This window comes from Cannabis sativa, chromosome 6, assembly GCF_029168945.1.
Source record: "Cannabis sativa cultivar Pink pepper isolate KNU-18-1 chromosome 6, ASM2916894v1, whole genome shotgun sequence".
Lineage (NCBI taxonomy): Eukaryota > Viridiplantae > Streptophyta > Magnoliopsida > Rosales > Cannabaceae > Cannabis > Cannabis sativa.
In genome coordinates, this window is record NC_083606.1 from 22,112,427 (window position 1) to 22,184,515 (window position 72,089).

At 36.7% G+C, this 72,089-nt stretch overlaps 2 protein-coding genes across 2 annotated transcripts; both read right to left on the reverse strand.

The window, feature by feature from the left end:
- Positions 1–8,792: 8,792 nt before the first annotated feature.
- LOC115725213 (aluminum-activated malate transporter 9) lies at positions 8,793–12,352 on the reverse strand. The gene is made up of 6 exons (XM_030654651.2): positions 11,613–12,352; positions 11,051–11,188; positions 10,660–10,929; positions 10,430–10,569; positions 10,198–10,344; positions 8,793–9,928 (listed from the first exon to the last, which is right to left on the reverse strand). Exons 1-6 carry the CDS (start codon positions 11,995–11,997, stop codon positions 9,203–9,205), a joined length of 1,806 nt encoding a protein of 601 aa, XP_030510511.1. The 5' UTR covers positions 11,998–12,352; the 3' UTR covers positions 8,793–9,202.
- Positions 12,353–62,394: 50,042 nt separating this feature from the next.
- On the reverse strand, positions 62,395–63,456 carry LOC115724684 (uncharacterized). Its single transcript, XM_030654023.2, has 2 exons — positions 62,858–63,456; positions 62,395–62,705 (listed from the first exon to the last, which is right to left on the reverse strand). The coding sequence occupies exons 1-2, from the start codon at positions 62,993–62,995 to the stop codon at positions 62,514–62,516; spliced, it is 330 nt and encodes a 109-aa protein (XP_030509883.1). The 5' UTR covers positions 62,996–63,456; the 3' UTR covers positions 62,395–62,513.
- Between the last annotated feature and the right edge of the window lie 8,633 nt (positions 63,457–72,089).

Consider the following 72,089-nt stretch of genomic DNA (forward strand, 5'->3'; position numbering starts at 1 on the left):
AAAATAAAAAAAATTCCATATTAATGTATTTTAGTAATTTTTTTTTTAATTTTTAATCTATCATATAAATTTTCAATTTTTAATTATTTACTTTATTTATTGATATTTTGCTATATTTTACATTAGATCCCAAATAAATACAAAAGTTGCACAACATATAACATTTAGAATAATTTGCGGCTAAACCCTACGAACTTTCAATTCACTTGCAATTAATCCTCTAAACTTAAATTTTGGTGGTAAAACCCTCCAAACTACTAAACTATTAGCAAATTTAAGGTGACATCCATTTATCACAGTTAAGTGCCAACATGGACTGCTTATGTGTATACTCTTATACACATGACACATTTATATTGGTACAAATAATATTATTATTTAAAAATTATAAAAAAATATTTCAAAATTAAAAATATAAAATTAATAAAATAAATAAATTAATTTTCTTTTCTTTTATTTTATTCTTTCTCGCTAATGATTCTCTCTCTTCCCACGCTCTCTTCCTTCACCATCACCACCACCTCCATCACCATTGCCACCACCCCACTACCAACCACAACTAACACAACCACAACATTTGCAATAATAATCACTTCAAATCAACCCTAAACACCATGATACAAATCCAAACCTAGATTTGAAAAAAAAAAAGGTCAAACCATATCTGAAAAAAAAAATAAGCAAACTCAAATCTAAGAGAACCCAATATATATCCACTTGTTTAATCCCTTGCAAACTAGTATACTTAATCCTATTGAAAACTTACAATTTAATTTTTTTATATTGTACAATTTATAGATCAGGCCCTATTTTCCCAGTAATTAACATTCGAACCCTCCAAATACAGTAAATCTTTGTTGCAAAAAACACATAGGGCCAGTTTGGCACAACTGTGGGAAAAAGCAGCTGTGGCTGTGCTGTGAGAGAAAACAGCTATAGCAAAACTGTGGAAAAAAGCTGGGCTGAGTGTTTGGTAAATTATAAATTTTAAAGTACTGTGAGTTGTTAAGATGTATTATAATGATAATCATAATGTTATAATCTAGTTTATTATAATCACAAATATGTAAAAATTTATTTTATATAATATTTTATTTTTTATATATTTTATTTTTTTTATTCAAATATAAATTTATATGCACTTGATAAAAGTAATTTATAGTATTTGTTTATTATGTTTTATCAAATGTAAGAAAAAATAGTAACTCAATTATATAAAAAAAATTCTAAGTTGATGTCGTTTGTTAATATTAAAATAAAATATAAATTATTTTTTTTTAAAAAAATAAGAAATTTAATAATTATTTATTTTATTATAATTAGTTTATTTTAATTTTTTTTATTCTTTTAATATGTAATAAATAAGTAAATTGTTGGGTTTTATGCCCTAAATAAAACTTCATTTCAATGTAATCCATTTTATTTAACATCAATAAAGAAACAGAAGTATTTTTCATTCATTTGTGTATGTTTTGGTTCACCTTATCAATTGCTTGTCTATTTGATTTATAAATTCATTTCAAACCCTTTTCACATACTTGATCCTGTTTATTGTGTTGTCAACATATTGGAAAGTAAACATGACTATGTGAATAAAGATTCCTAGATTTATCAGACACAAGGTTTTACTGATATGATAATCTACAATAGAGTTTACTTGCATTTGGTATAATGCTATGTTCTTTCCAGAGCATTGGTTAAAGTAAAGCTCAGGTTGGGTGCATGGAGTATGCATCGGAAGGGACCGATATTGAACTTTGACATAGATTTATTAAACTTACCGTGATATCTATTCAAGTCAATATCGCCTAGTTGATCCTAGACCAAATGATCTAAATCCTGATATGATTAGGTTCAATCTCAAGAGTGTTATTCGTGTTCTTTGATTTGTTAGTTAAGCCTACTTTTGGGTCAGGGTGATACGTACATTTTGGGAACACGGTAGTGCAATTGAGTGGGAGCGCTAACATAAATATGGAATCTATAGCTTCTATCTGGCGAATAGAAAGTAAAGGATGATTTCCTTCGAGCTTGACCAAACGAAAATAAATGGTGGAGTACTCATTTCACATAGATGAAATATCATTTATACAGGGTTAAGTGTTTTAAGAATAAAATACATTGTAGGGTGTTACGGTAATCTAATCCCTTTACAGTGTAGATCATTCATATAGAGGATCATTGATCAAATTAGGATTATAACAATGGATAACTAATGACGTGTCTATATGGTGGAACATATAGAGCGTTCTATATACTGAGAGTGCAATTCTAAGTTCTATGCGTGGATTCAACGAAGAATTAATAAGTCAGTGAATTTAGGTTATAAATTCTTGATCTGCTTATTGGAAGCTCGGTTATATAGACCCATGGTCCCCCCACTAGTTGAGATAGTATTACTTGTAAGACTCATTTAATTGGTTTTGATTAATCAATTATAGTTCTCAAATTTGACTGTCTATTTGTGAAGTTTTCACTAAGTAAGGGCGAAATTGTAAAGAAAGAGTTTTTAGGGCATATTTGTTAATTATGATACTTTGTATGGTTCAATTAATAAATATGATAAATGACAATATTATTTAATAATTATTTATAGTTATTAAATAGTTAGAATTGGCATTTAAATGGTTGAATTTGAAAATTGGCATTTTTGAGAAAATGAGATGCAGAAATGATAAAACTGCAAAATTGCAAAAAGTGATGCCCAAATCCATAATGCCATGGCCGGCCACTTTTATAGGCATTATCATCTGATATTTTCATTATTTTAATGCCAAATAATTCAAACCTAACCCTATGTGGAATGCTATAAATAGATAGTGAAGGCTTCAGGAAATAAACACTTTCACATCTTGTTTCCTTCAGAGAAAAACCTGAGCCTTTTCTCTCTAACCTAGCCGCCATCTATACCCTCTTCTTCTTCCTTGAATAATTTCGAACCTCTTAGTGATAGAGTAGTGCCCACACACAGCAAGTGATACCTCAATCATAGTGAGGAAGATCGTGAAGAAAGACATTCAACAAGAAATAGATTCAACACTAAAGGTGTAATGACCGCTTTAGTAATTTGGATTAGTAAAGGCAATTAGCACTAATTTTTATTATTTTATTATTATTTGTGAATTTATTTAATTGTGGACCCCAATATTTAGAAATAAATATTAGAGTTATAATTTCTCAATTCCGGAGATTTTATTAAACTCTAGGGGTATTATTTAGTTTATATGTGGAATATAATATTTTTGTAATTTTTGTTCGGCGACAACGGAAAATGCGATGGATGGCTAGATTGATCACATGGGTAAGTTTAGAACCTTATTTCTTAGTGGGGAATATTTTAGAGAAAATTAATTATCGGGTTTGAGCGGGGTTATGGGATTTGACCATTTTACCCCTAGTTTGGTGAAGCACCTAAATTTTAAGTTGGAGGGCATTTTAGTCATTTCCTTTATTGAAGGATAGGTGGCTGCCCTAAGAAAGTGACACCTAGAAATTTATTTCAGCAAGAGTTAAGCTTAGCCAACTCATTTATCTCATTTGAAGAAAAACAAGGAAATTAGACATTTCATGAACTCTCTCTTTCTCTCGTTCTTTCGGCTGGAACAATCAAGGGGCAAGAACCAATTTTCTTTGCCATTTTTCTGAGTTTTCAGCAAGGATTCAAGGGGGGAAATCAAGCTAAGGTAAGCCCTAATGGTCTCTTCTCTAAATTTCAAGTTTTGAATTAATTGAAGTAGTGAAATTGTAAATCATGGGCTGTTAGGTTTAGAGTTGTTTGAATTTCGGATTCTAGGGTTAGTTTGAGTTAATTTAAGTTCCTAGTAGCTGGTGTAGTGATTGATTGTAAGTTTTATGCAACTTTGAGCTTTGAGTTCAAAGCTTTGGGCTTTAATGGCAACTTGGGTTTTGATGGATTGTTCTGTGAATTACTGGCTTGAAATTATTGTTTATGCCCTAATCAGGTACTCTGGAAGGTTTCATTGCATTTGGTGGAAGATTGGGCATTGAATGAAAGGTTTTGGGAAACCTGGTGCAAACCGGCTAGCCGGTTTGCAGGGCCACAAAAACCGGCTAGCCGGTTTTGGCAGGGTTCCCCGGGCCTTTCATTTTCTCAATTTTTGCCATTTCGATGCCTCGGATGGGTGTTTCCCCATTTCCAGAGTTAGAATAACCCATTAGGAGCATAGCAGAACCTAGGGTTTCGTTTTTGGATTTCCCGGGATTAGGGTTTTGAATCATGTAACTTACCCGGTTTCAAATGTGATTAGGGCATCCATCTAGCACGAGATTTCCGTTCAGGTCGGCCAGCACGTTTGAATTCGGAAAACAGGTAAGAACTGAATATAACGTGTGATATAAATATCTGGGTGTATGTATATGTATGATATATATATGCATGCTATGTGTATCCTTGTATGTGTTTGGGTGATATCATAGCGACACAACCATTGTGTCGGTTCAGCAGTACAGGCATCGTACTGGTTAAGAGTGTTATTCACCCTGGAAAGTATGTTTTGGTACTATCATAGCGACACAACCATTGTGTCGGTTTAGCAGTACAGGCATCGTACTGGTTAAGAGTGATATCATGGCCAATCATACTTTTGGATGTTATTGATGCTATCATAGCGGCACGAACATAGTGCCGGTCCTACAACATGATTATAGTGTTAGTAAGAGTGATATCATGATCAGTAGCACAAGCAGTTAGAACGTTCTTGCTCATCTGTTAAGCCCTGTAGATAGGTGTATGGGCGCCTATTTACAGGTCGGAATTTATGTGATATGTTATATGCATTTCTTACTGAGTCTGTCGACTCACAGTTTCTACTTTCATGTGTAGGTAAAGGAAAGGCGAAGGCTGAACAGGAGTGAACCTGAGCTCGGGTGAGATTGTACATGTCAAAGCAGCGCGACCTGGAGTGTTCGGTCTCGGGACATCTGGGGATTTTTATTTTGGTAGTCGTTGTGCGACCTGTAATAAATGTATATTTTGAAAAGTTAATTTTACAAAGTTTAAAATCGGGATCCCGACACTTGTAAATATTTTATTATATTACAAAGTTTAATATTTAATGCAAAAGTTTTAATTTGACACGTTTTTCGAGAAACTTCTTTGATTAGCAAAGATTGCACAATAATTGAAAAAGCACTGTAGCGTGCCTTAGCGTTAGGGCGTTACAATTTTGGATTAATAATAAAATAATAAAAATTAGTGCTAATTGCCTTTACTAATCCAAATTACTAAAGCGGTCATTACAAAAGGAATGAGAGAAAGAGATCCAGTTTCAGATCTTGGTTGTAACACCCTAACTAGCATAGGCGTATTACGTGATTTTTAAACATACTGTGCAGCTCGTTGCTAATCAACGAGGTTTATGGAAAAACGTGATTAATTAAAATTTTGCTTTTTGATTAAACTTGTAAAATAATATTACAAAAGACTCGGGATCCCGATTTATAAAATCATTTACAAAAGGATTTAACTGAATAACTGACACATAAAATAAAGGTCGTCTAACGACCAGTTACAAAAAATCAGCCTCGCTGTCCCGATGATCGTACGCTCCAGGCCTAACCGCCCCGACATGTACAATCTTCTCAAGCTCGCTCACGGTCCATCAGCTTTAGCCTTCCCTTTACCTACACATAACGTAGAACTGTGAGTCGACAGACTCAGTAAGAAAAGCATAATAATACTCATACATAAATCTAACTGCCGTGTCCAACACGATACTGAGTCCCGCTACTGCCATGTCCAACATGGTACTGAGCCACTACTGCCATGTCCAACATGGTACTGAGTTCTGAACGTTCATAGGGACGGTACTATTGACACGTAACAACCTGATCGGTCGAACCGGTCATACTCCGGCTACTGGTCATACTCCAGCCTGTACCGACGTGTTACTATATCCTCCTGATCGGTCGAACCGGTCATACTCCGGCTGCTGGTCATACTCCAGCCTGTACCGACGGGATACGTCAATGGTACGGAACCACCAACCAAGTGTCAGCCTGATCGGTCAAACCGGTCATACTCCGGCTGCTGGTCATACTCCAGCCTGTACCGACATGACAGGGTTGGATGGTTCGAAGCCAACATACAACTAATGTAATCTAATAGGCTTCCTACATGCACGCTAAACATGTAATCCACATATGCATACTGTTATACTAATCTTACCTGGATTCCGAATTCAGGTGTGCCGGTCAACCTGACTGGAACTGAAGCTGAGCGGCGGACATCGGCTCCTAAACCATAAAAGTCACAACGCTATAAGTGATGCGCTAAATCACTTCCCGGGGACTAAAACTAGGAACTAAAAGTTTCCCTATCGATAAAAAGCATGGCAATACCCCTTAAAACATAAAAACGAGGAAAAACACGGGTTCTGAAAAATCCCCAACCGGTAGACCGGTTGCCCAACCGGAATTCCGGTTCTGGGAAATTCAGGACCCTCATCCGGAATTCCGGATGCACAACCGGAATTCCGGTTCCTCGCAGGCAGCAACACCAAATAATCATATCTTGTTCAAATCAACCCCAAATCACCTCAAACTTTCCAGACCTGTTCTATACCTACCCTAGAACATATCCAAGGCATCAAAACAACCCAGAAACCTCAAACACGAAAAATGCCATTGGAGCTCAAGCTTTGAGTTCTAAACTCAAACTTGAGCAAAACCACCTAATCATGCATTCCACTAGCTTAATTCTACTTAATCAAGCTTATCTAAGCCTCTGAAAACAATTAACAACAACAACAATAACTCAGAAACAGATTCACAATATTTTCTTCTAAAAATCACATTTTTGCATAGAAAACTCAAAGCTTTAAACAACCTAACTAACATGCTTCAAAACAGCTCAATTAACATCAATTAAACATGATTTAAACCTCAGAAATCAACAATCAAACACAGCAATAACAACAGCCACAAAAAGCATGCATTTACTCAACTTTTCACCATTTTCTTCAAGAAAATAAAGGAGGAAAAATTAAGAAACACCTACCACAAACAAGAGTTCCAAAGTTTTGATGAATCTAGCTTGAATTTTGATGAAAAACCCAGCCTTTGAACCACATGCACCCAGCCGAAAATGAGAAGGAAAAGAGAGAGGTTTCCTATTTTCTAAGTTTGTGATTTTTTTGATAAAAAGGGAAAATGAAATAAACTAACATGCATTATTCATTTCAGCCAAGTTTTAAATAGAATAACATTTATTTTTCAAATAAACAAGTCACTAAAAGACAAAAAGTCATTGGGGCAAAAAGACCATTTTGCCCCTCCATACTAAAATCACATAAAAATCACTAAAGGGGTATTTTTGGGAAATCTAAATTCCCGGCCATTCCCGACATTCCCAATGTCTAAAACCCGTCCCCAAACTACTAACATACTAAGTTGTGATTTCTACTGAGCCAAACGCCGAGTTCCAAAATACCGGGCACCGGAAATACAAAATATGAAAACTACTGAATAACATAACCATGCATTTCTGAATTCCATAAATAACAGCAATAAATTATTTAAATAGCTATAAATAATTTCATAAATAGTCAAAAACAACTGCTAATTTCCAAATTAACTAAGCGGGCTTTACATTGGTAATACTCTGCGACAGAAAGGATACAAGGGTTAGAGGTCTGAATGGAAGGAGACATTTTATTCCGCTGCACCCAATGTAAGGTTTCTCATACTTTATATGTGTTTAATTTATAATCGTTTTAGAAGTTCATATTTAGGGTGTTAATCAACATACTTGTGAGTAGATCTAAGATCCTGGTAAAATAATTTCCAACATAAATATGGTTTTAGTACAAAAAAAATTATTTTAGTCTTTTAATCAAAACAACTTTTTTCTAAAAGTTGGGTTGGAGCAGCTTCAGCTTTTAGCTGTAGCTTCTCCAAAAATTCTTCAAAAAGTTATTTTTTGATTGTTTGCCAAACACATTTTTATTACAGATTTTTCAAAAAGTAACTTTTAGCTTTTCCAAAAACTGTGCCAAACGGGCCCATAATAGACCCCTCTTCTAAACTTACCAAGTGAGAGAGGCACAAAACTAGAATGGGAACGGGACCACGACAATGCTGAGGGTTGAGCTCCGGTGATGCTCATCATGTGTGTGCCTTGTCCACCGCCATCGGGAAAAATTAGAGAGAGAGCATTAGATCATATGATCAGGCTCCTAGGCTTTGTTTGCTAACGAGATGTGAGTCCCTGATCTGTCATTAATCATAGGCACCGAAAGAGATGGAAGCTCGGATTTGAGCTTAGTTTTGAGAAAGGAAGAGAAAGAGTTAGGTCTAAGAAGAGGGAAAGTCATCAGGAAAATATAATAAAAGAAAATAAAATAAAAATAATTTATTTATTTAATTTATTAATTATTAACTTTAAATTATTTTTTAATTTGTAAAATAATTTTTTGTAATTTTAATATTATGTGTATAAATATAAACTTGTCATATATACAAAAGTGTACACATAAACAGTCCATGTTGATACTTAATTGTAATAAATAAGTGTCACCTTTAATTTGCTAACAGTTCTGTAATTTAAAGAATTTTACTAGTAAATTAGAAAGTCAATTACAAATGAATTGATAGTTCGGAGAGTTTAGCTGTAAATTTTTTAACATTTATGTATTTTTTGTGTTAAATTTGACACTAAATTTACGAGGTGTCATCGGTGAAAAAAAAAATTAAAATAAGATGGTCTCATATACATATAAATATTTATATCCGTTTATCTAAAATAAAATTGCAACAAACTCAAAACCGATACGTGGCCAATAGTGTGGTTGAGTACTAAATTGATTAAAATTTAAATATAAATTGATCCCATAATTGGTATCCTGTATGAGTGCCTCGTGTTCTCTATTTTATTTTATTTTCCACATGAAATTAGACACAAACAAACAAGACAACTTTAAATGCCATTCAAAATATATTACACGTTATTGTTTCCCAAATTTTCTGAACTTTGTACATCATTGGAACTATACCAATTTTGTCATCTAAGCCTCTCCCAAATATGCAGCTTGGCCAATTGTCAGCAGTAGAAAATAGAGGAGTACTAATTTAAGCACCAAAACTAGTGTCATTGATTAGCTGCAGACCTTCATTGACCTAGTCATTGTAAGGTCTATTTTCTTTTCACTACCAAAATCTGTCAATAACGGTTTGTATCTGCATTCTAAGACTTTAAACAGCTAAAAATTCTGGCCAGAAATCCATTGGATTCTACAGTTTCTGGTGACTCTATTGGTTCTTTGAACTTCGCTTTCTCACTCAACTCTTCAAATGCGACGACAAGATTCTGAAGTCTTGCAACAAATTCAATCAAAAGTGATGTGAATGTTGCTAAAGATAATGCACTTGCATTTTCATAAGTTTTTGATTCTTCATGTGTAGACTCTCCATTAGCATTGACAGCGAGCCCAGCATGCCATGATGTATTCTTAAATAAGTTATCAGGGGGAGTACCTGAAGGTGTGTACGTCGTGGCACTTGGTAAAGACTTCCTGCCATCATGGTTGAATCCAGCAGTGCCTGTCGAAACATCGTTGTCCCAACCTTTTGCTTCAGGAACAAATTTGAGATCGAGTACAGCTTCACTCAAAGACTTGTATTCGTGATACTTTGTTTCTTCATCATCCACGTTCAAGGACTCTTGGGGTGCACTGATTTCATTTGTTCTGCTGCCGATTTCCCAACTTTCAGAATTGACAAGAAGGTAGGACTTTTTATCAACTTTCTTTTGCAACTCTTCAGCAGCTTCATGAACTTCTAGAAGTATGTCTAATTCTCCTAATTTCTCCATCTTTTTAACTTTGTTTCCAAGTTCACGTAACACTTGAGCACCTGCTGATTTTACCCTTCTAAGTTCATTGAAGAAAATTAATCGCCTCTCAGGTGGAGCCTAAATACATAACATCAAATTGTCTTAGTAAATAATCACCATTAAGACATATATAGCAAGTTATTTGAAGAAACTCCTATTTTAATGTATCAGACACAAATAACATGACAAGTACATACGAGCATAAATTATCTACTCCTGAAGTAAGCTTAAGTTAAAATGCTTTCTCAAGTGGGATCAGATTATAGTTGTCCATTCAACACAAGCAATTCTGAAAGGCTATTGTACTACATTGGAAACAGTCATAGTTCCTTGAGTTTATATAGTACCTGTATTTCTGAGAGTATGCATCCGTGCAATGCCATGACAGTAAATGCACAATGCCGTAATGCGCCACTTACTTTTACGTAGTTCTTCCATGGGTATTTAAACATTTTATAACGACCATGAGGTGGTTCCCAGATAGCAAATCCCAACTACAAACACACCAATGAGTTAAAAATACAAACCAACGGCAACCCAGAAAAATGTTATGAATCATAGTAAAAAATTCCAAAATACCAGAGCATCTTCTTGACTTGTAGACTCTACAGCTGCTCTGTACCCATTATAGAGTGGATCGTCCGAAGACGCTTGGTAGGTGAGAATTTTTGAAGGGACCCTTTCATATTCAACGCAGTTTAGGTAATTGTCCACACAACCTAAATGAAACATCATGACAGTCAGAGAAGAATAATGGGCCAAACACAAGTATTTGGCAAAGTGAGAGTCACAAGCATGTGTTTAATCACCTTCCAAAGCGGTTGCAACTCCTATGAAATTCTTAGCTACCAAATTATGAAGATCCTCACCAGCCCAGATGGGATATATGACTATATTTACACCCAAACCAACTCCAGCGCCAAGTGCAATGAGAAGGAATCTTGTCACAGCTGTTTGAATGAATTCCCCAGTCCTATACCCCGATACCATAATGAAACAATATGTCAAGATGAAGACTCTGAAACCATATTCGTAAGCCTTCAATGTTGGGTACAATTTGGCATAAGTTGCTAAAGATCCTAGCAACCACAGAGTGAGCAACAAGAAAAATTCTAAATGTAAGTAACATGAGGACAAAAACAAAAGGTACAATAACGAGTAATATGCTACAAACAATCACATTTTGAATATAAATACTACCTACGATAAAGATACTAGCAATTATTATAGCTTCTTCCGATTCTCCAGCACATTTCGAGAGCTCTGCCATGCCCAAAGCAAGCCCTCCAGCAGATAATGTACCCAAACCACGGTTAAATCCTTTGCTAAGAGTTGCTCCTGTAGAAAAACATTCTCCCCAAATGAGCAAAAACAGAAAAAAAAAAGAAAAAACGAAAGAAAAAACACACATACATAGGGTAAACACTTCGCCCTATAACAACGAAAAAGGAAAGTCAAATAGAAGGAAAAGTTTAATATTTCAAGTGGAGAAAGCCAATAGATACATGAATAAACACAAGAAAAATTTGTCAGATAACATTCATTTGACTTCAATTTTCTTGTTTTAAATATTAAGATGTAATTTATAACTTGCTTTCACCATCATCAGCTTCACCATTTTTTATTACAAGTACAGTCTCTCTTTCTCTCTCTGACTTTTTGACCTTAAAAAGAAACTCATGTACTTTGATTCAGTAGCTAATATAAATCACAAAATAAAAATATTAATAAAAACAGGTGAATACTATACACAAAAACGTACCTATACTGAACTCAAAGACGACGACGACAGTGAGAATAGCCCAAACAGAGTAACGGCTCAAATCCTTAAACGGTTCTCTGAGATAAATCAGCAACGATATGAGCGAGAGAGCCAGACCCATCTTCGCTGAGAAGATGATCTTTCTCGGATCGGACAAACCCATCTGCCAGGCCTTAGCTGAAACTTCTTGTACCTTTCTAACCCAACTAACAAACCTATCGGAAAGCAATCGGAAAGAGCAGCAACGAGAAGACGCATACTGGCTTTCTTCATCGTCTTCAATGGGGACGAAGGAACCCAGCTCCGAATATCCCTTATTCGTCGATAGCAATCTCTCTCGTTTCTCTGCGAAATTGTATCTAAACGAACCAAACTTGGCTGCCATGGATAATGAACCCCCAGAAATCAACCTAAAAGGAAAAGAAAATCCCAGATAACAGAGACTCGGGAAAAGGGAAAATTCAGAAATGGTTTTTTTTCCCTGTGGCGATTGGGAATCTAAAAAGGATTTAAGTTAGAGATAAATGAAGAGGAGAAAAAAAACCAAAAATTCAGAAAAGAAAAGAATTTTCATTAGAGAGAATACTAGAAGGTTGCAGTCGGCATCTGAAGAGTGATGGCGATGGTAAAGGGAGAGAGATTGAGATTGAAACGACGTCGTTTACATGATCGAAGATATTAGAGTTGTTGGATCAGGAGTGAGCTTGTACGGTATATACATGTTTCATGCTACTATCATACGATTAGGAGTAGGAGTTAAAATAAATAGGTCATTTATCAAAATAATAATAATAATAATAAAAAAATGTCCACGTGGGCCCGCCAAATCTGACTAAACGATTAATGATGCGATGACTGGTCCGAACTTGGTAGGACCTTTTTTTTAGGATTTTTTTTGGTAAAAATTACATCAAATATGAGTTTGTAAAAACATTTTACTTAAATGTGGCATTTTTAAAGTTGGCCATATTTTATGATATTTTTTATTTCTGAACTTTTATATGGTATATAGTATGCCATATTTTTGTTATAATTAGTTTTCAATACCATATTTTATTTTTCAAATCCTAATTTTTCATACTTATTTTTCTCACTGTTTTATTTTTGGTCAGCCACTACCTTTCTCACGCCGAAGAGTATCATCGTGGCTACACCCCCATCCAAGACGACGCCATCTCTGCCGAAATTATACCAATGAGTTTGTCGCAGGTGATGGTGAGGTTGACGAGGCTGGTGAAACTGCAGTACTTATCATTGTTCCTGCTGGAAGCACCAGAAGGGTGGGCAACATTTAGGAACATCCTGACTGAGATTAATGAAGCATTATGGCTTTTTATACTACCTAACAAGGTAACCAATCTTTCATTCGATTAATAGTTTTTCCTTCCTTTGCTTTGTTTTTTTTTTTACTGTCAAAATTGAAGAGTTTCATGAGTTTGTTGGTATTAATTTTTTTTAAGTCTCAAAAATGTGATTTCCTATATGAGTAACCTAGATTTTGGAGATGATTGTGAAACTTGAATTGAATTAGAGAATAATAGGAAAACCAACTAAGTTACTTGTAAAGTTGCAATTGCCAGTTTGAACAGTGTGCCTTCTTATTTACATCATCTTAATAATGATAATAATGACAATTGCTTAAGTTGAGTGCTTTATTCTTGTTCAGTTTTTAAACTGACTAAAATTCTCCATTGACTTCATCATAAAAAGATTGTTATTGTAGGTTGGTATTTATTTTTGTTTCAAATATAACTTTCTTATGATGATATAATTATTGTGGTGCAAATTCTCAAATAAAGAATTGAAAAAAATTGGTTTCATATATATTAAGAGTTGGTTAAGGGTTGCTTCATAAAAATTTTATGATGTTATTGTATATTCTTTTTTATTATTTTGTTTCTATAGTTTCGAAACTAGTTTTCACACTTATATTTTATTTTTTAGATCATTGTTATACATTGTGTGTTGTTTTGATTATATTTGTGAGTTTATTTTAATCATTTTTATTTTTGTGTTTTTTTTTCTTTCATTTAGTTGACTAGTGCAAATAGTTTCAGTTCTATATTGTTTATTAGAGTAATTTGCGGCATAAATACTTAAGTTTAACTCTCAGTTGCAAATAAATACCTAAGTTTAATTTTTGGCGGTAATAATACGTAAGTTATATTTTTGGAACTCTTTAGGTACCTAACCGTTAAAATATTATCTCATTATCCACGTGTCATTTTCTTATTGGTATATTTTAATTATTTTTTTTAAAAAAAGTAAAAATTTAATGACTTGGACCAATTAAAAATTGCCACATGCCAATTTACTTAATTATTTTCATCATCAAAGTAAGTAAAGGAAACATATATATAAATCTCATACGTAAAGCTCAAAACTTTACACTACTTCCTTAGCAATCTAATTAGAAATTTGGAACAAGGGAAGAATAGTAAGATGAGTACTAAGTACTAAACCTCCAATGATATGCAGAAGCACCAAAACCATGAATGAGAACAACTAGCGAGCCTTCACCTTGTACAATAATGAATCTTACAACCCTTCCAAGTCCAAAAATTGTACCCTTCTGGTTTAAATTCTAAGGGCCAAGAGACGGAGTACACGGGCAGGGTGCGAAATCGATCCTAAAGGGTCAAAGAATATGGTGCGAAATGGCTGTGAGAAAATGAACCTCTTTGGTTCGTTTAGGGTTCAAATGGGGTTGGAGTCTCCGATAGAGATAGGAGTTGGGATTGGGCCACCATCGCCGTTGTGTGTGAAGCAAATGTTAGGGTTGGGTTGAGTCTATCAGGGTGAGGATAGGTGGAGTCGGTGAGCTGAGGTTGTGAGAGAAAGCTGAGAGAGAGGTTAACTTGGGGAAGAAGACAAGAGAGAGTGCTAATTGTGCCATCGAAGGCCCATTAATGTAGTTAAGGTAGGGAATTGAAAATACAGAGGGAAATTTTGGAATTTACCGCCAAAAATAAAATTTTTAGAAAATGAATATTGTGTACCAAGTTTGTTTTTAGTAATGAATAATTATATATTTCTTAAAAAAAAATAATTATATTATTTATTATCTTTATATATTGGTTAATATTTTAATAAAAATATTTTCATATTATATTTTCATTATATTAAAAATAATATATCAAACTAAAATTAATATATCCAGGAAAAAAAACTAATTTTTATATATTGTCCATACATATATGAGCAAATATAATAGGTAAAACATAATTCAATGCCACGCTGTCAACTCATTTCAACTAAATTTTATTATTAAGTTTGATTCATTACTTAAAAAACCTTATCATTAAAAACTATTAATAAAAGTAAAAAAAAAAAAAGTACAACCAAATAAATATACTAATAAATAAAAATTTAATGTATACTCACTGCTAAAAAAAATTGATATAACTATTTAGTAAATTTAATATAACCAAAAGTAACGATCATAAAAGTTGTATTCTGCTCGTCCTAACAAACAAATTGATATAACTATGAAGTATATCAATAAAACTAAGTACAACTAAAAGTAACGGTCATATAAAAGTTATATACCCTGCACGTATAAAGAACCGTGTACTCATTCCATTAATATATAAGACTTCACAAAATCGACCCATTCATCTCGTATTTCGTTTATCTCCTGGTTGTTGTAAGGCTTGTCATCTTTGAACTGTACAACCAGAGATAGATAACATTGAATCTATTTTAAATAAAAACTTTATCAAATGAATCATGTATGTCTAACTACCTTATCCTTCAAAAAAGTTGCAGGATTGTACTGAGTCATGAAACTTTTGATAATCTTCATGCAGTAATATCCACACTGTTTATCGTCCGGTTGTCCTCGACACCTGTACTGCCTAATCTTTATCTCAACCCTTTTTCGTATATTTTTTTTGGGTCATGTAGGTTTCCAAAGCACTACACTAAAGAGAAGTTAATTAGTGAAAGAATTAGTAAGAAAAGTTAAATTAAAGAAAAAAAAAATGATAACTTACGTTGTGATACAATTTCTAATTTCATTTTCAATTGGCTTATTCTTTGGGTCAAGGAATGCCACTGACTGAGTATCAGCCTGGATGATTATCACTATCCAGTGTTGACTACTACACATAATTAAAAAAGTTTAGTGAACTCCCTAATCGATCTATATTTACATACATTAAATTATAAATCTACTTACACATGATTCCAGGGACAAATCAACCATTGATCGGGTTGTATTTCCTTCAACCGCTCAATGAGATTCTGTGTACGTCTATTGGGATCTTTATAAGATATTGAGGATACTAAAGAAGGATTCAAAAATATATACGTATTATTCAAACCAATGATATTAAGTGAATGTTCCTGCAAATGATTGAATCATAAAATTTTATTAATAAAAATCTACAAATATAATTATTAACTTAAATATTAACCAATATACCTGCACCAAATAGTCATGACATTAGTTCCGGTCCATCTCAGCTCGCACGCATCTATGACATCTTCCTTGTCGATCCAACACTCATGGCCAGGTCCGAACAATTCTTGTTTAAGCTCATGTTGTACTGTTTTCTTCTCATGCCATTTCTGAACAATCCCTAAAAGTGTCATCAACAATGTCTTTTCAGGTGGAGTGTAGTGTGATTCATGAAACATCTCTGGCCTCTTCAGGTGTATCAGTGGCTGAGTAGGCGGAGCCAGAGGATCTTGGGTAGCTTTCATCTTTCCTTTCACCTACAAAAAAAAAAAAAAAAAAAAAAAAAAAAAAAAAAAACCTTTAATGTAAAACATGAAGATTTTTCAACATTAATGCTAACAAAGTTTACCTGGAGTGAACGAGCTGGAGGCATATTTATTAGTTTCTTCGGCCAAAAGACGAAATGTTTCATATCTAAACCCACTTTGAAGAAGCCTTCTTGCTTTAGAGGGTATGGAAGATCGGTATTTTCTTCAACAACCTTTTCTATTAAGACACGTTTAAAGTCATAATGCTTCTTCTTTTCTCCATGTACCGTGATCTCACCTTTCTCATCTGATTTTTCTAATTTTAGATACCGAAATGCAACTAGGCCATTTCCTTTGATGTTAGGATCAATCACGTGCAAACTGCACTCAATTGTCTTTATTTGCAAACCAAACAATAAACAAGCTTGTATTATAATATGAAAAATAAGTAAGTGAGATATGACAAGTCACTAAATAGAATTATAATTGTTTTAAAACTCAAGTGAAAAATACCTTATCCGAAGTAACTGGAGACGGTACTGGTGGACCAGATGCCCTGACGGTTGTTGGTGATCGTGGAGAAGAACAGTCCCTAGCATCAGGTGGTGGTGATGGAACAGAGGTAGTATCAACACGAGGTAGTCCAAACGATGGTGGAGGTGGTGGTTTGTGGAGGCGGCGGTTGTTGGATGCCAAAAATAGGATGATTTTTGGCTATGCTCATAATACTTTTGAGTTGTTGTATAACAAGTTAAGACATACATATCGTGTTAATGCTTCCTCATTACACCAACCATTTTCTGCATTCCAGTGGGTGTTCCAATGGGTGAAGTGTGTATGTATCTAAGACATTCCTAAAAAAAGCAAAGGTTGTTTGTTAACTGCGTCCCCAATTTTGTTAACAGGGGAGAGAAAATCGTTAAAATCACCCATTAAAAGCCAAGGGTTGTTATAAACAGTATTACCAAGACGATGGAAAAGTTGCCACGTGTTAGAGCGATTTTTGTGGTACTGGGCCTCATAGAAGCCAGTGAAAGTGAATGGACAATGATTAGGAAACTGAATGTAACAGCGAAAGTGACTTATATTATAGGAAAGTAGAGTTACATCAACATCCTGAGTCCATAACAAAAGGAAGCCGCCACTAAGGCTGACCCGAGGGACTTCAAGACCATTAGCAAAACAAAGCTTAGATCTAAATTTATTAATAGCACCAACAGGGAGTTTAGTCTCCATAATATACAAAATGGTTGGTTTAAGCTACTTAACTAAGAGGGAGAGCTGAGGGAAAATGGAGGTAATAATATAAAATGGAGGTAATAATATAAACAGTATTACCAAGACGATGGAAAAGTTGCCACGTGTTAGAGCGATTTTTGTGGTACTGGGCCTCATAGAAGCCAGTGAAAGTGAATGGACAATGATTAGGAAACTGGATGTAACAGCGAAAGTGACTTATATTATAGGAAAGTAGAGTTACATCAACATCCTGAGTCCATAACAAAAGGAAGCCGCCACTAAGGCTGACCCGAGGGACTTCAAGACCATTAGCAAAACAAAGCTTAGATCTAAATTTATTAATAGCACCAACAGGGAGTTTAGTCTCCATAATATACAAAATGGTTGGTTTAAGCTACTTAACTAAGAGGGAGAGCTGAGGGAATGCTCGTTTACTCTCCAATCGGCGAGCATTCTAGCTTATGATACTCATGGCTCCTGGCGGGTGCGTTGAGCGACACCCGCCTCATCAGGGTTGCTTTCATCCAAGGATTTTGCGAGATTACGATTGCGCTTAAGAAGCTTCCTGAACTCGACTTCATTGATGCCCGAGGGCCATTTAGGCTTAATTCTGCGACCAGGGGGAGCACTAAGGGTTGGTGCAGAGGATGTTCTAGGGGAGAATTACAGTGGCTGAGAGGCCGTTAATCCGCAAGTATAGTGGAGAAGCTCGGGAGATCAGAACAGTGTGCCAATTGGATCCATTCGTGACAGAGGGAATCGACATAGTAGGTGGTGTGGACATGGTTGGCAAAGGGACATGGAGTTGCTCAGCAGTTGTGACAGTTGGATAGAGTGATGTAGGGGATTTAGGAATTTGCGGGGTATTGGTCTCTAATGATGCATTGGCTTCAAATCTGAGTGAATTGATGGGTGTCAGTGTGGGGCTCATTAGGTTAATTGGTTGGTGGGAGACATGAGGGAGCAGGTTATTTCGTGTGAGGGTATTAATAGTGGGATTCCATCCTATCGCAAATGACGGAGCATGAGAAACCGTTTGAATGGGTAAGGATCTAGGAGTGTTGGAGGGTCCCTCCACAAAAAGGCCTGCTGAAGCAGTACGTGTTGGAAATTATTTTATCAGGATCTAGATTTACTAACAAGTATGTTGGATTAACAACCTAATATGAATTCTAAAACAATAAAAATAAACACATATAAAGTTAGAAAACCTTACAGTGGGTGCAGCGGAATAATATGGCTCCTTTCGTTCAGATCTCTAGCCCTTGATTCCTTTCTGTAGCAGAGCATCACCAAGATCTGAACCTGGATCTTCTTTTCTCCTTCTTTGATGCAGAAATTCCATAGTCTTACATACTATGATTGAGATACCACTTGATGTGTGTGGGCACTACTCATCTCACAAGGATTTCGAAATTTTCTCTCTTTTTCTCTCTTGAATTTCGTGGCTTATGGCTTACAAAGACATGCAAGAGAAGAGAATAAGGGCTGCTATATATAGGGAAAAGGGAGAGCACAACTTTCCAAATAAACAGTTTCCTCTTTTACTGTGTAATTGATTAACTGCCTTATTTAGTGTGATCCACCCGTTTCCTATTATTCCTAGGCTTTGATTAGCAATTACATGGCAATTAAAAATGAAAATAATAATTGGGAAAATCACAAAGAGGTGTCCGGCCATAGGGTGATATGGGCCTCACTTGGATTTTGCAGTTTCCTCAATTTTATTTCTATTTCTCCAAAAATGCCATTTTTCCAATTCTAATCATTTAAATGCCAAAACTAATTATTTAATAACTAAAATAGATTATTAAATAATATTGTCATTTAAAATAATTATTAATTAGACATACAAAGTCTCTTAATTAATAATTAAACCTATAAACCCTTTTCTTTACGATTTCATCCTTAAACTGTGAGAATTCATAAAGTAGACATAGTCTAACTTTTATAATTATAATTGATTAATTAAAATCAATTAACTGAGTCTTACAAGCAGTATGGTCTCAACTAGTATGGGGACCATGGTTCTATATAACTGAGCTTCCAATAAGTCGAACTGAATTTACCAAGTAAATTTCCTAACTTATTAATTCCTCATTGAATCCACACTTAGAACTTGGAATTGCACTCTCAGTCATATAGAAACGCTCTATGTGTTCCACGATATATACACGTCATTAGTTATCCATTGTTATAACCCTAATGTGATCAATGATCATCTATATAGATGATCTACATTGAAAAGGCACTACTGTTACCGCTACACCTTCAATGTATTTTATCCTTAAAACACTTAACCCTGTATAAATGATATTTCACCTAAGTGAAATGAGATCTCCACCATTTATCTTCGTTTGGTTAAGCTCGAAGGAAATCATCCTTTACTTCTATTTGCCAAATAGAAGCTATAGATTCTATATTTATGTTAGCGCTCCCACTCAATTGCACTACCGTGTTCCCAAAATATACGTATCACCCTGACACAAAACTAGGCTTAACTAACAAATCAAAGAACACGACTAACACTCTTGAGATTGAGCGTAACCATATCAGGATTTCGATCATGTGATCTAGGATCAACTTAATGATATTGAATTGAATAGATATTTACGGTAAATTTTAATATATCTAATCAAAGTTCAATATCGGTCCCTTCCGATGTATACTCCATACATCCGATACCGGTAAACTTTGTCAATGTCCTGGAAAGGACATAACACTTTTCCAAGGTGTAAGAATACCTATCGCTGATTATACCATGTCAGTCTAAATCCAGTGTTCTGACAAATCAGGGAATAAACTTGTGAACATATAATAAAGATTATATTCCACTGTGCTGACAACACTATAATCTTTAACCAACTCATATGTTCTGGACTTAAAAAAGAATTCATACATTATACACATATAATCATGAAATAAATCATGTGAACCATGCAACATAAAATGTTATTTCTGATCTTTATTAATAAGTAAATCTGATTATATGAAATGAGTTTTATTTAGGGCATAAAACCCAACAAACTCCCACTTGCACTAATATAAAACAAAAAGTGCATTTCAAATAATCATTAACACCTTGATATACCAATCAAGTGTAGTAGTAGTAAACTCCTCGTAATGGGATCTGACAGGTTGAATTAAACACAACCTCTTCTCCACCATTACTCTTCCTTAATCACAAAATCCTTAATAATGTGAAATTCCTCTCTATATGTCTACTCTCTTGGGATACTGGATTCTATACTTTTGGGCAACTACTTCTTGGTTATTCAGGAAGTAACCCTAGTAGTTAAGGCAAGTTGGAACAGTGCCACAAATGTATAGAACTTTCCTTAGATTGAATAAGTACCTTTCCTGCAACTTTAACATTCAGTCTCTCTCTGGTAGACCAAGAGATTTCAGATAGGTTTTTACACTTCTCCAAAATCACTACTCCACCCCAAAGTAATCACCATCTCATCAGCAGACTTTCTAGCACACAGGCAAGTCTCAAAATCTGATTTGGTGTAGTCTAAGAGTTTCAAAACCACCCTTATTGACTAACATATAGTTCCTCTTCTTAATCTTAAAATTTACTTGATTTTCTTCCAATGTTCCTCTTCTGGATTAATCTAATACCTACTCATTACTCCCACTCAACAGTAGGTGTCTGGTCTAAGGCATACAAAAGCATATCTGAGACCTCTCACTGTCAATTTAGGAAATTCTTTCATGGCTTTATCTTCTCTGGAATAGTTGAAACTTTTCCTTAGATAAATCAAATCTATATCTAAGAAGTTGTGAAGCTTCTATAGATTGCCATTGGAAAGAAAATGCTTAAGCATCTTACTGCTTGCATTAGAGTAAGTAATTACCAGGTATACCACAAGCCATAGGTTTAGATAAACTCAAACCTATAATACTCGGAACAGGAAGTTTTGTTAAGTCCATTGAATAGACTTTATAAACGAAAATTTCCTTTCATGTCCTTGTAATAGAAAACTTTAGGTTACTCCATGTGAATGGATCAAACCATAGTTCTATTGGCTTTCTTCTTAGTTTCTTATCTTGACAATCCATTACTTGTTTAAACTTACAATGGATTTTAATCACTAGTGTCTTCCAAGTCATAAGAAGGTAAAGTTCCTTGAAACTCTCCCACTACGACAAGGTACCGTGAACTATGTCTAAGAAAACTAAATGGTATAGACCTCTTCAGTTGTGTTAAGACAACAGAGGCAGTGGGATCATCTTGTAACGAATAAGATGATGGAACACTTATGGAATCAAGAAAAAATATCTCCTTTATTTGCTACTTTATTTTCAGACTTAGTCATTTTCTTAGAAAAGTAGTATTTGTTTAAACAAACACTTTCTTATCTAATGACTATGGGATGCTCCACCCCTTATCACTTAGAATAGCTAACAAACATGCAAACCAGGGTTAGCAGTTCTAGCTTTTCTTAAGATTTCAATTAGGTCATCCATGAATCTAGTAATGATTTACATTAAGTATACAACCATTGCATCATTCTGAAATTTTATTACCATAGAAGGATTTAGGCAACCACTAGTAACTAATTATCAATATTCAACTCGGATTTCTGGGGAGGTAAGTTTGGATATTATTCAAAATCAAATTAATGATCTTTGAACTACATATCTACTAACTTTTTCTCCACCCCTATCAGTTCGCAAGATCTTTAACCACTTACCATTGCTAGAAATTCATGAAATTTTTCAAACATTTCAAATTTCTTTTGCGTAAGGTAAAATCTAGAGTGATCGTTTTAAGAATACAACGAAAACTCATATCCACCCCTGAATGTACATCCATCTGCCAATGAGATGATTATACTTTCAGTAGATATAGGCATATTAACTCTTTGCAGAGAATGATCTTGTCAAAACCACTATGAACAAGATACAAATGCCATAGATTTATAATATGTGGTTATATCTTTTGATGACTTAAGTTTAATTATAGCAAAGAGTTCTTAGAATAGTGCAAGTGGATTCTGGTCACAGAATACTAAACTCATACAGTTTAAATCCATTGAAAGAAAAAGATTATGAAACACTTGTGAAAGTGTAACTGTATTATGAGTAATTCTTTCTTGTACCACCACTACTAATCTAACTCTAAGTTGATTTGCCAATACAAGTAGGAGATATCTAAGATTGAGGATTTATATCATTTTGGGATAGAATTCCGGGAATATAATCATATGCGTCATCTAATTTCTTAAGAGAAAATAAGACTTTATATGATTTATAGACCATTCATCCAATGATATGTTATTAAGCTGATTCGAAATGAATAAGCTAAGAGGAATTAGGATAATTTCGTTTTAAATAAGAATCCAACGATGCTCCGATTAGCGAGAGTCAAAGTAATCTTATTTATACAATCTTCTTGTTTCATATTGTAAAACACTAGTCTAAGGTGTCATCAATTGATGAACAGCTAGATGTTGCATATACAATATTTATCTTTCGAGATCTAACACTATTATGTTAGTCTAATGGTGAAAATCCATTAGGGATTTATCTCATTAGAAAAACAAATCAAGTTAGACCAACAATGAAGATTCGAAATTAAACTACAATTTAATAACAGAAAATAACATGGTTCAATACAAATTCATACACAATTCAGAAATTATGAAGCACATAGCAAGTAGGAATGACAAGTGAAAATACTAAAACATATAATCCTAAATAATTTCCAAGGTTTTCAACAAACTGATATCAGTGTCCCGTTTAGGCGAGAGTCAAAGCTATCATTCATTGAATAGAGTTGTCAGCTCATCTAAAATGTCAAACATTCTAGCAACCTTTTATTCGATCAAGATGTGAATCTGCGTTGTCCCGTTTAGGCGAGAGTCAAGGCTATTCTATCTTATGAGCTTCCACCATTGTTTCATATTCTTGCAAGTCTTATACAGTCACCACCATTAGGGTGAGCATAAACTATATAAAAAACTTACAAGATTACTTATCTTTCGAGATTAAACGGTGCTAACTTGCTAATGAACGTTCCTCCATTAGGGAGGATTACTCACTAAAACAATAGCTATGTAAAACCAACAATGGAGATCGAATATCCTTATAATAAAAAAGCTCATTATTTAATGAAGGGTTGTATTTTCTTCTAATATTTATTTTAATCCATTTATTTTAAATATATATATTTATTTAATTAAAATTTCCAATTTAGAATAAAAAAATTCCAAATATAAATTTTAATTTAATATTTATAAATTATACTTAGATGGATAAATAACGTGAATTATTTCCATCTTAGTAATAATTTCCATAAATATTTAGAAAATTATTCAATTTAAGTTGTTTCAAAATTAATTTGAATTAATTTACAACTCAAATTTAATTTTCTATGAATATATATTGCATTTTCGAAAATGCTTTAAAATAAAATAAAAATAAATCTTGGAAAATTACTCTAATTTTATGTTGGCCCAAAATTAATAAAAATTAATTTTCAACAAAAAATATAATTTCCCTATTTAATTAAATATCTAGAGAAAAATTTCAAATATTTAAGTATCATGATTAAAAATCAACTTAAATATTAATTTTCTATTTAATTAAATACACTAGAAAAATACTTCAAGCAAAACAGATAATATCTATCTAGACTTTCATTGACTAATTAATCCAATTTCTAATTATAATATATTTTAGTTCATTTATTTTAATTAACCATTAAATGAAAAAGTCACTGATTTAAGTTGGTCCAAAATTAAATAAATAATTTTCAACTTTAATCTATTTTTCAAATAAAATTCGAAATTTCTGCATTAAAGAAATGCAATTTCAAAATTTTGGGAAATGATTAATAAAATAAAATAAAATATATTTTGAAAATTATTCAAACTTAAGTTATTTTGAAATAAGATTTCAAACTTAAAATAATTTTCAACTTTAATTAAATAACATGAAAATAACAATATCAAAGTATCATGATGAAAATCAACTTAATTATTGAAATTTTCAATTTAATTAAATGTATTAAATTCAAGAAATAAATAATTGAGTAAAGAGGAAACTTAATTATTAATTCTAGTTTAATACTAGGAAAATATACTAAACTTAGATTGTACCAAAATTAATTAGGAAACAATTAATTTCACAATCTATGATATTTTCCTATTTAATTTTAGAAATAATAACTAGTACTAGAAATAACTATCTAGAATATATCATTGACTAAGTGTTTTTCTAAAATTAACTTTAAAATATTACATGAAAAATAAATTTCATATATTGTAAAAGTTAATTATGTTGCTAATTCAATTTTAATTAGGTTAGACTAATATAATTAACCTAATACAATTATTTAAATAAGGCAAATGGGCCTTCACAATTGGGGTAGTTCATGTGAGGGGGAGCTGGGTTCAGTATGTCGTACCCACTTCTATGGCCCCCAACTCTCACACAAGGCCCAAAAGAGAGGAATTTAACCTTTAAATAAACAATTGTTATTCATTGAATAAGCCCAAATCTAATTGGGCCTAAATAAATTTCCTTATGTCAAAATTTATTTTAGCAACCTAGTCCATTTACTTAGTAAAAACTTAAATGGGCTTCCTATATGTATCTAAGCCCAAAAGCAAACATATAGGCTCACACAGGTCAAATGATTTGGATGGACCCTATCATGTTACTAGGTTTACACAGATGAAAGAAGTACAAAATTTACTTGTTACAAATTATTTATAAGATCTATCGTCAATTGGACTATGATTAAAATCAGATCATTGGATCATGATCTGTCAACAAGTTAATCATAGCAATTTAGATCAGATAAATAATAGGTTTGTAAAAAAGTTTTGAATAAACAATATTAATAAACAAACATTGTCCATGTAACAGATGTGAATTAAGATATTAATATAATTAAATTATTATTCTTAAAATAACCAAATAAAGGAAACTAATTTTAAAATATCTAGGTTTATTTGAATCAAATAAATTAAATATCTAATAAGATCAATGATTTAAAAGGAAAAAATGTTCAATATAACTTTCAGATCTTATAATTTAATAAAATAAACCAATTTTAAAATAGATTTGGTTAGATAATTATTATTTTAGGAATAAAATAATAAATGAATAATAATTACCATAATTATATGTCAAAATATCTCAAATTAAGCAACATTCAAATCTCTACAAAAATGTCTATGTTATTTAAATATTTAAGATATGATTTATAAATTTCTAATAAGGAAAAAATGATATATATAGAAAAAATATCATTTTTAAACTTATAATTTATAAATAATTAAATATTTAACAAAATAAAAAATTTTTGAATTTGAAAACATTATGGTAAGTATATCTATAAAAGTATCTATGTTAATTTTAAATTTATTAATTATTTAATTTGTCATATAAGATAATTTTAATATAATATTTTAAATAAAAAGACAAAGTTATCTTTTAATTTAAAATATCTTAAATATCAAAATATCTAATCTTATAATTAAATAATAAATAAATATTAAAGAACTTAACAAATTTTTAAATCTCACCATAATAGGAAATATTTAAAATTGGAAACAATCCAAAATAGAAATATTTAAAAATTGGAAAAATTCCAAATTGAAAATATTTAAAATTGGAAACATTTCAATTTAGAAATATTTAAAATTGGAAAAATAAATTTTGGGAAACAATCCCATGAAAAAATTGGATTTTTGGGGAAAAACCCCAAAAATCGCAACTTTTGGGAAACTGCTGCCCAGGAGGCTGCATGCAACAGCCCAGGAGGCTGCCAGCAGCCCCTTACGCGCGCGGAGGAGGGGCTCACGCCGAGGATCTTCGGCGCCTGCAGCATGCCTGACCGAGAAAACTCGGTCAGCTACAGGGTGCGCACGGGCGGAGGTGCAGGGTGCACACGGGCTGGATGCACAGCCCACGCGTGCGATTGAGCACCCATGCATACCCGAAATTCGATTTTTCCAAAAATCATAACTTTTTCGTTTTTAATCGGAATCGAGTTCCGTAAAAACAAAAAATCGCTCAATTTTCACAAGGAATCCAAATAAAATATTTTCAAAAATTGAAAAGATATATTTCATGGAAAAATTTCGTACAACATCAACATTCATCAAACAACACATAAACCAACATGAAACCATCCAAATCAACACAGAAACATGCAAATCATCGTTTTAATTCATATTAGATGAAAGTAAAGCATTACCATGGCTCTGGTACCAGTTGTTGGAAATTATTTTACCAGGATCTAGATTTACTAACAAGTATGTTGGATTAACAACCTAATATGAATTCTAAAACAATGAAAATAAACACATATAAAGTTAGAAAACCTTACAGTGGGTGCAGCGGAATAATATGACTCCTTCCGTTCAAATCTCTAGCCCTTGATTCCTTTCTGTAGCAGAGCATCACTAAGATCTGAACCTGGATCTTCTTTTCTCCTTCTTTGATGCAGAAATTCCATAGTCTTACATACTATGATTGAGATACCACTTGATGTGTGTGGGCACTACTCATCTCACAAGGATTTCGAAATTTTCTCTCTTTTTCTCTCTTGAATTTCGTGGCTTATTGCTTACAAAGACATGCAAGAGAAGAGAATAAGGGCTGCTATATATAGGGAAAAGGGAGAGCACAACTTTCTAAATAAACAGTTTCCTGTTTTACTGTGTAATTGATTAACTGCCTTATTTAGTGTGATCCACCACTTTCCTATTATTCCTAGGCTTTGATTAGCAATTACATGGCAATTAAAAATGAAAATAATAATTGGGAAAATCACAAAGAGGTGGCCGGCCATAGGGTGATATGGGCCTCACTTGGATTTTGCAGTTTCCTCAATTTTATTTCTATTTCTCCAAAAATGCCGTTTTTCCAATTCTAATCATTTTGTTGTCGAGTGAATTTCGCAACACCAAAATGTATTATTTAATTAATATAAAAAGAGAATTTTCAGGGAAGTGACAAGTGCGAGTATTCGACCTAGAATGGCGAGTACTCGACTGGGAATGCAAGAACAATCAACAAGGCTGGAAAAATATCAATAAGACAAAGAATTATAGTGGTTCAGTCAGATTGTGATCTGCTTAGTCCACTGTAGCAAAGGATTCGTAGGTGCCATTTTCATGGTGGATCTTTCCTTTATATACAAAGTAGGTATCCAATCGGTTACATAAGGATGACATTCATTGTTAATCCATTATTTACATATTGAATTGCAATAATTAAACCCAAACAACGTTAACATTAATAAATGAGTGACAGTTACTAAGTCCATCAACGTATGCGTCTTCCGCATCTGCGAGTTGACTGTTCATGTTCCGTTTGTTGAGCTCGCAAGGTTATTATCGCGTTAGGGACTTTCCGAGTCTTTAAGCAATCGCCTCTTGTAGACCTCGCATATCGAGCTGATAGAACCTAGACATGTGAGCCTATAGCGGTTTATCAAGGCTATTGGGTCGTTGGGACCAGATTCGCACCATAGAGAGTTGACCTCTATGCTTTTGCAGAAGTATAGAGGGGATACTCGCATATGTCCTGACACATGCGAGTTGGATCTACCCTGCATAATGCGAATTACGGTTACGTGATTCGACTTAGGTCGTACTCGCAGTATCTCGCTGGTTTTATCCTGGGCGAGGTCTAAACTTTGAGAAGTCTCTCACGGACATTTTAGCTTTCATTGGAAATCTGAATACACGTGTCCTTTAAATAGGAGTCTGGTCTCGAGTTTCTAGGTGAGAGAAATCTCACTATAACACATGCCCCTAGTTTCGCGACGTGACAGGAGCGGTCACTGAGGGAAACTATTACTCGAGAGACAGGTGAAAGGTTGTCACGAGGAGGTGACCTTTTGGTTGTCCCGTCGAGGGTCTCGAAAAATGACGGCTGTAATTATTACTTTTTATTACATTTATGGTGCCACGTCACAAAACTCCTCGGTTTTTGTGTTGGCGTGGCCATCGTTGGCCGTTAGATTGGGCGAGCTTAGGCATTCTGGCTGCCACGTGTCGTAATCCCAATTAATAAGGGATATGGGTATTTAAACCCTTTGATACGAATCAAAAACTCCCATTTTTCCCTCTTGCTCTTAACTTCCTCTTTCCCTCCATTACAGAAACTTCAAAAACCTATTTCCAGATTTTCTACCACTTTTTCTACAATATTCTCAATCTCAGAAGTGGTCGAGAGCAATCGCAGAAATCAGAACTAAAGGTTATTTTTCAAGTCATTGCATTTTCGTTTTCTGTTTGGAGAAAATATGCTTTACCTTCTGGGTTCGGGTATTTTAAAGGCTTTTTAGGAATGTATGCTTGTATGTGCTTATGAGGCTATGTGTTTTAGGTAAGAAAACTTGGGAAAATTCATAGAATATGACCTGTAAACTGACATAACCGCACACGACACATAGGCACTGTTTCACGTCTTGAATACTCGCGGATATCGGATGAACAACTTGAATATTCGCTGGTGTTCAGATGAACAACTTGAATACTCGCCTATTGCCAAGATTTACTTCCATTTGACTGTTAGCTAGATCTTTTAGGATTTTTATATGTCGCGGGCTGAGTTGCGAGAGTATTAATCGCTATTCCAAATGGTGGGTGTGTTACAGTATTCTAATGGCCATATATGCGGTGATATGCCCCTTGAGATAGTGTGATACACCTAGCCATTTGCGACATGCGTTAATATTCAAATGAGCGTACTCTTTGGTTGATAGGTAGTCTCGGAACGGTGGGGGTTTCCCAGTAACTTCAGGATTATGCTCAAAAATGCATACCCCTTGAGTCACTGGGAAACTCCCAGCCGTTTCTGGAGGTATACCGCTTGGCCAAGGATGCGTGAATTTCTTGCCCAAGATAGTTCTATCTCTTCTCGCATATTGAGGGGATGGTCAGTATTCGCAAGGAGGCTGACCATTCCGTCGAGTGCGACTTTATGATCTAATGCGGGTGAGATCACTTACTTTGCTTTTCACACATCCATCACGCTGAAAAGATCTTCTATCTTTCAGATGAGCGATTTGTCGGATAGCCAACAGCTCGGCTCCGGAGGCCGCGCATTTGACGGTGAAGCTGACCAGGAGGAGGACAGTTTTCTCCCCACTTCGCTCTCCGAAGAGGAGGCCGCTCCAATAGAGCTAGGTCTGATGTCTTCTGTGGACATCGAGAAGATGGTGCAAGAACTCGCAGAACCTGGGACTATCGATATTCGAGACAGCGAGTCCACGGTGTCGGCACGCGACTACCTTATACATTCGAGGCATGCTCCCGACATCAAGGTCGAGGAGATGGACGAGGAATGGACGACTCCAGTTCGCGAGTCAGGTGAGGAGATGGAGGCGGAAGGGAGTGGGACAGATTCGGTCGACGATTCCCAGCTGAACGAGCCCTTCGCGTGTGAGGATTTAATCTCGAGAGTTTCCAAATCAGACTTCACCACCTTTGTAAGGTTAAATTTGCTGCGACTCGCGTTTCAGCGTCCTAAGCCTTTTCAGAGAGCGCATCTTCCATTTACTAACCCGGCGATCATTCCCACAGAGGATGTGGTAGTCTCAATACCCATTCTTCGGTGTGGGGTATCGGTCCCCTTTCACCCCTTCATCGCAGCTATTCTCAGGCGATATGATGTATCGCCCTTTCAGCTAACCCCAAACAGCTACCACACTGCTCTAGCCTTCTATGCGATGTACATGGAGTATGTCCATAGGGCTCCCTCAGTAGAAGAATTCAGCTATTTCTACGACATAAAAAGCGTAGGTCTTCATAATGGCTTCTACTGCTTTAGCAAATGGGTGACTTCTGAAATCAATGGAGTTGAAGAAATGGTGTCGAACATGGGGGATTGGAAATCGAAGTGGTTTTATGTCTTTAAAGTTCCTGGGGTTAGGTCTGACTTTAATCGCAGACCTAGTATGTCGCGTATTTCTTGACTTAGACATTTTTTTTTGCATTACTTTTGAGATATTTTGCTTACTCGCTCTTTGTTGTTATCGCAGATAAACCAGTTCGACCGACCCTTGACGCGACTAGCAAGGAGACAGCTGAAATCCTCAGGAGCCTTCCAATACAAGATCGCGACTGGCGATTACTGTGTACAACTGCGAAGTTGCGAGAACATCAGCTGATTCCTGAGAACGCAAGTCTTCAAAGGGAGCCAGTATACAAAGAACCATCCGAGAGGCAGCAAGAGCGAATAGACAAGCGCCTTTCTAAGCAAACTCCTCGACAAATTTCAGGTAATTCATCTCTTGTTACAAACTGACGGGTAGGGTTTGACTTATACTTATCTTTCATTTATATTCGCAGATATGACTTTTCTGAAGTCTGCCCCTGTCCTGAAGATCAAACCAAAGGGTGGAACAACGACGACTTCGCCGGTTGTCGCCCAAAAGAGGAAGAGCGATGCGATGGCTACACTTGTCGCAGACTCTTCCAAGAAGCTGGCCAAGACCACACAGGATAAGGGGAAGAAAGTCGTAATTGATCCACCTGTTCGAGCTCGCAACTTCCTAGCCTTACAAGAGAAGTTCCTGGCTGAGATTCCTTATGAGGATCTTGTTACGCGATTTGCCGAGCTGGCCGCGCAGTCGATGACTCTGTTCATAAAAGCTGCTGCTACTCCTTCGAAGGAAGCCGACTCGCTGAAGAGGCAAAATGCTCAGTTTCAGGAGAACATAAAAAAGCAGAAGCAAGAAGTAGCGAGGAGGGAGAAGGAGCTCGAGGAACTCAGCAAGACCAAGGAGAAGGAGCTCAAAGAACTCAGCAAGGCGAAGGAACAGGCGGAGCTTGAGGTCAAGAAATCGCAGGCGACGATCGTGGAGATGGCCCGCGATTGGGAGACTGAGAAAGAGAATGGGAAGAAGCAGTATGATCAGGCAGTGTCCGATTATATCTATACCACTCTTTCCAAAGAACCAGACTTCGACTTTTCTCTTCTTGGAACAGAAGCCGCTGAGATGGCTGAGGCTTTTCGTGCCATGTCGCCTACTCAGACTCAAGGTGGGGGAGGGAACCTTCTTGATGAGGTCGAGGGTGCACAAGCTGAAGAAGTCGAGAACGAAGTCATCAACAAAGTCGCGGATGAGACTGCTCCGGATGAGACTACTCCTGCTGCTCCAGATGCTTAGTTATCCTCTAATTTATTTTGATTCTCTTCGTTTTTTTTATATGCGGTACAAGGGTACTCGCGCTTTTGTACTTGGACAAATTTCTTTTCATTTTGGACAAATTTATATCCTCACGGGGATAACTATCCTTTAACATTTACGCAGTACATGGGTACTCGCGTTTTTTATATATATATTTGCGACTTCAATTACAGCTTGGTGTAATAAGTAGGAATATTTACAAAGCTGGTAAAATTTTTGAAAATTTAACAAGTAATTTCATTCATATAATCAATAGTACATTCGGGCATATATACCCCCCTATACTTAGGATTTTTCCCTTTTGAATGAAAAATATCTAAGTATAAGTACAAGAGTGAACATAATCGAATAATGCGGGTACTATTGATAATAAAATTTCAAGCTCTCGCTATTCCATGCTCGTGGAATTGCAGTTCCATCGAGTGTTGCGAGTCGATATGTTGCATCACCAATTTTATCTGCGATGAGGTATGGTCCTTCCCAATTATCCCCGAAGACTCCATGCGACGGGTTTTTGGTGTTTGGCATTACTCTTCTAAGGACTAAGTCTCCTGCTCGCAGGACTTTTACTTTCACTTTGGAGTTAAAGTATCTTGCAGTTCGCTGTTGGTAAGCCGCATTTTTTAGGTGCGCTTTGTCACGCTTTTCCTCCAAAAGATCAAGGCAGAATAGCTGATTCTCGTTGTTCTGCGAGATGTTGAAAATATCCCTGCGTAGGGAACCTGCCCCAACTTCAACTGGCAACATGGCCTCGCACCCGTAAGAAAGTGAGAAGGGTGTTTCGCCAGTTGTAGATCGAGGGGTCATATTATAAGACCATAGGACTTGTGATAACTCGTCTGGCCAAGCCCCTTTGCGATCTTCTAGTTTCCCTTTTATGGTGTGTTTGATTATTTTATTAATGGCTTCAGTTTTTCCGTTACTCTGCGGGTAAGCAACTGCGGAAAAAACCTTTTTAATCCCCAAATCGTCGCATAGCTGTCGCATCTCTTTACAGTCAAACTGTTTTCCATTGTCTGAAATGAGTTTATGCGGAATGCCAAAACGACAAATGATGGAGGTATAGACAAACTCGCGCAATTTCGTTGCTGTGATAGTTGCAAGTTCTTTGGCTTCAGCCCACTTTGTGAAGTAATCAACTGCGTCTACAGCATATTTGACTCCGCCTTTTCCTTTGGGTAACTCGCCGATTAAATCGATTCCCCATATTGCAAAGGGCCATGGACTTGTGATAGAATGGAGGTTACTCGGAGGCTGGTGGGTGTAAGTGGCTATTCGCTGACATCTATCACACCTCTTTGCAAACGCGAGAGCATCTTGTCGCAATGTTGGCCAGTAATACCCTTGCCGCATAATTTTTAAAGCAAGGGAATTACCTCCGGTATGATTGCCACAAATCCCCTCGTGTACTTCACGAAGTATGTAACCACAGTCTTCTCCACTGATACATTTGAGAAGCGGTTGACTAAAACTTCTGCGATACAACCTTTGGTCATATATTACATAACGGGCTGCCCGCTGTCGCAATTTTCTCGCTTCTACCTTATCATCGGGTAAGAGCCCCTTCTCAAGATATGCGAGGATAGGAGTCATCCAGGTAATCTCCTGAACATCGTCTATCTCCATGATTGCTTCTCGATTTATGGTTTGGTGAGCCAGTACATCTACCGGAATTACATCAAGCAATTCGGCTTCTCTAGTTGAGGCCAAACGGGCCAATGCGTCTGCGTGGGCATTTTGAGCACGCGGTACTCGAGATACAACTACATTTTTGAACTTCTGCATTATTTCGCGAACGATGGCTAAGTACTTAACCAATCTTCCGCCTCTTTCTAGGTATTCCCCATTCACCTGGCATACCACGATTTGAGAGTCGCTAAAAGCCTGTAGATACTCGACTTTCATCTCGAGGGCTAGTTTCAATCCTGCGATTAAAGCCTCATACTCGGTTTCATTGTTAGATGCAGAAAATTCAAAACGTACAGCAGCGTGTACCTTGAAATTATTGGGACTGATTAACAAGATCCCACTGCCAGAACCTTCGTTATTTGAGGCTCCATCGACGTACAACGTCCATGCTTCTTTGCCTGCTATAGCAATGTCACTTCTGTCCTCTATGACTGCCACCTCGGTGCTTGGGAATTCAAGTATAAAATCTGCCAAGGCTTGCCCCTTGATCGCAGTTCTCGGTTTATACTTGATGTCGAACTGACTCAACTCCATCGCCCACTTTAACAATCTCCCCGATGCTTCTGGTTTCGCTAAAACTTGTCTTAAGGGGAAGTTTGTCAAAACTTCAATGCTGTGAGCCTGGAAGTAGGGCCGCAATTTTCTTGAGGATATTATCAAGGCGAAAGCCAATTTCTCCATTTGAGGATAACGCGTCTCGGCGTCTAGTAATCGTTTACTGACGTAATACACCGGGTATTGGCGTCCTTGGTCCTCGCGTATTAGTACTGAACTAATCGCATATTCGGAGATGGCCAAATAGATAGACAAAACTTCTCCGGACAATGGCTTCGATAAGATCGGAGGCTGCCCCAAATGCGTTTTTAAAGCTTGAAAGGCTTGCTCACATTTTTCGTTCCAATGAAACCTTTTGTTGCCTTTCAAAATCTGAAAAAACTCCTTGCACTTATCAGAAGATCTGGATATAAAGCGGTTTAAAGCTGCGACTTTACCTGTGAGGCTTTGAACCTCCTTTGGCTTGGTCGGTGATGGCATCTCCACTAATGCCCTGATCTTCGTAGGATTGGCTTCTATTCCTCGCTGATTTACCATAAAACCAAGGAATTTCCCAGAGCCCACCCCAAAGACGCATTTCAACGGATTTAGACGCATCTTGTATCGCTGCAATATGTCGAACATGGCCTGCAAGTGGGTAATATGATCCTTCGCATGTTGCGATTTTACGAGCATATCGTCAACATATACCTCCATTGTCTTTCCAATGAGATCCGCGAACATCATATTCACTAGCCTTTGGTAAGTCGCACCTGCGTTTATTAAACCAAAAGGCATTACTTTGTAACAGTATAATCCTCAATGAGTAATGAACGAGGTATGTTCTTGGTCTGGTTCATACATCGGGATTTGATTGTATCCCGAGTACGCATCCATGAAGCTCAAAAGTGCGTGACCTGCAGTGGCATCGACAAGCTGGTCAATGCTAGGAAGAGGAAAGCTGTCTTTGGGATAGGCTTTGTTTAGATCCGTAAAGTCAACGCATGTACGCCATGAGCCATTAGGCTTTGGCACAAGTACGGGGTTTGCTAACCAGTTGGGGTAGAATGACTCCCGTATAAAGCCGCAGGCAAGGAGGCGGTCTACTTCTTCTTTCAGCGGTTGGTACCTCGCGGGGTCCATTTTGCGGCGCTTTTGTCGGACACCTCGCACCTCGGGGTCAATGTTCAAGCGATGACACATGACTTGCGGAGATATCCCGACCATATCTGAATGTTTCCAGGCAAAGATATCAAGATTTTGCTTGAAAAAGGTCGTTAATTGCTCTCGCAGCTGTAAATTTAATTTAGAACCAATTTTTAAAACCTTGTTATTATCTATAGGATCTATAGGTACCTCGATTGTGTCTTCCGCGGCTTGGGCTGCGGCGGTGTGATCGAGGATTCTTGGATCCAAGTCTGGTTCGTCTATATGCGGCACCTCCTCGATCCTGAGGATCTCCTGGCGAGGAGGTGGTGCTTCCAAAAGGTAGATAACATTTACCGTCCTTTTTTCTGCGAGTTTAATGGCTGCGTTATAACATTCTCGTGAATCGGACTGGACTCCCCGCACCGAACCTACTCCAGCGGGAGTAGGGAACTTCATCGTCAGATGATAGATCTAGGTTATGATCTTCATCTCTTTCAGGATTGGTCGACCAATTACGGCGTTATACGCTGAGTATTGGTCGATTACTGCGAAGTCGGCCATTGACTTGGGCATTCTTTGGGCAGTTCCCAAAGTGATTGGGAGCTTGATCATTCCTTTAATTGCTATGACATCTCCCGAAAAGCCATAAATGCTTGATGTCATAGGTCGCAAATCCTTCTCTTGCAACCCCATTTGCTTGAAGGCTTGGAAATTCAGCAGATTCACTGAACTCCCATTGTCAACCAGTATACGATGGACATTGTCCCCACCAATATTGGCAACTATTACCAGTGCGTCAGAATGCGGGTGATGGACCCATCTCGCATCGCTCTCCATAAAGACGATGTCGTCGCATTCTTTCTTAAAGAGCTTCTTAGGCCGTTCACCAAGATTATTCACATTGGTAAGCGGCCTCTCCTTGGCTTCTCTGGCATACCGTTCTTGTGATTTGCGAGAGTCGCCCGCGATGTGTGGTCCTCCGATTATAGTCAGGATATTGCGGGGTGTTTTGGAGCCACTCGCGTTCTGGGTTTCTCCTTTGCCATCCGCTTGGGGATGACTTTCCTCGCTCCTTTTATACTTGTCGAACTTCCCTCTCCGGATCAGCTCCTCTATTTCATCCTGCAAGACCCAACATTCAAGAGTAGTGTGACCAATGTCCTTGTGGTACTTACAGAATTTTTGAGGATCCCTCCGGTCGCGATTCCCCCTGATGGGGCGCGGCTTCTTGAAGACTCCGTTCCTTTCTTCAATCGCATAGATATGGTCTCGAGGGACTGCGAGTTCAGTATAATTGACGAAGCGAGGTCCTCCCTTCCTTTTTGGCGAGGACTCCTTCTTTGGGGGTGACTTAGCCAGCTTCGGACTTCGCTGTCTGTGCGGGCTGCGTCTTCTCGGGCTTCGGCCCCTGGAGTTCTTCCCTCGCGGACTGCGAGATTGTGACCGCGGTATGGGTGACCGACGTTTGTCCTTCCCCTTCTCTAACTCCGCTAAAGAGTTCTCGATTCTTTTGTGAGGTTCGGCCATGGCGAAGAACTCTACCAAGGACTCCGGCCTTCGAGCTTGTAGTTCCTTCCAAAAGTCGGTCCTCGGCAAGATACCTGTTATCAACATACAAACAAGCGAAGACTCGGGGGCCTTCTCGACCTTTGTTACTTCTGCGTTAAAACGTTTGAAATAGTCTTGTAAAGACTCACCAGGTTCTTGTTTGATGTTGGCCAAAGTCGTATAGGGTGGTCTATACGTCACTGTGGCTTGGAAATGCGTGAGGAATAGGTCGACGAAGGTTTCCCATGTCGATATTGATGCCTCAGGTAATTGGGTGAACCAATCATGAGCATTTTCCTCGAGTGTTGCCGCAAGAATGCGGCACTTCACGAGTTGGGGTACCTGGTCTACTTCCATTATAGTATTAAATTTTTCTAAATAGTCTATCGGGTTAGAAGTACCTTTATACTTGAGGGATTCGGATAAACGAAACCCTTTCGGAAGTTGAGCCTGCCGTACCTCTGCAGTAAAAGGCGAGGTGCCATGCAGCTTATATATAGGCTTACGCTGCTGCTCGAGCATCTTTAAAGCTTGCAGAAGCATGCTTTGATCGATTCCTCCTGTCGCAGGGGCTGGAGTCACTGCGACTGCGGGGCTCGCAACTACCGCGGCAAGGTTTGCTGGGATATTAATCCTAGTGGTCGCGATCGGCGCGATAAGCGGGTTATTATCTGCGTTGACACCCTGATCGCCCGCCTGGGGATCACGGAGTGTCTCGGTATTATGTGGGCCGCGGGAGCGTGCCCTGAAAACTGCGTTGAGATGATCACGTAGATCACCTCGGTGTACTTGAAAACGTCATCCCTGTTGTGTCTGTACAGAGCCGGACCTTGTATACCTGCTTGGAGTGCGTCCATGCGATGACGAAGAGGCTGACTCTGCGTCGTTGTCTCTCGATGGTCGACTGCGAGGATTACGGCGCTCAGGATCTTCATCAATTTGTGCGCTCTGGTTAGGAAACCTTGCGGATTGATCTCTTGACATCGGATGGTTCAAGTCCAGAGCTTCAGGGTTAGTTCTTCTTTCCCTGCGTACACGGTTAGTATGGCGTCTAGAGGTTGTTACCTGAGGGTTATCGTTGCGAATGGCGGGAACTCGAGGAGGGCGTCGAGCTCGACTCTGTCCATCTACCTCGGCTTGTAGTGCCCGCAGTTGATCCTGAATTGCAGCATATTGATCAGCGGTGAGCTGGACCATTCCCTCGGATACCACCGCCGGAGTGACGGGGGGAAAATGCATGGTTGCTGGTGGTGTGGACGTGTCCCCGACTTGAGGGCCAGTCGTTTCTGGGAATAGGTTGAGAGGTCTGATATTGCTCCTCCCTACTCCGCCGTTGATGACGTCCACAGGTGGCACTCCAGCTCCAGGCAGTGGTACACTCATCATTCCAATATTGATGGACCCGTTGTTAGCTTCGTTAGCGTGATTTCCAGCCATGATGAATAGTGTTCTTTAAAGTGAATGAAATCTATAATCGAAATTCCCACAGACGGCGCCAAATGTTGTCGAGTGAATTTCGCAATACCAAAATGTATTATTTAATTAATATAAAAAGAGAATTTTCAGGGAAGTGACAAGTGCGAGTATTCGACCTAGAATGGCGAGTACTCGACTGGGAATGCAAGAACAATCAACAGGGCTAAAAAAATATCAATAAGACAAAGAATTATAGTGGTTCAGTCAGATTGTGATCTGCTTAGTCCACTGTAGCAAAGGATTCGTAGGTGCCATTTTCATGGTGGATCACCCCTTTATATACAAAGTAGGTATCCAATCGGTTACATAAGGATCACATTCATTGTTAATCCATTATTTACATATTGAATTGCAATAATTAAACCCAAACAACGTTAACATTAATAAATGAGTGACAGTTACTAAGTCCATCAACGTATGCGTCTTCCGCATCTGCGAGTTGACTGTTCATGTTCCGTTTGTTGAGCTCGCAAGGTTATTATCGCGTTAGGGACTTTCCGAGTCTTTAAGCAATCGCCTCTTGTAGACCTCGCATATCGAGCTGATAGAACCTAGACATGTGAGCCTATAGCGGTTTATCAAGGCTATTGGGTCGTTGGGACCAGATTCGCACCATAGAGAGTTGACCTCTATGCTTTTGCAGAAGTATAGAGGGGATACTCGCATATGTCCTGACACATGCGAGTTGGATCTACCCTGCATAATGCGAATTACGGTTACGTAATTCGACTTAGGTCGTACTCGCAGTATCTCGCTGGTTTTATCCTGGGCGAGGTCTAAACTTTGAGAAGTCTCTCACGGACATTTCAGCTTTCATTGGAAATCTGAATACACGTGTCCTTTAAATAGGAGTCTGGTCTCGAGTTTCTAGGTGAGAGAAATCTCACTATAACACATTTAAATGCCAAAACTAATTTTTTAATAACTAAAATAGATTATTAAATAATATTGTCTTTAAAATAATTATTAATTAGACATACAAAATCTCTTAATTAATAATTACCTATAAACCCTTTTCTTTACGATTTCATCCTTAAACTGTGAGAATTCATAAAGTAGACATAGTCTAACTTTTAGAATTATAGTTGATTAATTAAAATCAATTACTGAGTCTTACAAGTAGTATGGTCTCAACTAGTATGGGGACCATGGGTCTATATAACCGAGCTTCCAATAAGTCGAACTGAATTTACCAAGTAAATTCCCTAACTTATTAATTCCTCATTGGATCCACACTTAGAACTTGGAATTGCACTCTCAGTCATATAGAAACGCTCTATATGTTCCACGATATAGACACGTCATTAGTTATCCATTGTTATAACCCTAATGTGATCAATGATCCTCTATATAGATGATCTACATTGAAAAGGCACTACTGTTACCGCTACACCTTCAATGTATTTTATCCTTAAAACACTTAACCCTGTATAAATGATATTTCACCTAAGTGAAATGAGATCTCCACCATTTATCTTCGTTTGGTTAAGCTCGAAGGAAATCATCCTTTACTTCTATTTGCCAAATAGAAGCTATAGATTCCATATTTATGTTAGCGTTCCCACTCAATTGCACTACCGTGTTCCCAAAATGTACGTATCACCCTGACACAAAACTAGGCTTAACTAAGAAATCAAAGAACACGAGTAACACTCTTGAGGTTGAGCCTAAACATATCAGGATTTCGATCATGTGATCTAGGATCAACTTAGTGATATTGAATTGAATAGATATTTACGGTAAATTTTAATATATCTAATCAAAGTTCAATATCGGTCCCTTCCGATGTATACTCCATACATCCGACACTGGTAAACTTTGCCAATGTCCTCGAAAGGACATAACACTTTTCCAAGGTGTAAGAATACCTATCGCTGATTATACCATGTCAGTCTAAATCCAGTGTTCTGACAAATCAGGGAATAAACTTTTGAACATATAATAAAGATTATATTCCACTGTGCTGACAACACTATAATCTTTAACCAACTCATATGTTCTGGACTTAAAAAAGAATTCATACATTATATACATATAATCATGAAATAAATCATGTGAACCATGCAACATAAAATGTTATTTCTGATCTTTATTAATAAGTAAATCTGATTATATGAAATGAGTTTTATTTAGGGCATAAAACCCAACAAACTCCCACTTGCACTAATATAAAACAAAAAGTGCATTTCAAATAATCATTAACACCTTGATATACCAATCAAGTGTAGTAGTAGTAAACTCCTCGTAATGGGATCTGACAGGTTGAATTAAACACAACCTCTTCTCCACCATTACTCTTCCTTAATCACAAAATCCTTAATAATGTGAAATTCCTCTCTATATGTCTACTCTCTTGGGATATTGGATTCTATACTTTTGGGCAACTACTTCTTGGTTATTCAGGAAGTAACCCTAGTAGTTAAGGCAAGTTGGAACAGTGCCACAAATGTATAGAACTTTCCTTAGATTGAATAAGTACCTTTCCTGCAACTTTAACATTCAGTCTCTCTCTGGTAGACCAAGAGATTTCAGATAGGTTTTTACACTTCTCCAAAATCACTACTCCACCCCAAAGTAATCACCATCTCATCAGCAGAATTTCTAGCACACAGGCAAGTCTCAAAATCTGATTTGGTGTAGTCTAAGAGTTTCAAAACCACCCTTATTGAAAGTGAATGGACAATGATTAGGAAACTGGATGTAACAGCGAAAGTGACTTATATTATAGGAAAGTAGAGTTACATCAACATCCTGAGTCCATAACAAAAGGAAGCCGCCACTAAGGCTGACCCGAGGGACTTCAAGACCATTAGCAAAACAAAGCTTAGATCTAAATTTATTAATAGCACCAACAGGGAGTTTAGTCTCCATAATATACAAAATGGTTGGTTTAAGCTACTTAACTAAGAGGGAGAGCTGAGGGAATGCTCGTTTACTCTCCAATCGGCGAGCATTCTAGCTTATGATACTCATGGCTCCTGGCGGGTGCGTTGAGCGACACCCGCCTCATCAAGGTTGCTTTCATCCAAGGATTTTGCGAGATTACGATTGCGCTTAAGAAGCTTCCTGAACTCGACTTCATTGATGCCCGAGGGCCATTTAGGCTTAATTCTGCGACCAGGGGGAGCACTAAGGGTTGGTGCAGAGGATGTTCTAGGGGAGAATTACAGTGGCTGAGAGGCCGTTAATCCGCAAGTATAGTGGAGAAGCTCGGGAGATCAGAACAGTGTGCCAATTGGATCCATTCGTGACAGAGGGAATCGACATAGTAGGTGGTGTGGACATGGTTGGCAAAGGGACATGGAGTTGCTCAGCAGTTGTGACAGTTGGATAGAGTGATGTAGGGGATTTAGGAATTTGCGGGGTATTGGTCTCTAATGATGCATTGGCTTCAAATCTGAGTGAATTGATGGGTGTCAGTGTGGGGCTCATTAGGTTAATTGGTTGGTGGGAGACATGAGGGAGCAGGTTATTTCGTGTGAGGGTATTAATAGTGGGATTCCATCCTATCGCAAATGACGGAGCATGAGAAACCGTTTGAATGGGTAAGGATCTAGGAGTGTTGGAGGGTCCCTCCACAAAAAGGCCTGCTGAAGCAGTACGTGTTGGAAATTATTTTACCAGGATCTAGATTTACTAACAAGTATGTTGGATTAACAACCTAATATGAATTCTAAAACAATAAAAATAAACACATATAAAGTTAGAAAACCTTACAGTGGGTGCAGCGGAATAATATGGCTCCTTTCGTTCAGATCTCTAGCCCTTGATTCCTTTCTGTAGCAGATCATCACCAAGATCTGAACCTGGATCTTCTTTTCTCCTTCTTTGATGCAGAAATTCCATAGTCTTACATACTATGATTGAGATACCACTTGATGTGTGTGGGCACTACTCATCTCACAAGGATTTCGAAATTTTCTCTCTTTTTCTCTCTTGAATTTCGTGGCTTATGGCTTACAAAGACATGCAAGAGAAGAGAATAAGGGCTGCTATATATAGGGAAAAGGGAGAGCACAACTTTCCAAATAAACAGTTTCCTCTTTTACTGTGTAATTGATTAACTGCCTTATTTAGTGTGATCCACCAGTTTCCTATTATTCCTAGGCTTTGATTAGCAATTACATGGCAATTAAAAATGAAAATAATAATTGGGAAAATCACAAAGAGGTGTCCGGCCATAGGGTGATATGGGCCTCACTTGGATTTTGCAGTTTCCTCAATTTTATTTCTATTTCTCCAAAAATGCCATTTTTCCAATTCTAATCATTTAAATGCCAAAACTAATTATTTAATAACTAAAATAGATTATTAAATAATATTGTCATTTAAAATAATTATTAATTAGACATACAAAGTCTCTTAATTAATAATTAAACCTATAAACCCTTTTCTTTACGATTTCATCCTTAAACTGTGAGAATTCATAAAGTAGACATAGTCTAACTTTTATAATTATAATTGATTAATTAAAATCAATTAACTGAGTCTTACAAGCAGTATGGTCTCAACTAGTATGGGGACCATGGTTCTATATAACTGAGCTTCCAATAAGTCGAACTGAATTTACCAAGTAAATTTCCTAACTTATTAATTCCTCATTGAATCCACACTTAGAACTTGGAATTGCACTCTCAGTCATATAGAAACGCTCTATGTGTTCCACGATATAGACACGTCATTAGTTATCCATTGTTATAACCCTAATGTGATCAATGATCCTCTATATAGATGATCTACATTGAAAAGGCACTACTGTTACCGCTACACCTTCAATGTATTTTATCCTTAAAACACTTAACCCTGTATAAATGATATTTCACCTAAGTGAAATGAGATCTCCACCATTTATCTTCGTTTGGTTAAGCTCAAAGGAAATCATCCTTTACTTCTATTTGCCAAATAGAAGCTATAGATTCTATATTTATGTTAGCGCTCCCACTCAATTGCACTACCGTGTTCCCAAAATATACGTATCACCCTGACACAAAACTAGGCTTAACTAACAAATCAAAGAACACGACTAACACTCTTGAGATTGAGCGTAACCATATCAGGATTTCGATCATGTGATCTAGGATCAACTTAGTGATATTGAATTGAATAGATATTTACGGTAAATTTTAATATATCTAATCAAAGTTCAATATCGGTCCCTTCCGATGTATACTCCATACATCCGATACCGGTAAACTTTGTCAATGTCCTGGAAAGGACATAACACTTTTCCAAGGTGTAAGAATACCTATCGCTGATTATACCATGTCAGTCTAAATCCAGTGTTCTGACAAATCAGGGAATAAACTTTTGAACATATAATAAAGATTATATTCCACTGTTCTGACAACACTATAATCTTTAAACAACTCATATGTTCTGGAGTTAAAAAAGAATTCATACATTATATATATATATATAATCATGAAATAAATCATGTGAACCATGCAACATAAAATGTTTTTTCTGATCTTTATTAATAAGTAAATCTGATTATATGAAATGAGTTTTATTTAGGGCATAAAACCCAACAGTACGAGCTTGACTAAAGTGTTGAATAGCATAGTCCAATGTTAGTGCATTGTAAGCATGAGCTAGTGTGGCCTGTCTTTGTGGCAGACGGACAAGTTAATGGGCAGTCATGTAACACCCTAACTACCATAGGCGTATTACGTGATTTTTAAACGTACTGTGCAGCTCGTTGCTAATCAACGAGGTTTATGGAAAAACGTGATTAATTAAAATTTTGCTTTTTAATTAAACTTATAAAACAATATTACAAAAGACTCGGGATCCCGATTATAAAATCATTTACAAAAAGATTTAACTGATAACTGATACATAAAATAAAGGTCATCTAACGACCAGTTACAAAAATCAGCCTCGCTGTCCCGATGATCGTACTCTCCAGGCCTAACCGCCCCGACATGTACAATCTTCTCAAGCTCGCTCACGGTCCATCAGCTTTAGCCTTGCCTTTACCTACACATAAACGTAGATCTGTGAGTCGACAGACTCAGTAAGAAAAGCATAATCATACTCATACATAATTCTAACTGCCGTGTCCAACACGATGCGAGTCACCTTTCTTGCCATGTCCAACATGGTGCGAGCCACTCTTGCCATGTCCAACATGGTGCGAGTTACGAACGTTCATAGGGACGGTACTATTGACACGTAACAACCCGATCGGTCGAACCGGTCATACTCCATTCTTGGTCATACTCCGGCTGTCGTACCGACGTGTTACTATATCCTCCCGATCGGTCGAGCCGGTCATACTCGGCTGCTTGGTCATACTCCGGCTGTACCGACGGGATACGTCAATAGCACGGAACCACCAACCAAGTGTCGGCTGATCGGTCAAGCCGGTCATACTCATTTCTTGGTCATACTCCGGCCTGTCTTAGACGTGACAGGGTTGGATGGTTCGAAGCCAACATACAACTCATGTAATCTAATAGGCTTCCTACATGCACGCTAAACATGTAATCTACATATGCATACTGTTATACTAATCTTACTTGGATTCCGAATTCAGGTGTGCCGGTCAACCTGACTGGAACTTTAGCTCAGCGGCGGATTACAGGCTCCTAAACCATAAAAATCACAACACTATAAGTGACACGCTAAATCACTTCCCGGGGACATAAACTAGGAACTAAAAGTTTCCCTATCGATAAAAAGCATGGCAATACCCCTAAAAACATAAAAACGAGGAAAAACACGGGTTCTGAAAATTCCCCAACCGGTAGACCGGTTGCCCAACCGGAATTCCGGTTCTGGGAAATTCAGGACCCCCATCCGGAATTCCGGATGCACAACCGGAATTCCGGTTCTTCGCAGGCAGCAACATCAAAATTTCATAACTCAACCAATTCAACCCCAAATTGGTTCAAACTTTCCAGACCTGTTCTATACCTTCCCTAGAACATATCCAAGGCATCAAAACAACCCAGAAACCTCAATCACGAAAAATGCCATTGGAGCTCAAGCTTTGAGTTCTAAACTTAAACTTGAGCAAAACCACCTAATCATGCATTCCACTAGCTTAAAACCACATAAACAAGCATATCTAATCCTCTGAAAACAACTAAGAACATCCAGAAACTTCACAGCAACAATTTGAACCATTTCTTTCAAAAATTCATAACTTTTTACATAAAAATCTAACTAATTAGAACAAGAAACTCAAGCATGCAATTCAAACTCATTAGACCTACTGATTTCAACATTTAAATCAAAGAAACAACAACAACAATAACCAGCAGCAACAACTCCAAAAACATCATGCATTTACTCAACTTTTTCATTAAAAATTCAACAAATTCAAGAAGAAACAAGAGAAGCTAACCTAGCTTGAAGAATGCTTAGATTTGGATGAGAATTCACTTGAAAAATCAGAGCAAAATCCAGCTCCTTACACCCACATGCACAGCCGAGAGAGAGAGAGGAAAAGAGAGAAAGAGAGTTTGAAAATTCTAATTTTTCTTTACTTGGTAATTTTTGTAAAAATTGGAATAATGAATAAACACATAACATATACCCATTTCAGCCAAATAAACACTCAAATAAATATTTATTTTTCAATTTAATCAAGTCACTAAAAGACAAAAGTCATTGGGGCAAAAAGACCATTTTGCCCCTCCACACTAAAATCACATAAATCGTACCAAAGGGGTATTTTTGGGAAATTCTAAATTCCCGGCCATTCCCGACATTCCCAATGTCTAAAAACCCGTCCCAAACTACTAACATGCTAAGTTGTGATTCCTACTGAGCCAAACGCCGAGTTCCAAAATACCGGGCACCGGAAATGCAAAATATGTAAACTACAGAATAACATAACCATGCATTTCTGAATTCCATAAATAACAGTATCATAAATTATTTAAATAGCTATAAATAATTTCATAATTAATCATAATTAACTGGTAATTTCCAAATTAACTAAGCGGGCTTTACAACTATCCCCCCCTTAAAAGGATTTCGTCCCCGAAATCTAACCTGAATAACTCTGGATATTGAGCTCTCATATCTGACTCTAGCTCCCAGGTGGCTTCTTCCACCTTACTGTTTCTCCAGAGAACCTTGACCAATGCTATGGTCTTATTCCGAAGGACTTTACCCTTTCTATCCAGGATCTGCGCTTGCTGTTCCTCATAAGTCATGTCTGGCTGTAGCTCAAGACTCTCATAACTGAGTATATGAGAGGGATCTGAAACGTATTTTCTCAACATCGAGACATGGAATACGTTGTGAACTGCTGATAAGGCTGGAGGCAATGCTAACCGATACGCCACTTGGCCTATCTTCTCGAGAATCTCGAAAGGTCCTGTAAATCTAGGGCATAACTTGCCTCTTTTCCCGAAACGTTTAATCCCCTTCATCGGAGATACCCGTAAAAACACATGTTCCCCTACTTGGAACTCAACATCTATGCGTTTCTGATCTGCGTAACTCTTCTGTCTGCTCTGTGAGGCAAGCATTCTAGCTTTTATCTTCTCTATTGCCTCATTGGTCCGCTGCACTGACTCTGGACCTAGGTATTTCCTCTCCCCTGTCTCATCCCAGTGGATAGGGGATCTACATTTGCTACCGTATAACAGTTCATAGGGAGCTATCCCTATCGTACTCTGATAACTGTTGTTGTAAGAAAATTCTATCAACGGTAGATACTTATTCCATGAGCCTTCAAAATCCATAACACGGGCTCTCAACATGTCCTCCAATATCTGAATTGTCCTTTCGGACTGACCATCCGTCTGAGGATGGAATTCTGTACTAAATTTCAGCTTTGTACCCATTGCCCGCTGCAAACTTTGCCAAAATTTGGAGGTGAACTTCGGATCCCTGTCCGAAACTATAGACTTCGGTACCCCGTGAAGTCTTACTATCTCTCTGACATACAGTTCTGCCAACTGATCCACTGAAAATGTTGTTCTAACCGGCAGAAAATGAGCAGATTTCGTAAATCGATCCACCACTACCCAAATGGAATCAAATAAACCCGTGGTCCTAGGTAACCCGACCACAAAATCCATCGTGATATCTTCCCATTTCCATTCTGGTAGGGTTAGAGGCTGCAACAACCCTGCTGGTCTCTGATGTTCAGCCTTAATCTGCTGACAAGTGAGGCATCTCGATACGAATTCTACCAAATTCTTCTTCATACCGCTCCACCAGAAGTACGGTTTCAAATCTTGGTACATCTTAGTGGTGCCGGGATGCAGAGAATACGGGGTAGAATGAGCCTCCTCAAAGATCTCATTTCTAAGTTCCACACTATTCGGAACGCAAACCCTGGCTTTATACAAAAGCATCCCACTGTCTGACACTGAAAAGTCCTTGGTTTGACCAGCCAACATCTCATCTCGGACCTTTACTAACTCTAGATCTGTCATCTGAGTGACTTTTATTCTTTCCAACAGATCAGATTGCAGCGTTAAGTTGTGAAGCTGACCTACCACAAACTCAATGCTGGATCTAACCATATCCTCTGCTAGCTGAGGTGAGATCTGAACCATACTAGCTACTTGCCCGGGACCCTTTCTGCTCAGGGCATCGGCCACTACATTGGCTTTTCCGGGGTGATAGAGGATCTCACAATCGTAATCCTTCACTAATTCCAACCAACGCCTTTGTCTCATGTTTAAATCTTTTTGAGTAAAGAAATACTTGAGACTTTTATGGTCGGTATAGATCTCACACTTCTCCCCGTAAAGGTAATGCCGCCAAATCTTCAGTGCAAAAACCACTGCGGCCAATTCTAGATCATGAGTCGGGTATCGCTGTTCATAATCCTTTAACTGACGGGAGGCATAAGCGATAACCCGGTTGGCTTGCATCAATACACACCCCAAACCCTGTTTGGATGCGTCACAGTAGACTACGAACTTCTCCTTGTCCGAAGGCAAAGCTAGCACCGGAGCAGTAATCAACCTCTGTTTTAGCTCCTGAAAACTAGCTTCACATTTATCTGACCAGATAAACCGCTGATTCTTCTTTGTAAGCTCGGTTAGAGGCATTGAAATTTTGGAGAACCCTTCCACGAACCTACGGTAGTACCCAGCTAGACCTAAGAAGCTTCTAATCTCTGTCACTGTCTTCGGTCTCGGCCAATCCCTGACGGATTCAATCTTCCCGGGATCTACCTTGATCCCATCCTTACTCACAATGTGCCCTAGGGAGGACACCTGAGATAGCCAGAACTCACATTTCTTGAACTTGGCATAGAGCTTATGTTCTCGAAGCCGTTGCAGTACCATCTGAAGATGTAACTCATGCTCCTCTTCTGATTGAGAGTACACGAGGATGTCGTCGATAAACACAATCACACAGATATCGAGGAAATCCTTGAATACTCTATTCATCAGGTCCATGAATGCTGCAGGAGCATTGGTTAGTCCGAATGACATAACCAGAAATTCGTAATGTCCATACCTAGTGCAGAAAGCCGTCTTTGGAATGTCCTCCTCTCGGATTCTCAACCGATGATAACCCGAACGGAGATCAATCTTAGAAAAGACCGTCTTTCCCTGAAGCTGATCGAACAAGTCATCGATCCTAGGTAATGGATATTTATTCTTTACCATCAGCTTGTTCAACTCCCTGTAGTCGATGCACATCCTCATAGATCCATTCTTCTTTTTGACGAATAAAACCGGGGCTCCCCAGGGTGACACACTGGGCCGAATGAACCCTATGTCAAGCAACCCTTGGAGCTGAATCTTTAATTCCTTAAGTTCAGCTGGAGCCATCCTATACGGGGCTTTGGAAACCAGTTCCACTCCTGGTGCCAAGTCTATCACGAAATCAATCTCCCGCTGAGGTGGTAACCCTGGAAGTTCTTCGGGAAAAACGTCCAAAAATTCCCGAACCACTCTGATGTCCTCTGGCCGAATGGTATCTGGCCGAGTGGTGTCCACCTCCACGGCCAGAAACCCTAAGCAACCGCCGTGCAACAATTCCCTCGCTGACATAGCCGAGATCACCGGGATCCGAGATCCCTGAACTGAACCAACAAATACAAATGGTTCCTCACTTTCCGGTTGGAAGACCACCATCTTCCTTTTACAATCAATGCTCGCCGAATATTTAGATAGGAAATCCATTCCTAAAATAATATCGAATTCGACTAAACTCATCTCTATCAGATCAGCGCTTAACTCTCTACCATCTATCCTGATCGGCATAGACCTAATCCACCTATTGGAGATAACCAATTCTCCGCCAGGTAACAGGGTTCCAAACCCTGATTCATATCTGTCACATGGTCTATCCAATTTACTAGAGATTCTAGCAGCCACACAAAAACAACCTTGACCCAAGCACTCACCCGGAGGATGCCTCTCACTAATGAGACACTCCAGTAGGAACAATGGGTCTCAACACTACCCTGACGATCGTCTTGATTCTGGTTCCCTCGGAACCTCTTGTTCTGCCTCGAGCCACCGGATGCAATGGATGATTTCTTCCTCCAGTCCATGGCCGAACCACTACCTCCATTGCTGAAACCTGACGCAGAAGGGGTAGGAGCCCCGCCACATTCCGGAGTCCCAACTGATTCCACATACATCTAGCTGCCCTCTCAGCTCACCATGCTTTCTTCGCCATCTCAGCTTAGATGGTCTTATCGTCGGTAGTGATCATAAGGTCATACTTGATCTTCACATTAAGTCCATCGAGATATTTTCTTTCTTACTGAAATCGGTTGGCACAATTCCGAGGCTAACCTCACCAACCGGTTGAACTGAGTAATATATTCCGTCATGCTCATATTCTCTCGCTGGGTCAGGTGGGCGAACTCTTTCCTCTTGGCGCTTCTGACCGCCTCGTTATAATATTTAGCGCTGAAGAGTTCCTAAAACCTTTCCCAGGTCATAGTGATGACGTCATGGATCTGAGACACCATGTCCCACCAGACCAGAGCGTACTCCTGAAACTAGAAAGTGGCACACACCACTCTGTCGTTACCGGTGACACCCATGAAGTTTAGAATCTTGGTGATCACCGTCAGCCACTGCTCGGCTTTCATCACGTCCGGACCTCCCAGGAAAACCGGAGGTGCCTGCTTCCGGAACCGTTCGTACAAGGGTTCCAATCTATGGGCCGCTACCACTATCTCGGCACAGGCGGCGAGGCGAGGTGCCACTTTGGAACTACGGGAACCGCTGAGCACCCTGCTGTCTCAACCTCTGAATCTCGAGATCTTTCTCTTCTATCCGGGCTTGCATTTCCGCAAACCGTAACTTCCCAATTCTTGGCTTCCTGCTTGACTTGGGCAGCCTGTGGCGAGTTAACATCACTCCAACCGCGAACCCTGCCCCTGGGACCTCTACCTCGGCCCAAAACACTTGAGGGGAACTGAGCTCCTCGACCTTGATCTGACCCGACTGAGATGCCCTGACTCCTAATATTTCGTCTGGCGTCCATCTAGTCTGAACCGCCTCGAAATCCCGAGTTGGCACTTCAGGTCACGATCATCGAGAGCTTACTAATGCCGCTTAATTTGGAAATTAAAAACGAAACATGCGCATATTCTACTATCAGGCTACTAACATGCTTCCTAACAGGCTTTTCTTTTTTCATAACTGAACAAAATAAACTACTAAAGCAATAAAGGCTTACTGAACCGTGAAACGAGCTAACTGCTGATGATGATTGTACATGTCGTGACGATCTTCGGAAGACAACACAGCGGCTACGATACCAAATTGTAACACCCTAACTACCATAGGCGTATTACGTGATTTTTAAACGTACTGTGCAGCTCGTTGCTAATCAACGAGGTTTATGGAAAAACGTGATTAATTAAAATTTTGCTTTTTAATTAAACTTATAAAACAATATTACAAAAGACTCGGGATCCCGATTATAAAATCATTTACAAAAAGATTTAACTGATAACTGATACATAAAATAAAGGTCATCTAACGACCAGTTACAAAAATCAGCCTCGCTGTCCCGATGATCGTACTCTCCAGGCCTAACCGCCCCGACATGCACAATCTTCTCAAGCTCGCTCACGGTCCATCAGCTTTAGCCTTGCCTTTACCTACACATAAACGTAGATCTGTGAGTCGACAGACTCAGTAAGAAAAGCATAATAATACTCATACATAATTCTAACTACCGTGTCCAACACGATACTGAGTCCCGCTACTGCCATGTCCAACATGGTACTGAGCCACTACTGCCATGTCCAACATGGTGCGAGTTACGAACGTTCATAGGGACGGTACTATTGACACGTAACAACCCGATCGGTCGAACCGGTCATACTCATTCTTGGTCATACTCCATCCCTGTACCGACGTGTTACTATATCCTCCTGATTGGTCGAGCCGGTCATACTCATTCTTGGTCATACTCCGGCTGTCTGGACGGGATAGGTCAAGAGCACGGAACCACCAACCAAGTGTCGGCTGATCGGTCAAGCGGTGATACTCGATTTCTTGGTCATACTCCAGCCTGTACCGACGTGACAGGGTTGGATGGTTCGAAGCCAACATACAACTCATGTAATCTAATAGGCTTCCTACATGCACGCTAAACATGTAATCTACATATGCATACTGTTATACTAATCTTACCTGGATTCCGAATTCAGGTGTGCTTGATCAACTTTGACCGGAACTTTAGCTCGACGGCGGATTACAGGCTCCTAAACCATAAAAATCACAACACTATAAGTGACACGCTAAATCACTTCCCGGGGACTTAAACTAGGAACTAAAAGTTTCCCTATCGATAAAAAGCATGGCAATACCCCTAAAAACATAAAAACGAGGAAAAACACGGGTTCTGAAAATTCCCCAACCGGTAGACCGGTTGCCCAACCGGAATTCCGGTTCTGGGAAATTCAGGACCCCCATCCGGAATTCCGGATGCACAACCGGAATTCCGGTTCCTCGCAGGCAGCAACATCAAAATTTCATAACTCAACCAATTCAACCCCAAATTGGTTCAAACTTTCCAGACCTGATCTATACCTTCCCTAGAACATATCCAAGGCATCAAAACAACCCAGAAACCTCAATCACGAAAAATGCCATTGGAGCTCAAGCTTTGAGTTCTAAACTCAAACTTGAGCAAAACAACCTAATCATGCATTCCACTAGCTTAAAACCACATAAACAAGCATATCTAATCCTCTGAAAACAACTAAGAACATCCAGAAACTTCACAGCAACAATTTGAACCATTTCTTTCAAAAATTCATAACTTTTTACATAAAAATCTAACTAATTAGAACAAGAAACTCAAGCATGCAATTCAAACTCATTAGACCTACTGATTTCAACATTTAAATCAAAGAAACAACAACAACAATAACCAGCAGCAACAACTCCAAAAACATCATGCATTTACTCAACTATTTCATTAAAAATTCAACAAATTCAAGAAGAAACAAGAGAAGCTAACCTAGCTTGAAGAATGCTTAGATTTGGATGAGAATTCACTTGAAAAATCAGAGCAAAATCCAGCTCCTTACACCCACATGCACAGCCGAGAGAGAGAGAGAGGAAAAGAGAGAAAGAGAGTTTGAAAATTCTAATTTTTCTTTACTTGGTAATTTTTGTAAAAATTGGAATAATGAATAAACACATAACATATACCCATTTCAGCCAAATAAACACTCAAATAAATATTTATTTTTCAATTTAATCAAGTCACTAAAAGACAAAAGTCATTGGGGCAAAAAGACCATTTTGCCCCTCCACACTAAAATCACATAAATCGTACCAAAGGGGTATTTTTGGGAAATTCTAAATTCCCGGCCATTCCCGACATTCCCAATGTCTAAAAACCCGTCCCAAACTACTAACATGCTAAGTTGTGATTCCTACTGAGCCAAACGCCGAGTTCCAAAATACCGGGCACCGGAAATGCAAAATATGAAAACTACAGAATAACATAACCATGCATTTCTGAATTCCATAAATAACAGTATCATAAATTATTTAAATAGCTATAAATAATTTCATAATTAATCATAATTAACTGATAATTTCCAAATTAACTAAGCGGGCTTTACAAGTCATAAGGTGAGGATGGCGTATGTGGGGACGAAGTGTTGTGTGTGTGTTTGGAATATAGAATGGATTGGAGGTGATAAAAACTTTAGCTCTAAAGTGTGATCATAGCGGAGCATGGGGGGAACAGAAGACGAATCACATTTGGCCAAAAAATCAGCACAATGATTCATAATATGGCTCAGTCGTCTGCAATAATGGCAAAAATCAGGAAAAATTTCATATCAAAACTCAAGCCAAATAGGGGTAGCCGTATTGGTGAAGTGGAAACCGGTTCCACGAGGAAGGGGTTGAGTGACATAGATTCTTATTCGCACCCGAAGATAAGGGCCCCATGTTTCTTTAAGAGAGGCAGTGTCCACTTCGATAAAGCGACCGAGAATCTCACTAAGCTTTCACGCTAAAGCCCATGACCGATGAAGAAAAGGGATTTCAAAGACTTGAATCCAAAAGGGTGTTGAGCTGAGCATGTCGACAATGATTGTTGATCCGATTTTAAGGGGTGTCATAACAATGAGTTTGTAGTCGAAATGCCAAGGCTGGCTAATAAGAACACGCCTATAACCACCAAAGCAACTGAATTCTATAGTGAAGAAATTTGGTTCCTTCACCAGAACATTAATGGAGGGCCACATTTGGTGAATGCATTTTTTGAAAGCATCTTCATTGAAGTGACGATTGGCGAGAAGCTTGATTGCAAGGAAAGCAGAGGGTTCTTCCCCTGCGTCTTCTTCAGGCTCTTCAGGTAATTCAGAGAGAGAATGGATCTTAGTTTCAGTGTCAGTGAGATTTAGAGTGGTGTTGAGAGTTAGAGAGAGGTCTTCCATGGAAAATTCAGTCAAAGAAGGAAAGAAAAACTAAGAAAAAGGTGTATGATAGTTGGGGAAATGAGGTATTCGGGTTACAGTGCAGTGAGGTACGATATTGGATGGGCAAGAAGAAACTGAATAGGATGAATATTTACATAATGGTGTTATATTTATAGTGGAGAGTGTATCGGTTATAATGAAGGCACGGATAGTGCTTCGAGAATTTGGTGGGGATCTATGACAAAAGGAATTATTCAAGCGCCACTGAGAAAATATTATCACAATATGGAAGAAATTGAATGAAAGTCTCTGCAAACTAGGGGAAGTAGAGCTCGATGGTGAATTTCTGTCAGTGCCCCCTAAAAATTTCCAAAGGACGCCTGGAGGGGAGGGAGGCTTTAATGACCGTAGAGCAATGATGAGTAACCAGGGGATTCAGAGATGTGATGGTAAATAAATTCTATTTTTGGAAAGAAGGTGTCGAGATGAAAGGGGGAAATTCGGTTAGGGTTAAATTTAGGTTGAAAACAGATTTGGACAATAACATTAATGGCAGAAGAGACATTGTGAAAAGAGTTATGGTGGAAGTGATGCATACCTATAAGAATATTTTTATTTAAAGAAATATATTTCTATTTAAAGAAATAAATTTCTATTTAAGGAAATACATAAATAATTGATTATCTGATAAATGAATATTTTATATTCATTGAATCTGGACAAAATCAATTATGTAATATTCTATATATGGTCAGATTTCTATATTCATTACTTGATTTGATTTCCTGAATTAATTGTCAAAATATTCTGACAATTAATGTGGCGCAGATACTGATGGAGTATCTCACCTATAAATATAGGGTCTCCGTCCCCGAGCTTCTCACTCATTCTGTTCATAATAGTAAAATCCATCTAAAGAGAGTTGAGAGAGCGAGGAAGCCCGATTACCCACATCAACCAGTTTCCTTTGCAGATCAAAGCTTATGTGGGTTTGAAGCTCAAGAATCAATGGCTGGAGGTATTTCGATCCTTAAATTATAGTACATATATGATTTATTAATTCCGCACTTTGTACTTAATCATATATGTTTCAGTTTATACATATAAATTGTCTAACAGTTGGTATCATAGCGAATTATATCTCTCTGCCTTGATTTATTTTGAGTTTCATATATATAAATACATTTACGGGGTTCTTCATTTATAATATAATATATATTTTATATATATATACTTTCATATTATATAATCCCGATTATATATATTCATACTCAATTTTTTTATATATACATATATATACATTCATATTCATATTCATCTTTATATGTATACATATATATATATTTATATTCATATTCATATATATAATATATATACGTATACGATCGGTTCTTAATTTATATATATATATATTTATATTCATATAATTCCGATCATATATATACATTTTAATTCAATCTACGTATATACATATATATATTCATATTTTAATGTATTATATATATACGTAAGTATTGTTGTATATATATACGTATATATTTTTTTTACATATGTTTATATATATTATACGTTTAATATATGAATTTATTGCATAAAAAATTGTATATGATATTTTTATGCGGTATATACATTATATACGTGTATATATAAACATAAAAAAAAAAAAATTAGATTTTTTGGTCCGTTGGTTGTTTTATTTCATTTTTCTTTTTTCGGTGTTTATTTCGAATTCTATATACATCACTATATTCATATAGTTATAGATCGATCTAAACATGTGAAAAATCATTGAAATTTGAAAATTTATTTTTTAAGAACTCATACGGACTAGAAATTTTTTATTAAAATTAAAGTCCAATTTTTACGTGTTTTAATTGCCTAAAACCGACATGAATCTCTTTATTTATGCATGGAGATTCAAATGGGAGTGATTCGATGAATTTTTATCGTCGAAATTCGTTTTCCTGTTCGGGTTTGGGTCGGGGCAGTTTTTTTTTTTTCAAAAAAAAAAAAAAGAAAATTCCAAATTTTTATAAATCTTTATTTATTTGGAATATTAATTATTTTCCTATTTTGTGCTAATTTAGTCAATAAATTACATTCATTCCATTTCCATTTTTAATTTAATACATATATTTAGAATTAATATGTTATTTAGTATAAATTGAAAATGGAATTTTGTTTTAAATTGGTAATTAATTACATGATTTATTTAGGCATGTAATAATTGTGCATTTAATTATTTATTACCAAATTTAAGTAATTTATTGATTAAATTAATTGATAATCTGCCATTAAGTATATTCTTTAATTTTGCATTTAATTCATTTCATATAATTAGTTGTACTAATTTGTATATTTACCTTATTTATACAAATTAATTATTAGTACAAATATTTAAGATATTATATGGTCATAAATACATAATTAATTATATATTATGAAATTAAGCATTTAATTTATTATCATACAATAACTGTATTAATTTGTATTTATTTGACAAATTTATTTTTAATATAATTAATTTTGATTTGTATGATTTAAATGGTATACATAAATTCCTTTTATAGTGCTAGATATATTTAGAAATGTTCAAACATTAAGATAGGTTGAATATTTTATATAGCACATTAAGTTTCATAAAACTTCATAAAATTATTCATAAAATATTCATAAAACTTCCTAAAATGAATAAAATATGAATAAAATGTAAGTAATTTTGTGGTTTGACATAAGAAAACATGAACTTGGGACAAATGCTCATATCTAGAACGGTTTTTAATGATCTTCGGACGACCACACTAGGAGCACTAATCTCAGTGATTGTCTACTATGTTAATAACGAAATTACTTTTAGGTAGAGCCTAATACCTAATGTCAAAGTGAAAATATAATTTTATATAATTAGGGAGTAGTCACAGCATCCTTATTTGTATAAAATTATATATTAATTAAAATTCACCTTAATGGACATAACTTGTAATTTATTATATAAGTATAATAATTTTACCCCACAGGGATTTTATTATATTTGTATAATTAATTAGGATAATATGTTAAATTAAATTCTCTTAATTTACCCCACAGGGAGTTATGGGGATTTAATTTAATAGTGTTATCACAAATTTAATAAAGATAGATAATAAACCTTCATTTTCCTAAACTAATTGTTTAATTAAATCTATCATAAGGTTCATCTAATTTTATTAAATTTAAAATTTAGCCCACAGGCAATTTTGGATTTAGTAAAATTTTAATCTTCAGTTTATACTTTGGTGTCCAGTGAACCACATAATTTTAAATAATTAGGGAGTAGCCACAACATCCTTAATTATATAAAATTATATATATTAAGTGGATTAAGATCACATAATGGACATGAATTATGTGAACATAATAATCTTACCCTACAGGGATTTTATTATTTTTACATAATTAATATGTTAAATTAAATTCTCTTAATTTATCCCACATGGAATTATGTAGATTTAATTTAATAATTTTATCAAAAAGTATAAAATTTTGAAACATTTATAAATAATTAAGTGTTTCATACCTTTCACTGAGATAGAAATATTAAACTTTAAGTTTTTCATAAATTGTGTAAATCTATCATAATCTACATCTAAATCTAATCTTATTAAATTAAAAATTTTGCCCACAGGCAATTTTTGTTTAATAAGATTTCATATTTAAGCATATTTATTCATTGGTAAAAACATGATTCATTTAAACCTCAAAACTATATATGTAATTTTATTACATCACTATTCATAAATTTTTACCATATCAGTAGAAATTTCCAAAATTTATTCTGATAACTTCATCCAAAATCTACAGTTTTTACTGTATAATTTAAAAAAAAAAATCACACTTTATTATCACCAATAAATTTTAATTTATTGTGTATGAATTCATTCTAATATAGTTAATGTGATTATTAACACATAGTGGATTATTTTAGATTGTTATTCCACATTCATAATTTCTTGCAAGGTTTACAAATAAACCTAAGAAAGTCAGTAACTGTGAGAAAATCTTATCCACAGACAAGATAAGTTCTCACATTTAGAAGTTTAAGGAACAAGCAATATAGTAGTGGCTTTGTTTTAAAATTGGCAAAAACCTTTATGTTCCAAGATTCTATTGAAACTTGATTTAGACACATTTAGAGGTCTTTACTACAAATGATGTCACTCATAAAGATATGCAAGTTCAATCTGACAATAAGAAATGTGTTATTAATAAGAATTCTTCTACATTATAGCACCAAAAAATTATGGAACATATCTCCATAAATAGAATAAATGTTAGTAAATGGTGGGGATATTCATTACACTTGATTTTACTAACTTTATTTAGAACTTGTGTGAATTTCATTAAGAATATGTATTCCAACAAGTCAAAATCGCTGCATACTAGAATTCTATCATATTAGAAATCATACAAGTCAATTAATTTTGAAGTCATGGACTCAAATTTTGCATCACATTTTTAACGATTACTCACATAAATAATTTTTCTACAAAAGTATAGATTTATATGTTTCAAAGACATTTAAATCTTAAGTAGAGAAATGGTGCATTTTGCATAGTGAGATCAAATATAAAATGGAGAATACTACATTAAAATTCGTGAGTATGGATAAACTCCCAGTCTATTTGCAAAGTTTTTTTAAAAGCATGGGTTTATTGCCCGATACATATGCTTGGTACACCCAAATTATAGTGTGTGACAGATTTAAGAAACTAAGCATTTTTTGGACATGGGGTGGAGCCTACATAGCAAACTCCAATCTTTCCTAAATCTTTGTCTATTGATACTCTTCAATGGGGTGTACATATCGAATCGTGTTCTAACCAAAGTTGTTTCTCAAACATATTTTGAGTTGTGATAAGGCTGAAAACCGACTTGATGACATGTACACATTTTATAAATACCCATATATAGTTAGAGTGCAATTGTCCAAAAAAAAAGATCTGGGCCCAAAACCATAAATGAGCATATTTCATTTGAAAGCTATAAGGTTTAAGGGTTACATATTTTATTATCCATCTCACATCACTAGAACTGTGGAATTAAGAATTGACTTGATCAGTGGGAGTGATCAATTTAGGAACCTAGTTTCTGAGAAAGATCATTCATATTTTTTCAAACTTCCACCTCAAGTGTTAGATTAATTATGATTCACAACAACCCTTAAGATTAATGGTTATTGAGAATTCATAACTTAATAATCTACAAGTCATTGATAAAATTCTAATAAGTTATGTTATTTAGTAATTGCTTATAATTTCTAAAATAACATGCATATTGAACTATTTGCTCTTTTAAGAGTTTGTTGGTCCATCCTTAAGATGACTTATTAGAACAATAAGATCAATGTTTTCTAGTGATTACATTTTGTACAATAAGAGTTCAACTACAATATTAATTTGAGACACAAATTAAATTATAGGATGATAAAGAATTGAAGTTGTAGTACAACATGCCATGAATGAAGAAATGAATATCTTAAAGAGCAATAAGTTTATCTTTAGTAAAGTTGCCTAATGGGGTGGAGAACATTAATTAAGCATAAGTTTTTTCACCAATAATATTCATTAGGCAACATTGAGAAACATAAAGATATAAAAGAATATTCATTGCTAAGAAGTTCATTTTGAAATAGGAATCAATAACAAAGGAGATTTACATTCTCACTTGTTTTTATAAATGATTCTATTATAGACCTTGGCATTTGTTGCTCGTTTCAATTTATTAATCAATTCCAAATAGTGAACTAGAGGAGAAGGTATACAGACTGCCATAAAATTTTTCCTCTAATAAGTGGTGAACATATGCAAGCTTAAAGTGTCTACCTATAGATTAAAACAAACATCTCACAAATTGGTATTATATCATCTTTTCCTTTAGGTTTGAAAAGAGAATTATGGAAATAATTATATACCAGAAGGTTAGTGGGAGTAATATTTGTTTTATACGTAGACAATATGTTACTTGCAAATGATGATAAAAGTTTTCTATATAAGTTGAAATAATTCATATCTCAAATTATTATTTTGAGATAAGGAATATAAATAATATATATAATTTTAATTAATTAGAGAGTAGCCACAGCATCTCTGATTAAATAAAATTATGTATTATTCATCTAATATAACTTTTATCTTTAAGTGTGATAAATTCAACTCGAACCAGCATCTGAAAAATGATCTGGAGTGAGAATAAATTAATAACATTCATTTGCTTCTATTTTAGAAGCCTAATGTATTCCTAAGAGTCTGAATAAGACTTTGCATTACATTTGTTTCAGGATCGTTAAGTAGTATCAGAATAACTAAAGTTAAGACCACTTTATTCTTCATACAAAGTGATGAGGTGTCTTTAAGATACTAAAAATTATATTCATACATATTTTGTTAAGATGAATTGACCATCTGGAAATATAGTTAACCAATTAGATTCTAACGTACTTCACTGGTTATATTGATTCACGTAAATCAATATTTTATTACATCCTTAAGATTGCGAGTAAGTTGTATTGTAGAGAATCTTAATTGTTATTTCAACTAGAGAAGTCAGATTCATTTATTATTTTGAGGATACATCTCGCATGATGTATTATAGAGTTTCATAGTAGGCCTAGAGTTCAGAATTACAGTTTCATTAGGCCATTAAGAAAATTTTGCGATAAATTCAGCTACAATATTTATGGCTAATAACTATAAGAGTACTGGTCGAAGCTAGCATATCGACATTAAGTATTTAGTCATAAAAAGGCGTGATAATTGGTCATTAATCACGCAAACTGAATTGGGTAATCGCATATCCTTGACTAAAGGCATGCCGCAACACAAATTCAAGGATCATAAAGTAAATATGGGATTCAGTTAACCCATATGCAGTTTTCATTTGTACAACCAAAAATTATTCAATGAAACTCTAATTTCGATATTTTCTCATATTTATGTGCACCTTAATTTCATCTGAGAAAATTATCGTAAGAGGATTTGAATAAACATAAGGGTTAGGGTTTATTCACTTAAGTACATTGCCACATAAAGTACATTGTTATATAATAAATATATCGTAATACATGGAAGTTAATACTCGACTAATAATGAGGACATGTCGCTATGATTCGTATGTTTATTATATAATGAAGAACGTTTGGGTTTGAATATTTTAGTCTAAATGCTGACAAAGTGGGAGAATATAAGAATATTTTTATTTAAAGAAATATATTTCTATTTAAAGAAATAAATTTCTATTTAAGGAAATAAATAAATAATTGATTTTCTGATAAATGAATATTTTATATTCATTGAATCTGGACAAAATCAATTATGTAATATTCTATATATGGTCAGATTTCTATATTCATTACTTGATTTGATTTCCTGAATTAATTGTCAAAATATTCTGACAATTAATGTGGCGCAGATACTGATGTAGTATCTCACCTATAAATATAGGGTCTCGGTCCCCAAGCTTCTCACTCATTCTGTTCATAACAGCAAAATCCATCTAAAGAGAGTTGAGAGAGCGAGGAAGCCCGATTACCCACATCAACCAGTTTCCTTTGCAGATCAAAGCTTATGTGGGTTTGAAGCTCAAGAATCAATGGCTGGAGGTATTTCGATCCTTAAATTATAGTGCATATATGATTTATTAATTCCGCATTTTATACTTAATCATATATGTTTCAGTTTATACATATAAATTGTCTAACAATACCTACTTGAGAAAGGTCTAGATGTAGAGCGGCGAAGTAGGTAGTGATGATTGTTGGGTCGATCTGCTAATGTGCGAAGCCGTTAACGGCATGAACCAAGAGGCTTCGAGTGGACTGTAGTGGAGAGCAACCGTTACCAGGGGTTACGGATCCTGGACGGACGAAAACACTGAGTGCCGGCGCTGACGCCGACGACTGAATCATGGTGGCGCACGAAGAAACCTTAGCATAACTCGAAGGAAGAGTCTAGAACTTCGTAGTAGTTATGACTTTGAAAGAAGACTTTGGCATATGGGTAGGACTTTTTGCAACTAACGCACTCTTAATAAGTAATACATGTGATTAAAATTTAGAATTTACGTATAATTAATTATTTGCTTATGAGAGAACGAAGAGAAGACCAATCAAATAATGGAGGCCGCTAAGCTCTCATAAGGGCCAAAATAAGTACAAAGAGACAACTTTCATTGTTTATCCCAATACTAGTTTTACATCATTCTTTCTTAGAATGCATTTTTTTTTTCCATTTAGCTTAAAACTCTTGCGAACTATCTATGGTCAATATATTTAGATGCCTTGGTTAATTAATTAATTAATTATTTTGTTTGGGTTTGGCTCTCCATATATGCTTAAACCATTAGGTGGGCTACTGTTTAGCTCTGAAAAGAATGTAAATGGAATTTAGAACTTTGAATCTAATACTATTCTCTGTTTTTCTTTTTTCCTTTTTATTCTTGTAGTCTCTACTGAAAATACAAGGGGATACAAGAAGAGCATAACATAATGAAAGAAAGAGAAAAGAAACTTCTAAGCTTTGACAGACTCCATGGCTGGAAATTGGTTAGCCTCAGCATCAAAACCAGCAGATCCTTTAAAGAGCAATATGGCAAGACTCCCTACACTAAAATGAATGAAACAGCCAGAACAATGAGTTACAAATGACCCAAAATCTGTCCCCACAATGCATTGCCACCCAGCTCCATGTAACCGATCAAATTCCTGCGCAACCAAACAATCAAGATGAAAAATAATGAAGATGTCATAAAGGCCGAAATCTTCATCTTCAAAACTTTCTTCACAGATATGTCACATGTTTTGATTGACCAAAACATGAAAATTTCAATCTTAGCACAATGTAACATTGATTTTACCTTTTTAATCAATCGGGCTATCTCTGTGGCCTCTGTGACATCGAAAACATCAAGTGCTTTGGCGGCTAAACCAAGCGCATCCTGTTGCATAGTCTGCAACATATCTGTCTCTCCAATCACTGCTTTCCCTTCCAACATCACTATGATAAAAAGAGGTATTTCAGGTCAAATTTTGTGTGAAGAAAAAGTTCTAGTATTGGGAACCTTATATATACTAAGGCCTGAGCTCTGTTCCTGATCTATGCAAACGTCTAGATCATCTTTTTGTGTGGTTTAGAAAGCACCAAATTGTCTTATAGAATTATGCCAACTGACTTGTTTTGTAATAATAATAAAACTATAAGTGGACCTCATTCATTGAGAAAAATTGCTACTAGTATGTTGTATGATGTATATACATTTATATACGTATAATTAGAAATGGAGAGTATTACAACTAGAAGTTGAAGGTGGAACTGAATTGATTTATTCAGTCACGGCATGAAGAAACCAACAAAGAATTTCTGTCCTGATCTGTGTTCAGGCTTATCAGTAGGTTTTTGCCATGTGTAATCCAGGAAGGATAAGGTTGTGAGGTTTTTGTAAATTTTGTCCAATTCTGTACTACTTACATATATGGTTTGCTTTGGGAAAATGTGAAACTCAAGAAAAAGACAACACTGAACATGAGGGGAAAAAATGACTTTCAATTGAGAAAGAAGATCATTTCGAAGCTAATGTGGATATATAGACCATGCTTGGAATTAATCAATACCGATATATATATCATGAATGTACCTATTTTGGTCAATTATATCAGTGAAATTTAACAAAACATACCGATGCATACATAAAAGTTGAGAGATTGCTTTCTTTAATGGCTAATTATTGAGCGTAAATACAGATGCCATAACTGTTTTGGTGAATATATATGTCGAGTATTTATGTGGTGCACTCATGTCTTATCATCACGTGACCAATCAAAGAGAATCACTTTCTAATCATGACGATATTTAGGGATTTCCACAGTATGGGGAGATTCATATCATTTTTGTTCGATCTAGCTTCTAGAGAGTGCTTTAACTTACGGAAAAGGAAAATAATATTGAGAGTGCTAATTTTTATCGTTACAATATCATTATTTTTATAAAATTTAAAATTTTGTTTGAATAGTTTATATAATGAAAACAGTAGTACTTCTGCCATATTCACATAAATATATGATGTGAGAACAAAAAAAAAATTAGTAATAATTATGAGTTAACTCAATAAAAGAAACAAGCTACATATATCTATATAGTTTGATATTCCAAATAATTAAGTACGTGTGTTTTTTAGAGGTGCCCTGTTTTTGGGTCTGTATCCGTTATTTTATTCCGGGTAAATACTATTTTGGACTCTCTGTTTTACAAAAGTTACCAATTGGACCCTGTGTTTTGTTAAATGACAAAATGAACCCTGTATTTTCTAAAATAGTACAAATAGGACCCTGAATTGATTTTTTGTCAAAATAAAGTTTAATTATAATCCGATCTAAAAGTGTATGACAAAACTGTTTACATTTTTTGTATCTTTTCGTATTAAGCATTGTCTTCAAGTTAGTTGTATTAAAAAAAAAGTTGCCAAAAATTAAGCTCAGGGTCTTATTTTTACTATTTTAGAAAATACAGTGTCTATTTTGTCATTTAACAAAATACAGGGTCCAATCTGTAACTTTTGCAAAACACAGGGTCCAAAATGGTATTTATCCTTTTATTCCCAACTGTCTTTTTTGATTTTTAACTGTTTTCCCTACCTATCTTCTCCTTAGTTTGAATTTTCCTTGCTTCCAACTGCTCCCGCCTCTTCTCTCCTCCCCTCTCCGCCATACTCCTCCTCAGTTCCCACCGTCGTGTACTCCCCTCTTGTTCCACTGGTGTATCCCATTTACTCCTCCCTGCCAAGATATGGATCCGTTCTCGGATTCCCTCCACTCCACCCTCTCCCTTACAGAGGAAGAAAGGAATATTGTATCCCTACCCACTGCTACTACAACAAACACACTAAACAAATCTCCTTTTTCCCTGATTGCCCGTGTTATATCTTCCAGACCAATTTACAAACTCGGTTTTTTTGAGCAAATGCCTGGTCATTGGGCAGGTCACTACCCCGTGGTAATCACTGAATTTCACTCTGATATGTTCCATGTCTCCTTTGGTTGTGAAGGTGATAGAAGAAGAGTTCTGAATAAGGAGCCTTGGCATTTTCAGAATCACTTAATTGTCTTACTCACACCAGATGCTCGACTAAATGTCTCAAAGGAAGATTTGATCTTCACACCGTTTTGGATCCAGATATATCGCCTGCCTTTCCTTAGTAAAACCACTGCCCTTGCTGAAGCTCTTGGTAATACAATTGGTCAATTCGTTGAAGTCTTTGAGGATTCCACTAATGAAGGTTGGGGTCCTTTTCTCCGTGTTCGGGTTAAACTTTGTGTTACAAAACCACTTCTACGTGGCCAAATGATACGATTATCGTCTATCAAAGATGAATTTTGGATTGACTACTGGTATGAACGTTTTCCTGAATTTTGTTTTGAATGTGGCATTCTTGGCCACCCCTATGAGCAGTGTGTGTCGTTTATGGAAAGAATGGATAATAGGAATGATGATGATCTTCCATATGGACCATGGCTTAAGGGTGCTAGACTTCTGACTAATAGCTATGATCGGTACCGCACCGATTTCTGTAAGGCGAATGCATGGCCATTCTTAACACGTTTGGCTCGACAATCTTTGGTCTCTGCTGTCCCACGGTTAACCACACCAAGTTTCCCTCATCCAAATCCTCTTCATGACCGTGAGAAAGACCCTCCAATTACCTTTCCTCGCCCTCAAATGGTTTCCACTACAACACCAATTGCCATTTCTCCACAGCCTCAACCTCCTCATACTTTAGACCCTTCCCCTTCCACCTTCTCTGCTGCACTCACCACTAACCCATACCAGGCCATTACACCATCCTCTACCGTCCCAACTGTTCAAAATATCAAAGGAAAAAACGTACTTGGAACTCCCTTCAATCCAAACTTCACCTCCACTGATCTTTCATCTCTTGATAACATACCCAACTCCACTACAAGTACAAAACTTCAACCAAAAGTCTCAGTGGCAGATTTCTCCCATATTTACGTCCCTGATTTGGACTCTGCAGGTCAATCTAGTAATGTTTTTGCCACCTATCCTCCACCCACGCCCACCACACTCCCAACCTCATCTTTGAAATCCTTGTCACTCTCAAATACCATAAAGCCAACACAATCAATATCCATTTCAACTACTTTTGCACCTGCTGCTTCCCATGATAAGGAGAATATCCCACCCACCATTACTACAAAACGACAATGTGATTCCGTGTCTATGAGGAAACTCCTTAAACGCTGTCGTGGTGTTGGTAGTCAGTCCACAACATTTTTCACCCCCGACCTTACTCCCGAATCTGTAGTTTCTTCCAATGAGGATTCTATTGACTCTCTTGACTATCCGGCGATGGTTGCTCCGCAACCTCGCCACTCATCATGAAAATATTAAGCTGGAATGCGCGGGGATTGGGGAACCCGAATGCATTCCGACATCTCCGATGGCTTGTTCAACAACAATCGCCCCATGTTCTTTTTCTCATGGAAACTAAACTACCTAGCAATTCTATTTCTCATTTTAGACAGTCTTTAAAATTCAATAATGGCTTTGAATCACCTCGTGTTGGAATGAGTGGGGGTCTACTTCTTCTGTGGCAAGATGGTATAGATGTCAATCTTCTCCATTTTGGGAATACTTACTTTGACTGCTACCTCAAAAGTGGCAGTGACCCTTGTCTCCACTTTACTGCATTCTATGGATCTCCATATGCTCACAACAAAGAGGCTTCTTGGACTTTGCTCAAACGAATGGCTGATGTTGCACCGACTCTCCCTTGGCTCGCAATTGGAGATTTCAATGAAATTATCTCCAATTCCAATAAATCTAGTGGTAGCCTTCGTAATGAAAAACAAATGGAGACCTTCCGTAAAGCTCTTGATCATTGCTCACTACATGAAACTTCTTTTGAGGGAGAACCTTACACTTGGATCAAGAATCGCTTGGCTTAGAATACTATCAAAGAAAGGTTAGATTGGTGTTTTGTTAACAATCTTTGGGACAATACTTTCAGCACCCCTACGGTGCATCACTTGGACTATTTTAGCTTAGATCACCGAGCCATTTCAGTCATGGTTACACCAGTCGGCACCTCAGTTTAGCAAGAAAAAAGACGAAGCCGGTTTCGTTTTGAAAAGCTGTGGCTCTCAGACCCAGAATGCAAAGAGTTAATCACCAAGTGTTGGGATCATTCCACCAACATTGACCCGGTTCAGGCCTTATTGTCCAGTTTGGACTCTTGTGCTACTTCTTTGCAAAACTGGCATCAACGTAAATATGGCAGCATGAAGAAAAACATCACAGCAACTCAATCTCGAGTAAATGAACTCAACAACCTCACACATCGGGATAATGACAATATGCGTGAGCTGAAAAGGGCTGAAACTATTCTTGATGATCTATTAGAGCAGGAAGAAATTTATTGGCAACAACGTTCAAGGGTGGATTGGCTAAGTTCGGGTGACCGCAATACTAAATTTTTTCATGCTAAAGCTTCGGCAAGAAAGTCCAACAACAAGATCAAATCACTTATTAATGAAGCTGGGGTTCGGGTGCATTCCAAAGTTGACATGGCTGCAACAATTCATGATTATTTTGCTTCCATCTTTGGTGCTGATACTATTGATGAAGCTTCTCTTTCCCAAACCTTGGATGCAATTCCAAATATGGTTACTCATGACATGAATGACGAACTCACCAAACCTTTTCTGCCTGCTGAAGTTGAGAGTGCTCTACATTCTATGGCCCCTGATAAAAGCCCTGGTATTGATGGTATGTACTCGATGTTTTATCAACAAAACTGGTCCATTGCGGGAGAATCGGTCACTAATGCTGTTTTGAGTGTATTGAATGATGGTGTTGATCCGACTAGACTGAACAAGACGATAATCACCCTTATACCTAAAATTAAAAATCCACAAAGGGTTCAGGATTATCAACCTATTAGCCTCTGCAACGTCATCTCCAAGTTAGTATCAAAAGTTCTTGTTGGTCGTTTCAAGCATGTCCTTCCTAATGTCATCTTAGAAACTCAGAGTGCTTTCTTGCCTAACCGTTTGATTACGGATAACATCCTTGTTGCCTTTGAACTTGTGCATGCCATCAAAAATAAAACGGCGGGTCGGTCTGGTATTGCCACTTTGAAACTTGACATGAGTAAAGCTTTTGATCGAGTTGAATGGCGCTTCATTCAAGAGGTCATGGTTAAAATGGGTTTTGCAACAAAGTGGGTAAATCTGATTATGGGCTGCCTCACCACCAACACCTTCACTTTTTTGTTAAATGGTGAAGTAACGGGATCTCTAACTCCTTCCCGAGGTTTAAGACAAGGCTGTCCACTTTCACCATACCTTTTCCTTATCTGTTCAGAAGGATTATCACGCTTGCTTCATCAAGAACAATCAATGGGCAATCTGAATGGGTTCAAGCTAACCAGGCATGCTCCGCCAATCTCACACTTGTTGTTTGCTGATGACAGCCTCCTTTTTTGTCAAGCCAATGAAAACTCATGTCTAGCCATCAAACGAGTGCTTGATATATACCATCGTGCTTCGGGTCAGGTTCTTAATCCGGAAAAATCAGTTATGTCTTTTTCTCCTAACACTACGCTAGCTGCTCAAGTATTTTTTCATAGGCATCTGTCCATGCCTATTTGTGAATGCCATGAAAAATACTTGGGGCTTTCATCATACTCCGGAAGAGATAAAAAGGAAATGTTCAGTGGGATCAAGGAGAAGATTTGGAAGCTCATGCATACTTGGAATGAAAAAAAAAAATCAGCAGGAGGTAAAGAAGTACTTCTCAAAGCGGTAGTCCAATCTATTCCTACATATGCAATGAGTTGTTTTCGCTTGCCTATGTCTTTTTGCAACCAAGTTGAGTCGATGATGGCTAAGTTTTGGTGGGGGTTGAATGAAAATGGTACTAAAATACATTGGCGTTCTTGGAAGCTCTTATGCAAAAGAAAAGAAGATGGTGGTATGGGATTTCGGTCGTTTGTTCACTTCAACCAAGCTCTCCTTGCAAAGCAAGCTTGGAGACTACATTCCCAACCGGATTCACTACTAGCTAAGCTTCTTAAATGTCGTTACTATTCTAACAACTCCTTCCATGAAGCCTCTCTTGGACATTCCCCATCCTTAACTTGGCAAGGTATTCATTGGGGTAAGAAGCTCCTATCTTCGGGTTTAAGGTGGAAAGTTGGCGAAGGGTGTCAAATTCTTTGTGGCCTAGATCCATGGATCCCAGGGCACTCTACTTTCCTTCCTTTCCATTATAATGGGCCAGCCAATGGTGTAGTCTCTAGTCTTATCAAATATAATAGAGAATGGGATCTAGACCTTCTTCAGCAATGGTTTTCTGAACCTGATGTTCAACGAATACTTACTATCCCTTTGAGTTTTTTTTAGAATAGTGATACTTTAATTTGGCATCATCACACATCTAGAATTTATACAGTCCAAACGGGTTATCACTTAGCTTCCTCACTTGAAGATGTTGATGCTTGTTCGGGTTCATATTCAAACAGCCCCTGGTGGAAGTTTTTTTAGGCACTTAAGCTACCCCAAAAAATTAAAATATTTGCTTGGAGAGTCTTCCATGATGCCCTTCCTGTTGCCACTGGCCTCGTCAAAAGGAAAATTATTACGGATTCTACTTGCTCAATATGTCGACAAGCGTGGGAAACTGTGGGACATGCTCTCTTTGGTTGTAAGTATGCCAAAGCTGTGTGGAGAACTTCTGGTTTCAACTTTGATTGGTATAAAGCCTCATCAATGCATAAAGGGGATTACTTGGTTCATCTTACAAGTATTCACTCCAAGGCTGAAATGGAACAAATAATATGTACTTTATGGGCAATCTAGACAGAAAGAAACCGAGTAATACATGGACACAAAGCCAAAAAGGCCATGGAGTTGTCATCCTTTGCTGGAAACTACCTGCTGAATTACAGATCAGCTCTTTCCAATTATGAACAGCCTTTTCAAGCTCCGGTAGCAGCACCAATGCAGAATTCTTCCATTCCCTCTGCTTCGAATAGTCACAAAGTGCCATGGAAACCTCCCCCTACAGGTGCTTACAAGCTTAATGTAGATGCAGTAGTGGACCGAAACATCAACACTACTGGTTTGGGTGCTATTCTACGCACAGTTCTGGTATGGTCATTGCAGCTTTCTCCAAGAAACTGCTAGGCAGCTTTGATCCTCACGAAATGGAAGCTCTTGCTATGTTCCATGGTGTGCATTATGCTCTAAACTTTCAATTTCCTCATCTGCTTATAGAGACAGATGCACTTCGAGTGAAAAATGCAATATGCTCCCCAACAGTAGCTTCCTCAGTTTTTAATGATATTATCATGGATGTTTCTAGTCTTCTATCTTTTTTCCCTAATGTAAATGTATCTCATGTCAAGCGAACAGCTAATATGGCTGCTGATGGTTTGGCAAAATTTGCACTAGGGGTAGATGAAGATTGTTTTTGGTCGGTTGTATTCCTCTGCCTATAAATTCTGTTATTGTAAATGACTCTTTGGTTTAATTTATAATAGCAGTTTTTTTCCTAAAAAAAAAATATAATGAAAGCAGAGCTCTCAATATTTCTGTTTACTACATAAAAAAATATAATACATTTATTTTTCGATATACTCTTCGAAATCTTTTAAAATTTTATAAGAATAATGTTATAATAATCACAATCACCACAAAAAAAAAAAAAAAAATTGACATGTATTTTTAAACATAAAAATGGACTAAAAAATATTAATAGGAGGTTTACAGATACTCCTCGATCATATTTATATATATGTTTTAGAATTAGTTATTGTAAATTTGTAATATCCTATTTGTATAAATATATAAGGATTTTCTAGACTACATACGGGTATTTTTAACTTTTTTATTTTTTTTTATTGTGGGGTGAATTTTTTTAAAAAAGATACTGCATTTTTTTAAAAAAGTACTGTGTAAATTTTATACTGTGTACTGTATTAAGTTTTCACTGTTATTCCACAGTTTTTTTATTTGTTCTCCTGTTGTTTTAATTGTTCTGTTTTATTATTTTACGATTATTTATAAAAAAATATATATATTTTTATAAAAAATTTCGTATGATAAATAAATTGTAAATTTTTACCTAAAATCAATTATTTTTATAAAAACCCCATTATATAATCTCATGCCCTATTTTTCAGATGTCTTACTAGTACACACTAATTCCAAGTTCCAACCCTTGTTGAGCAAATTTCCGTTAATTGTGGTTATAACGGCAAATCACAACAACCTCAGTATTAAACATTAATTAATATATTAGGAAAAAAAAAAGCAAATCATCAATCTTCTATAATTCTTATATAATATGTTATTGGTTAATATGTAAACTGACAAATAACTCTTATTTGTTATGCGAAAGGGAAATTTGAATATTTATGCATTTATTGAACTAAAATTGGTCCATTAAATCAAAACTATTCAACATTTGTAGAATAGGTTAATTTTTACTAAAACCCTACTTTACCCCTCTCATTCTAAAAAGTGGCTCTCTCTCTCTCTCTCTCTCTCTCTCTCTCTCTCTCTCTCTCTCTCTCTCTCTCTCTCTCTCTCTCTCTCTCTCTCTCTCTCTCTCTCTCTCTCTCCCATCCCTCTCTCTCTTTCTCTTGAAGTCTCTCGAACCCACTAAACCTACCACCACGATGGAAATCTCCACCGAACCCACCATCTGAGCACCACTCGACCCACCATCTGAGGACGAAGACCCACTCCACCCACCACCCAGTCGACCCACCACGAAGACGAACAACCACCAAGGTAAGATTTCCCCTATGGTATTTTTGAATACTTTTCTTATTGATTTAGGGTTAAAATATTGTTTATTAATAGATTTAGGGTGTGATATGTGCATTTTGGATTAGATTTAGGGTTAGATTTGAATCTGTGATTTCTGGGTTAGAAAATGCATTTTCTATATGCAGGCCCGATGCATCATGATGAAAAAAATGGATCTGGGTTGAAGACAAAGGCCTGATATAGGGCCCGATGGCCAAAAAATTGACTGACCATCGGACTTATCATCGGGCCCCATCG

What these genes read in the sequence shown, in the direction of transcription:
- LOC115725213 (XM_030654651.2), bottom strand. Translation starts at nt 11,997, where the DNA reads ATGGCAGCCAAGTTTGGTTCGTTTAGATACAATTTCGCAGAGAAACGA. An exon ending in TGCTAGTATCTTTATCGTAG is followed by an intron (nt 10,930 to 11,050) that starts GTAGTATTTATA and finishes TGTGGTTGCTAG; the next exon opens with GATCTTTAGCAACTTATGCC. An exon ending in GCATACTCTCAGAAATACAG is followed by an intron (nt 9,929 to 10,197) that starts GTACTATATAAA and finishes TTATGTATTTAG; the next exon opens with GCTCCACCTGAGAGGCGATT.
- LOC115724684 (XM_030654023.2), bottom strand. Translation starts at nt 62,995, where the DNA reads ATGTTGGAAGGGAAAGCAGTGATTGGAGAGACAGATATGTTGCAGACT. An exon ending in TAGCCCGATTGATTAAAAAG is followed by an intron (nt 62,706 to 62,857) that starts GTAAAATCAATG and finishes TTGGTTGCGCAG; the next exon opens with GAATTTGATCGGTTACATGG.